This window comes from Ranitomeya variabilis, chromosome 8, assembly GCF_051348905.1.
Source record: "Ranitomeya variabilis isolate aRanVar5 chromosome 8, aRanVar5.hap1, whole genome shotgun sequence".
Classification (NCBI taxonomy): Eukaryota; Metazoa; Chordata; class Amphibia; order Anura; family Dendrobatidae; genus Ranitomeya; species Ranitomeya variabilis.
Genome location: NC_135239.1, coordinates 204,013,802 through 204,074,749, shown reverse-complemented (window position 1 = coordinate 204,074,749; position 60,948 = coordinate 204,013,802). Strand labels below are relative to the sequence as shown.

At 43.3% G+C, this 60,948-nt stretch overlaps 2 protein-coding genes across 2 annotated transcripts; one reads left to right on the top strand and one right to left on the bottom strand.

The window, feature by feature from the left end:
• Positions 1-1,488: 1,488 nt before the first annotated feature.
• Positions 1,489-31,462, top strand: LOC143788851 (uncharacterized). The gene is made up of 13 exons (XM_077278764.1): positions 1,489-1,564; positions 3,136-4,371; positions 5,572-5,768; positions 5,959-6,326; positions 6,946-7,202; positions 7,678-7,751; positions 23,677-23,767; positions 25,284-25,322; positions 26,759-27,994; positions 28,771-28,967; positions 29,239-29,606; positions 30,211-30,467; positions 31,194-31,462. The coding sequence occupies exons 1-13, from the start codon at positions 1,489-1,491 to the stop codon at positions 31,346-31,348; spliced, it is 4,551 nt and encodes a 1,516-aa protein (XP_077134879.1). The 3' UTR covers positions 31,349-31,462.
• Positions 31,463-33,067: 1,605 nt separating this feature from the next.
• Positions 33,068-43,226, bottom strand: LOC143788850 (IgGFc-binding protein-like). Its single transcript, XM_077278763.1, has 7 exons — positions 43,172-43,226; positions 42,757-42,807; positions 38,282-39,517; positions 37,533-37,744; positions 35,459-35,826; positions 33,294-33,550; positions 33,068-33,213 (listed from the first exon to the last, which is right to left on the bottom strand). The coding sequence occupies exons 1-7, from the start codon at positions 43,212-43,214 to the stop codon at positions 33,068-33,070; spliced, it is 2,313 nt and encodes a 770-aa protein (XP_077134878.1). The 5' UTR covers positions 43,215-43,226.
• Between the last annotated feature and the right edge of the window lie 17,722 nt (positions 43,227-60,948).

Here is a 60,948-nt window from a genome sequence, read left to right as displayed (position 1 = left end):
GTGAATGTAGTCAGTCAGCACAAAAAAGTGAACTCAGTCAGCTAGCACAAAAAAGTGAACGCAGTCAGTCAGCACAAAAGAGTGAACGCAGTCAGCCAGCACAAAAATGTGAAAGCAGTCAGCCAGCACAAAAAAAGTGAATGCAGTCAGCCAGCACAAAAATGTGAACACAGTCAGTCAGGACAAAAAAGTGAAAGCAGTCAGCCAGCACAAAAAAAGTGAATGCAGTCACCCAGCACAAAAAAAGTGAACACAGTCAGTCAGCACAAAAAAAGTGATCGCAGTCTGCCAGCACAAAAAAGTGATGCAGTCAGCCAGCAAAAAAAGTGAAAATAGTCAGCCAGCATAAAAAGTGAAAGTAGTCAGCCAGTATAAAAACGTGAATGCTGTCAGCCAGCACAAAAAGTAAATGCAGTCAGCCAGCACAAAAAAGTGAGCGCATTCAGCCAGCACAAAAAAGTGAACGCAGTCAGCCAGCACAAAAAAATGAACGCAGTCAGCCAGCACAAAAAAGTGAATGCAGTCAGCCAGCAAAAAACAGTGAATGCAGTCAGCCAGCACAAAAAAGTGAACACAGTCAGCCAGCAAAAGTCAGTGAATGCAGTCAGCCAGCATAAAAAAGTGAACGCAGTCAGTCAGCACAAAAAAGCGAATGCAGTCAGCCAGCACAAAAATGTGAACACAGTCAGTCAGCACAAAAAAAGTGAAAGCAGTCAGCCAGCACAAAAAAGTGAATGCAGTCAGTCAGCACAAAAAAGTGAATGCAGTCAGCCAGTACAAAAAAGTGAAAGCAGCCAGCCAGCACAAAAAAGTGAATGCAGTCACCCAGCACAAAAAAGTGAACACAGTCAGTCAGCACAAAAAAGTGATCGCAGTCTGCCAGCACAAAAAAGTGATGCGGTCAGCCAGCAAAAAAAGTGAAAATAGTCAGCCAGCATAAAAAGTGAAAGTAGTCAGCCAGTATAAAAACGTGAATGCTGTCAGCCAGCACAAAAAGTAAACGCAGTCAGCCAGCACAAAAAAAGTGAATGCAATCAGCCAGCACAAAAAAGTGAATGCAGTCAGCCAGCAAAAAACAGTGAATGCAGTCAGCCAGCACAAAAAAGTGAACACAGTCAGCCAGCAAAAGTCAGTGAATGCAGTCAGCCAGCATAAAAAAGTGAACGCAGTCAGTCAGCACAAAAAAGTGAACGCAGTGAGCCAGCACAGAAAAGTGAACGCAGTCAGTCAGCCAGTACTGTTGTGTGGTTTAATCTCTGAATCACAGCAGATGTAGTCAATACTTAGCATAGGGAGCAGGCCATCTTGGACTCCGAGGTCTGGCAGCAAGGGACAGCTGTCTTATAGCCATACTACCCAAAGATAATTCTCTTAGCCTTACTACTCATGGAGTCTTATAGCCCACCTACCCAGGAACAGCTCTAGTATAGCCCCTGGCTTGTCTGTGGATTGCAGTCTGTGCTCGTACCGTGTTACACTAACATCTGCATGAGCCCTCACAATTACAAGCAACCCTTTGAAGGCAACCATAATGTTGATGAGGTCCTCTATGAAAATGAGTTTGGTACCTCTAATATACACATTGATGACACTCAGATCTACCTTTCTGGCCCAGATGTCACCTCTCCGCTGTCCAATATCCCAGAGTGTCTGTCAGCCATATCCTCCTTCTTCTCATCATGCTTCCTAAAGCTTAATGGGAACAAAACTTTAAGTTATCAACTTTCCTCCAGTCCACTTGACTCTGATCTTTCTATCACAATAAACAACACCACGCTTTCCCCTATACCAGAAGTCCACTGCCTCGGAGTTACCCTCAACTCTGCTCTGTAGTTCAAATTGCACATCCAAGTTCTCACCACCGCCTGCATCCACTAACTCAAAAATATTTCCAGAATCCATCCTTCCCATACCTTGAATCTACTAAAATAATAGTGCATGACCTCATCATCTCCCGCCTCAACTACTGAAATATCCTCCTCCCACCTCAACTACTTAAATATCCTCCTCTGTGGCCTTCCTGCTAACACTCTCACATCTCTCCACTCTGTATTTAACTCTGTTGTCCAACTATTCCACCTCTCTCCTCGCTACAACTCTGCTTCTACTTTCTGCAAATCCCTTCATTAGCTCCCAATTCCCCAATATTTCCAGTTAAAACTACTAACACTGACCCACAAAGCCATCCATAATCTGACTTCTCTATATATCTCAGATTTTATCTCCCTACACTTCCCCATGCATAATTTCTGGTCCTTTACAAGACCTCACCTCCTCCACTGTAGTATGTTCCTCACCCAATCGCCTCTAAGATTTTTCCCGAGCATCCTCCGTCTTTTGGAATTGAATGCATCAGTATATCCAAATGTCTTGTACAATTGAAACGTTCAGATGTAACCTGAAAACTCATCTCTTCAGGAAAGTCTACAGCCTGCAATGTCCCCGCTGTCACCTCCACACTACTGAAGATGCTTCAACCCCCTCGGACAACTTCCTCCTCCCATTACAATGTAGATAGTAAGCTCAAGAGGTATGGGTCGTCTCCCCTTTGTACCTGTTTGCCACTATGTTTACTTAATTATATATATATTCTTTAAGTAAGTATGTCTGTAAACCCTTTTCACATGTACAGCATCCAAGAAAATATGTATCTTTAAAAATAAATAATAATAATTACAGTATATAAAAAACTTTCAACTAATGATTCTTTTTATTTAGCACCTATTTTTGTGCCAGTTTTTATGGTCTTTACAAATGAAGCATTGTTCACAGGGTAATAAAGCAGAGCAGCCTAAAGACACGCCCCAGAGGATCCTTTTGGGCTCGCATCCTTAGTAAATAAAAAAATAAATATAGAGTGAAATATTACGATATTGTCTGCTTGCTTCCACCATTAGACTTCTCAGGAGCTTGCTCCGAACTGTTAAACTCAATAATATCAATATATGCCACACGCTCCTAATTTCCCACATGTAGCAAAGAAGTTTTCAAATGTAATGCTACCGTATGTCTCAATAGCCCCCACATAAGAGAGCAGCGGTATTAGAAAGGGGCAATGCAGGGATCCCATTATAACCTGTACAAATTTCACCATTTATGTCTGTTCTACCAGTAATTTTTCCCTTTTTATACCAGGACAGATACAAAGAAAATTTATAACTGCTTTCATGGAAAATAACTTTGCATACTCATCAACAAGTATCCATTTGTATCTTGTGACCTGTGATAAAGCTGCTACGGTGACGGTGACGGTGTCTCAGCCGTTCTTCAATAAGACGGTTTATGTTCCTCAGGACAGCAGTAGACTGGTGTCTCTGGGCCACACGTACATGATAACGGAGAAGGACGTCACTTCCAAGGTCATAATGGTGACATCCGATATGGCCATATCTGTATTTGCATTCCACAATCACGTCACCACCAGTGATGCCATGACCTGTCTACCACAAGAAGACCTGGGTATGGAGTACTATATAATAACTCCTGGGGGTGAAAAACACTCACAGCCTACGAATACCAGTGGACAATTTGCGGTGGCCAATGGATTTGGACATGAAGTCCAGGTGCACATTACAGTCTCGGGATCCATCACATATAAAGGGATTTCTTACAAAACTGGAGATTCATTGTCATTGTCACTGGAGAACCAACAAGTCATTCAGTTTCAAAGCTCTGATGACCTCACGGGAACCAAAGTCTCATCTTCAGCCCCGGTGGCTGTGTTTGCCGGACATACCTGTTATAAAGGAAGTAACTCTGCTTGTGACACCCTCATGGATCAGCTCCATCCTGTGAAGAACTGGGGGAACGTCTTTGCCGTGTTCCCATTCTTCACCCACACTCAAGATGTCATCACTATAATTGCAGGAAGTCCAGATACCCATGTGACTATTGATAGCCCTCGAGATGCCACCAGTCATAGTCTACAAGAAGGCGCCTATGTCCGAATCACTGTAGACAAAATCCTCCTCATCAATGCCACCAAACCTGTGATGGTCTCCTATTTATTCCATGAATCTCACTTAGCTGGATTACAAATGCCATATGATCCATTTCTTACCTCCGTCCCACCATCATTACTGGGAAGAAGATATTACCAGTTTGTGACACGATCTTCAAATGACAACTTCATCCTCATCGTTTCTCAAGTGTCTTCAGACTCGGAGTTCTTCCTGGATGGAAAACCACTAAGTTCTTACCCAACGACCAGAACAGAACTCAATGGGTTTATAGGTCGGCAAGTCACATTGGATAAAACGGAGGGGCAGCATGAGATCTACCACCAGACCTCCACATTCACACTTTATGTTTTTGGCATTGGAAATTATGCCTCCTATGGATATTCAATGGGCGAGAGTGGACCCTATGCAGGTGAGATACGTTCTTCACTGCAATAGTATAATTAGCATAACATAGCAAATGATTGTGTGCTCTACATTAATATTATGAACAGATAGTGAGATAAGAGGAGTAGTAATGATCAAAATGAGCTCCCTCATTTGCAACCCAGGATGGTATATTTTCTCCGTGCCCTCCTAACCTTTACATACTTCTAAGAATATGGGAAGCTCAACCTGCGAATGTTCTAGGAGCTAAAAGACTGCGTCCGCTGCTATGGATGGATAACAGGATCCATGAAAACTGTAAAAAACATACAATATATAATGTAGACAAAGCCGACTCCCTAGGAATCTGGTTCATCATATATGGGAAAGTCTATCAAAACATGTGCACCTCCTAATATTCTCAATAAAAGTGCTCAATAAATATACAGTAAGTAATAATTTTTATTACACGTTTGTATATTTTTGCATTACAAGATACGGTTTTTACTATGTATATTTCTGGATAACATTTATTAATGTTCTCCCAAGAACATTAGAAGGTGTTTATTAATTGTTCCTGTGTCTTGATATGTTTTTCCAGAGCCATATAGGATTATATCTACATTATATACCATTCTGAAAATGCTATTTATTTAATTATTTCACTAATATTGTTTAGATTTATTATGTTATGAAAATATAAATAGTATATGAAGCAAAGATGGTATATAAATGTATAAAATGTATAAAGCCAATATCAATTTGCTCCCTTTTCTGGCAAAAGAAATCTACCGTACTTGTGTTCCTAAGTTAAAGTGATTTCCAATTAACATAATTCCATTTTTGTGAGAAAAATCCACTAACGGGTAATTTGTCCGCTGTGATCTCCAGTGATTAACTGTAATCTGTATGAGAATCTGGTAACAAGTGTTTAGTTTCCGAACAGCACACCCGCAGGAGAAATGACGTATTGCAGCAGTTAACATCAGTGGACCATTTATGGAATACAAGGATGTATTGGGACGTCTTGATCTCAAGATTAATAGATAAGAGTCTTAAATCTATTAGTTTATTATTTCCTGTAAAGATATCTGACAATGAGAAATACCCGCTGGAGGACAGAGGATACGAGTGGATTATGAGGACTGATTGAGACCTCAATGCTTTACTCCATTATGTTACCAGTGCCGTTCTTTATGCTTTGTGAGGCTTTCAGACATATTTCTGCTTTGCATTTTTTTTTCAGAATCACCAAAGGAGCCAGAAAGTTCGATCCGTTGTCTCTCGAATGCTGCGGAGTACATCTTACCGTACAACGTGGTATCGGGGGCTCACCTAGATGTACTTGATATTCACCTTAAGGATCCTCTGTGCCGAGCAGAAGAGGAGAAGGATCACTACCTCCTCAAGATACCATTCAACAGATGCGGGTCCAGTGTCCTGGTGCGTTTTCCAACAATAGAAATCTTACAAAAAAATCTAAATTTTAAGAAGTAATTAGCTTACTTTATTAAATGACCCGATATATTACTCGTATATACCATTCTAAATAGCAATCTGCATGATAGGGAGAAGCTTCATCAAGTGACTCTTATACGCAGCTCTTATATTGCAAACTTGGACATTTCCACAGAATGAAGATGAGAAAACCTATTATATCAACACGATCTATGGGACGGTCCCCGGGACCGGCGTCCATCGCATTGAGATCCCGGTGAGGTGTGAAATGCAGGCCAACGAGACTCTTGACTTCAGTTTCCAACCTAAAGTCACCGACGTCGTCTCTTTTGGACATTATAACGTATCACTGAGACTTTACCAAGCAGAGAACTTCACTGACCTGGTGACTAGGTATCCCTACGAGGTGGACATTCATGGCAGCCTCCACGTGGAGTTCAGGGTGGAGTCGGAAGATGAACATCTCCAGATACTTGTAGAGAAATGCAAATCTTCTCCGTCACTGGGGGAATCCGAGCAGATGTACAATCTCATCCAACAGGGGTAAGTAACATAACCGGGGGTCCTATAACAATACCGGCAGAGGGCTCCCAGTACAGACCAGCAACCCCCCCAGAAACAGTACCATCAAAATGCTCCAGATATACAGTAGTGCCAATTGCAAGACCCTTAAATCAACACCCACTGAGCAATACCAGTGGAGAGGTGCCAGCTTACTACAGCGCCAGCAAAGTAACCCCATTGTTCGGGTAGGAGACCCAGGCATTGCTGATGTGGGGTCTGTCGGCCACTTGCCAGGTGTCGGTAGGTATTTAATGAGCGACAACAGAGCCCGTACCTTTAACTATCCCAACAAGATGCCCGCTATAAAAAGAAGTAAGTGCTCCCAATAAGTAGTACCAGCATAGCCCCCTTTATAGACAGCGCCGGCACAGTGTTCACCAATATCAGCGATACCTCATATCTTCTAGTAATGTCATCATAAAATAAAATTAGATGATTTTTTCTACTTGAAGCCACCACAAGGGGGCGATGACCGCTCATAAATAGACTTCCCATTAAAGTCATCAAGAGCAATATTAATACATTTGCAGCAGGCTCCCCCTAGTGGCAACTTTAATGTAAAGTTTTTGAGTTTTTCCTGGTTTTTTTTCTGTTTCAGCTGCTCCCAGGACTCGACTCTACAGAACCATCCGGTCCCGGATCAGCGGCTGCAGCGCTTCAGTGTTCATGTATTTAAGTTTGACAACTTTCCAGAAGTTTATCTGTCCTGTAACGTCATCATCTGTCACAATGGGACCATCCCGAACCGCTGCACCCAAGGCTGCCTCACCCCGAGACACAGACGAGACACCCGCAGCTCGAGAGTGCAACTCAGATCAGCCAGGTTATCCCAGGGGCCCATCAGGGTCTCATCGGGTGAGATTATGTTCCCGACTCTAAAGAAATATTTTCCAGGGAGACTCAGGATGGAGATTTTATTTCGCCATAATCCCTGCTGCCCACAAGGACAGGCCATGCCCCAACACTGGCAACTACAGCATTACTAATGGCAATGACTCTATTAACGGGTAAGGTGTGCCAACGTGAGCAATGCCAGCAGGGTGCCCCCATACACACGGCCAATTAAACGGGCTGTCCACATCAGGCCAATGCAAAAGTTACTTAAATAAACTAAAAAAAATCCATCACCTTCTGGATGAGCGCTGTTCCCATTTAGCAATAATCATTACACCTATGCCCAGTTGTAGCCCCTGCGATGCAGTGACATGTGGGGCCAATGCTCTACAGCTCCATCTGCTGGTAGAGTCATTTATGACAAGCACCATTTCCTCTATTATTGAGCACAGTAGTTCTGCCTGAAATCTTACCATCTCCTGTCTCCTTCCTACAGATGAGCCCCAGGATCTTCGTACAGTCCCGGTGTCGGCACTTGTGGTGGTGATCGGGGTCTTGGGTCTCTTATCGGTACTTGGACTGGTTCTACAGAAGCATCACTACAGGAGACGGGACTACACCCTGCTACAAAGCATGGAAAACGATAATTCACTTATTAGTTAATATATAGTGGGGAAAATAAGTATTTGATACGCTGCCAATTTTGCAAGTTTTCCCACCTACAAAGAACGAGGTGGTCTGTAATTTTTATCGTAGGTACACTTCACTTGTAAGAGACAGAATCTAACATTAAAAAAAACAGAAAATCACATTGTAGGATTTTTACATAATTAAATTGCATTTTATTGCATGAAATAAGTATTTGATCATCGATCAACCAGCAGGAATTCTGGCTCTCACAGACCTGTTAGTTTTTCTGTAAGAAGCCTCCTACTATTTTTAGATTCCGTCTCTTACAGGTGAAATGTACTTACGATAAAAATTACAGACCTCTCCATTCTTTGTAGGCGGGAAAACTGCAAAATCGGCAGCGAATCAAATACTTATTTTCCGCACTGTAATTCTGCATATCGTTTAATTCCTTATAATTTTCTTGTTACTTACTCAATATCACAAGTTTCAGATCTGACCTGCAAACCTCACATGTGACTTGTTATTAGAAAAATGTATTTCCTTATATTATTCTTAAATAAAGGAGCATTCTCAAGTTATCTCATGAGCATTTCGCAGTTTCTCCTCACTTCATGGTTCCTTGAGTGACAGTCCTGGTGAACAGCTTCATTCAGCTACTACTCATTAAGGGTACTGTCTCACATTGGCACTTTGATCGCTACGACGGTACGATCCGTGACATTCCAGCGATATCGTTACGATCTCGCGGTGTCTGACACGCTACTGCGATCAGGGACCCTGCTGAGAATCGTACGTCGTAGCAGATCGTTTGGAACTTTATTTCGTCGCTGGATCTCCCGCTGTCATCGCTGGATCGTTGTGTGTGACAGCGATCCAGCGATGCGTTCGCTTGTAACCAGGGTAAACATCGAGTTACTAAGCGCAGGGCCGCACTTAGTAACCCGATGTTTGCCCTGGTTACCATCGTAAATGTAAAAAAAACAAACAGTACATACTCACATTCCGGTGTCCGTCAGGTCCCTTGCCGTCTGCTTCCCGCACTGACTGTGAGTGCCGGCCGTACAGTGAGAGCAGAGCGGTGACGTCACCGCTGTGCTGTGCTTTCACTTTACGACCGGCAGTCAGTCAGTGCGGGAAGCAGACGGCAAGGGACCTGACGGACACCGGAATGTGAGTATGTACTGTTTGTTTTTTTTTCATTTACGATGGTAACCAGGGTAAACACCGGGTTACTAAGCGCGGCCCTGCGCTTAGTAACCCGATGTTTACCCTGGTTACCCGGGGACCTCGGCATCGTTGGTCGCTGGAGAGCTGTCTGTGTGACAGCACTCCAGCGAACACACAACGACTTACCAACGATCACGGCCAGGTCGTATCGCTGGTCGTGATAATTGGTAAATTGTTCTGTGAGACGGTACCCTAACAGTCAGTCAGTGCTTTTTTTCGATTGGCTATATTTACATATAGAGATAACAAGCACATGGCTCAGGAAAATGAGAGCCATGATGAGAACTGCTGTGGAAACTGCTGTTATAATGCTGGGTGCCGTGCATGGGATTTTGATTATGAAAGACTGAGCAGGGCCCTGAGCTTAGAGGGAGGGTGAAGGAGGTGAACAGATAACTGCTGTATAGGTCAAAAAGGGCTGGATAGAGGTGGCTAGTATGTTAGGAGTTAACGGCTAGTATGTTAGGAGTTAATGTCTCTCTTAGAATGTAGCTACTGAACACTTTTGGTATGGTCAGGTGGCTGAGCTCCATGAAACCCAGCTGAACACTATGAAAGAAAAAATTACAGCGGATAGAAAAAGTAAGTCAAATATAAACTGCTAATTTTGATGGTGTCTAATTAAGTAAATAAATATAATAATTTGAGCATATTCTTTCAGTTACTAATAATTAGTAAAAACAAAGAAACAGACAAATTAACAAGACACAAATTTAAGGAAGCGATGAAAAGCAACAATCCGTATTGGTATGATTGGATGTAGCAAACATGTAACCCTAAAAGTTATGGATATTTTTAATTATTTTTTACTTGCTTCAATGGATTTATAATAGAAAAATAAAGAACTGCATAAGTATAGTCAATATGGCAGTAATGTGTTAGAGAATTCATACATTTATCGATCACATAAACCTTAATGCACTCAGTATATAGATATATTTCTTTCTTTGTAAGCCATGGTAGCCATCATGGTCAGGAATAAGCTTCACGGTTTGGTGGATACATTCTTCACTAATTGGTACAAAGTTCTATGTTCCCGTCTGAAGTGGCAGTGCCCTCCGTCTCTCTGTACGGGTTCGTGCAGACGACCATAGATTCGATCCAAGTACAGTTTGCCAAAACATCGAATCGCACTTGGACCAATGTTTTTCAATGACTCAGGACATATGTTCTATTTTTTCCTTTGACCCAGTGGTCCAAAGAAAAAGTATCGCAGCATGCATGATTTGCCTCCTGGATGGCGCTCTCTCAGTCAATGGGTCCGTGGAAAACATTGGACCACACTTGGATGACAGAATGGAGAAGATGGAGAGGAGGCGCCGAAGCAAGACAAGCGACGATTATTGGTCAGGACCGCTCCATATGGGTGGATAATAAACAGTATTTTGGAGAAAAATGGAGGGCGTGTGAGACATGTACACAGCTTGCTAAACTGCTGTAAAAGAGGTAATAAAGGTGGTGGATTCAGTTTATACTGGGAAAGCCTGGTGATAGGTCCCCTTAAAAACATTCTCCTCCCACCAGGTGGCACACCAATTGGCCATTGTTACTCGCCCCTTTACCACTAAGATGGTAAATCTTGCAGACATCTTCTGCGGGGCCCCTTTCCTTCTGTCTGCACAATACTCTCTCTTCTAGCAAACAGCATTTTCTTATTCTCAGTACACAATCAGGGAGCTTAAGAAAGCATGCTAATTCTTACTGTAAACTTCTAAAGATGAAATTTCCCACAGCAGTTCAGTTTGCTAACTCTTTAAAGATGGCATAACTCACAGCAGCTCAGTTTGTTAACTCTTTAAAGACAGCATTTCACACAGCAGCTCAGTTTGCTAACTCTTTAAAGACAGCATTTCACACAGCAGCTCAGTTTGCTAACTCTTTAATGACGGCATTTCCCACAGCAGCTCAGTTTGCTAACTCTTTAAAGATGGCATTTCACACAGCAGCTCAGTTTGCTAACTCTTTAAAGACGGCATTTCCCACAGCAGCTCAGTTTGCTAACTCTTTAATGACAGCATTTCCCACAGCAGCTCAGTTTGCTAACTCTTTAAAGACGGCATTTCACACAGCAGCTCAGTTTGCTAACTCTTTAAAGACGGCATTTCCCACAGCAGCTCAGTTTGCTAACTCTTTAATGACGGCATTTCCCACAGCAGCTCAGTTTGCTAACTCTTTAAAGACGGCATTTCACACAGCAGCTCAGTTTGCTAACTCTTTAAAGACGGCATTTCCCACAGCAGCTCAGTTTGCTAACTCTGTAAAGACGGCATTTCCCACAGCAGCTCAGTTTGCTAACTCTTTAAAGACGGCATTTCCCACAGCAGCTCAGTTTGCTAACTCTTTATGCTCTTGCTTTCATCGCTTCAGACATCGCTCCTGTTAATCTGTGCCACCGTGTCTGGACACTTTAGACTCGGGACATTTTTACATCACACATACAGAACTTCAGTGGATCTGATGCACAATTGTCATAGCATAGATATAAACATACAGCATGTTATAAAATATTACAGTACATAAAACAACACATATTTAATTAAACATAATATTAACATGCTCCTAAGACAGCTCAACATATAGCAATGATGATACATAAAACAACAGACCGTGATTTTTATAAGAGGGTGACAAGCCCATTCTCAACCCTTTTACCCGGTGGCCACCATTTGACTATTGCTGGAGGGTGCCGTCTCCACAGAGTCCACGGGAGAGGTCATTGTGTGGCCCTCTCTATTCAGGTATATGGTGGTCTGTTGTGATTTTGCTTTTTGCTCCCTCTAGTGGTCATTAGTGATTTGACTCTGGAGCGTCTGTCTTTTCCTATATCCTCACCTGGGCCGTTAGTTCAGGGGCGTTGCTATATAAGCTCCCTGGACCTTCAGTTCAATGCCTGGCATCGTTGAAATCAGAGCTAATCTGTTGTGCTCTTGTCCTCTGATCCTGGTTCCTGTTTTTCAAGCTAAGTCTGCTTCTTTGCTTTTTGCTTTTGTTTTGTTTGGTATTTTTGTCCAGCTTGTTCCTATCTGTATCCTGACCTTTGCTGGAAGCTCTAGGGGGCTGGTGTTCTCCCCCCGGACCGTTAGACGGTTCGGGGGTTCTTGAATCTCCAGCGTGGATTTTTATAGGGTTTTTGTTGACCAGATAAGTTATCTTGCTATATTCTGCTATTAGTAAGCTGGCCTCTCTTTGCTGAACCTGGTTCATTTCTGTGTTTGTCATTTCCTCTTACCTCACCGTTATTATTTGTGGGGGGCTTGTATCTTGCTTTGGGGTCCCTTTCTCTGGAGGCAAGAGAGGTCTTTGTTTTCTTCTCCTAGGGGTAGTTAGATTCTCCGGCTGGCGCGAGTCATCTAGCGATCACCGTAGGCATGATCCCCGGCTACTTCTAGTGTTGGCGTTAGGAGTAGCTATTTGGTCAACCCAGTTACCACAGCCCTATGAGCTGGATTTTTGTATCTTGCAGACTTACACGTTCCTCTGAGACCCTGTCCACTGGGGTCATAACAGTATGCCAGGCCAGTATTAAATGTTTAATGCATTGCAGAAGTGGGATTATAAGAAAGAAAATTTTGAGGGTTTTTTTTCCCTCTCTCATTTTTTTTTTTCTTTTCCCCTTTACCTCAGAGTGGCTTAAGCTTGCTGCAGACATGAATGTCCAGACCTTGATTACAAGTGTGGACCAGCTTGCCGCTCGTGTGCAGGGTATACAAGATTATGTTACCAGAAATCCTAGGTCTGAACCCAAGATTCCGATTCCTGAACTGTTTTCAGGAGACCGATTTAAGTTTAGGAATTTCAGGAATAATTGTAAATTATTTTTGTCCCTGAAACCTTGTTCGTCTGGAGACTCTGCTCAACAAGTAAAAATTGTTATTTCATTCTTGCGGGGTGACCCTCAGGATTGGGCTTTTTCGTTGGCGCCAGGAGATCCGGCATTGGCTGATATTGATGCGTTTTTTCTGGCGCTCGGTTTACTTTATGAGGAACCCAATCTTGAGATTCAGGCAGAGAAAGCCTTGCTGGCTATGTCTCAGGGCCAGGATGAGGCTGAGGTGTATTGCCAAAAATTTCGGAAATGGTCCGTGCTGACACATTGGAACGAGTGTGCACTGGCCACTAATTTTAGAAATGGCCTTTCTGAGGCCATTAAGAATGTTATGGTGGGTTTTCCCATTCCCACAGGTCTGAATGATACCATGTCCCTGGCTATTCAAATTGACCGGCGGTTGCGGGAGCGCAAAACCGCAAATTCCCTCATGTTGTTGTCTGAACAGACACCTGATGTGATGCAATGTGATAGAAAAACCGCAAATTCCCTCATGGTGTTGTCTGAACGGACACCTGATTTGATGCAATGTGATAGAATCCTGACTAGAAATGAGAGGAAAATTCATAGACGCCGGAATGGCTTGTGCTACTACTGTGGTGATTCTACACATGTTATCTCAGCATGCTCTAAACGTATATCTAAGGTTGTTAGTCCTGTCACCGTTGGTAATTTGCATCCTAAGTTTATTCTGTCTGTAACTTTGATTTGCTCACTGTCATCTTATCCTGTCATGGCGTTTGTAGATTCAGGTGCTGCCCTGAGTCTTATGGATCTCTCATTTGCTAAGCGCTGTGGTTTTATTCTTGAACCATTAGAAAATCCTATTCCTCTTAGGGGTATTGATGCTACACCATTGGCAGCAAATAAACCGCAGTATTGGACACAGGTTACCATGTGCATGACTCCTGAACACCGCGAGGTGATACGTTTTCTCGTTCTACATAAAATGCATGATTTGGTTGTTTTGGGGCTGCCATGGTTACAGACCCATAATCCAGTCCTTGACTGGAAGGCTATGTCAGTGTCTAGTTGGGGCTGTCGTGGTATTCATGAGGATTCCCTGCCTGTGTCTATTGCTTCTTCTACGCCTTCGGAAGTTCCGGAGTACTTGTCTGATTATCAGGATGTCTTTAGCGAGTCCAGGTCCAGTGCATTGCCTCCTCATAGGGAATGTGACTGTGCAATAGATTTGATTCCAGGCAGTAAATTTCCTAAGGGAAGACTGTTTAATCTGTCGATACCTGAACATACCGCTATGCGTTCATATATCAAGGAGTCTCTGGAGAAAGGACACATCCGTCCGTCTTCTTCCCCTCTTGGTGCGGGATTCTTTTTTGTGGCTAAAAAGGACGGATCTTTGAGGCCTTGTATTGACTATCGGCTTTTAAATAAGATCACTGTCAAATTTCAGTATCCTTTGCCGCTGTTGTCTGACTTGTTTGCCCGGATTAAAGGTGCCAAGTGGTTTACCAAGATAGACCTTCGTGGTGCGTACAACCTTGTGCGCATTAAGCAAGGGGATGAATGGAAAACCGCATTCAATACGCCCGAAGGTCATTTTGAGTACTTGGTGATGCCTTTTGGGCTCTCTAATGCCCCTTCAGTTTTTCAGTCCTTTATGCATGACATTTTCCGGAACTATCTGGATAAATTTCTGATCGTTTATCTGGATGATATTCTGTTTTTTTCTGATAATTGGGACTCGCATGTGGAGCAGGTCAGGATGGTCTTTAAAATTTTGCGTGAAAATTCTTTGTTTGTCAAGGGCTCAAAGTGTCTTTTTGGTGTACAGAAGGTTCCCTTTTTGGGGTTCATTTTTTCCCCTTCTGCTGTGGAGATGGACCCAGTCAAGGTCCGAGCTATTCTTGATTGGACTCAGCCCTCGTCAGTTAAGAGTCTTCAGAAGTTCTTGGGTTTCGCTAACTTCTACCGTCGTTTTATCGCTAACTTTTCTAGCATTGTTAAACCTTTGACGGATATGACCAAGAAGGGCTCCGATGTGGTTAATTGGGCTCCTGCTGCCGTGGAGGCTTTCCAGGAGTTGAAACGTCGGTTTACTTTGGCGCCTGTTTTGTGCCAGCCTGATGTCTCGCTTCCCTTTCAAGTTGAGGTGGATGCTTCAGAGATTGGAGCAGGGGCCGTTTTGTCGCAGAGAGGCCCTGGTTGCTCTGTTATGAGACCTTGCGCCTTTTTCTCTAGGAAGTTTTCGCCTGCGGAGCGAAATTATGATGTGGGCAATCGGGAGTTGTTGGCCATGAAATGGGCATTTGAGGAGTGGCGTCATTGGCTCGAGGGTGCTAAGCATCGTGTGGTGGTCTTGACTGATCACAAGAATCTGATGTATCTCGAGTCTGCTAAACGCCTGAATCCTAGACAGGCCCGCTGGTCATTGTTTTTCTCCCGTTTTGACTTTGTTGTCTCGTATTTTCCAGGTTCAAAGAATGTGAAGGCCGATGCTCTTTCCAGGAGCTTTGTGCCTGATGCTCCTGGAGTCGCTGAACCTGTTGGTATTCTTAAGGATGGTATTATCTTGTCAGCTATTTCTCCTGATCTGCGACGTGTGTTGCAGAGATTTCAGGCTGATAGGCCTGATTCTTGTCCACCTGACAGACTGTTTGTGCCTGATAGGTGGACCAGCAGAGTCATTTCCGAGGTTCATTCCTCGGTGTTGGCAGGTCACCCAGGAATTTTTGGCATCAGAGATCTGGTGGCCAGATCCTTTTGGTAGCCTTCCTTGTCTAGGGATGTGCGGTCATTTGTACAGTCCTGTGGGACTTGTGCTCGAGCTAAGCCTTGCTGTTCTCGTGCCAGCGGGTTGCTCTTGCCCTTGCCTGTCCCTAAGAGACCTTGGACACATATCTCCATGGATTTCATTTCTGATCTTCCGGTGTCTCAGGGCATGTCTGTTATCTGGGTGATATGTGATCGCTTCTCCAAGATGGTCCATTTGGTTCCTTTGCCTAAACTGCCTTCCTCTTCCGATCTGGTTCCTGTGTTTTTCCAGAACGTGGTTCGTTTGCACGGCATCCCTGAGAATATTGTGTCAGACAGAGGATCCCAGTTCGTTTCCAGATTCTGGCGATCCTTTTGTAGTAGGATGGGCATTGACTTGTCGTTTTCGTCTGCTTTCCATCCTCAGACTAATGGACAGACGGAGCGAACTAATCAGACTTTGGAGGCTTATTTGAGGTGTTTTGTCTCTGCTGATCAGGACGATTGGGTGACCTTCTTGCCGTTGGCTGAGTTTGCCCTTAATAATCGGGCTAGTTCCGCCACCTTGGTTTCGCCGTTTTTCTGCAACTCTGGTTTCCACCCTCGTTTTTCTTCGGGTCATGTGGAACCTTCTGACTGCCCTGGGGTGGATTCTGTGGTGGATAGGTTGCAGCGGATCTGGAATCTTGTGGTGGACAACTTGAAGTTGTCACAGGAGAGGGCTCAGCGCTTTGCCAACCGCCGCCGCGGTGTGGGTCCCCGACTACGTGTTGGGGATTTGGTGTGGCTTTCTTCCCGCTTTGTTCCTATGAAGGTTTCCTCTCCCAAATTTAAACCTCGTTTTATTGGTCCTTACAAGATATTGGAAATTCTTAATCCTGTATCCTTTCGCCTGGATCTACCTGTGTCGTTTGCTATCCACAACGTGTTTCATAGGTCCTTGTTGCGGCGGTACGTTGTGCCTGTGGTTCCTTCTGCTGAGCCTCCTGCTCCGGTGTTGGTTGAGGGCGAGTTGGAGTACGTGGTGGAGAAGATCTTGGATTCTCGTCTCTCCAGGCGGAGGCTTCAGTACCTGGTCAAGTGGAAGGGCTATGGTCAGGAAGATAATTCCTGGGTGGTCGCCTCTGATGTTCATGCGGCCGATTTAGTTCGTGCCTTTCATGCCGCTCATCCTGATCGCCCTGGTGGTCGTGGTGAGGGTTCGTTGACCCCTCACTAAGGGGGGGGGTACTGTTGTGATTTTGCTTTTTGCTCCCTCTAGTGGTCATTAGTGATTTGACTCTGGAGCGTCTGTCTTTTCCTATATCCTCACCTGGGCCGTTAGTTCAGGGGCGTTGCTATATAAGCTCCCTGGACCTTCAGTTCAATGCCTGGCATCGTTGAAATCAGAGCTAATCTGTTGTGCTCTTGTCCTCTGATCCTGGTTCCTGTTTTTCAAGCTAAGTCTGCTTCTTTGCTTTTTGCTTTTGTTTTGTTTGGTATTTTTGTCCAGCTTGTTCCTATCTGTATCCTGACCTTTGCTGGAAGCTCTAGGGGGCTGGTGTTCTCCCCCCGGACCGTTAGACGGTTCGGGGGTTCTTGAATCTCCAGCGTGGATTTTTATAGGGTTTTTGTTGACCAGATAAGTTATCTTGCTATATTCTGCTATTAGTAAGCTGGCCTCTCTTTGCTGAACCTGGTTCATTTCTGTGTTTGTCATTTCCTCTTACCTCACCGTTATTATTTGTGGGGGGCTTGTATCTTGCTTTGGGGTCCCTTTCTCTGGAGGCAAGAGAGGTCTTTGTTTTCTTCTCCTAGGGGTAGTTAGATTCTCCGGCTGGCGCGAGTCATCTAGCGATCACCGTAGGCATGATCCCCGGCTACTTCTAGTGTTGGCGTTAGGAGTAGCTATTTGGTCAACCCAGTTACCACAGCCCTATGAGCTGGATTTTTGTATCTTGCAGACTTACACGTTCCTCTGAGACCCTGTCCACTGGGGTCATAACAGTATGCCAGGCCAGTATTAAATGTTTAATGCATTGCAGAAGTGGGATTATAAGAAAGAAAATTTTGAGGGTTTTTTTTCCCTCTCTCATTTTTTTTTTTCTTTTCCCCTTTACCTCAGAGTGGCTTAAGCTTGCTGCAGACATGAATGTCCAGACCTTGATTACAAGTGTGGACCAGCTTGCCGCTCGTGTGCAGGGTATACAAGATTATGTTACCAGAAATCCTAGGTCTGAACCCAAGATTCCGATTCCTGAACTGTTTTCAGGAGACCGATTTAAGTTTAGGAATTTCAGGAATAATTGTAAATTATTTTTGTCCCTGAAACCTTGTTCGTCTGGAGACTCTGCTCAACAAGTAAAAATTGTTATTTCATTCTTGCGGGGTGACCCTCAGGATTGGGCTTTTTCGTTGGCGCCAGGAGATCCGGCATTGGCTGATATTGATGCGTTTTTTTCTGGCGCTCGGTTTACTTTATGAGGAACCCAATCTTGAGATTCAGGCAGAGAAAGCCTTGCTGGCTATGTCTCAGGGCCAGGATGAGGCTGAGGTGTATTGCCAAAAATTTCGGAAATGGTCCGTGCTGACACATTGGAACGAGTGTGCACTGGCCACTAATTTTAGAAATGGCCTTTCTGAGGCCATTAAGAATGTTATGGTGGGTTTTCCCATTCCCACAGGTCTGAATGATACCATGTCCCTGGCTATTCAAATTGACCGGCGGTTGCGGGAGCGCAAAACCGCAAATTCCCTCATGTTGTTGTCTGAACAGACACCTGATGTGATGCAATGTGATAGAAAAACCGCAAATTCCCTCATGGTGTTGTCTGAACGGACACCTGATTTGATGCAATGTGATAGAATCCTGACTAGAAATGAGAGGAAAATTCATAGACGCCGGAATGGCTTGTGCTACTACTGTGGTGATTCTACACATGTTATCTCAGCATGCTCTAAACGTATATCTAAGGTTGTTAGTCCTGTCACCGTTGGTAATTTGCATCCTAAGTTTATTCTGTCTGTAACTTTGATTTGCTCACTGTCATCTTATCCTGTCATGGCGTTTGTAGATTCAGGTGCTGCCCTGAGTCTTATGGATCTCTCATTTGCTAAGCGCTGTGGTTTTATTCTTGAACCATTAGAAAATCCTATCCCTCTTAGGGGTATTGATGCTACGCCATTGGCAGAAAATAAGCCGCAGTATTGGACACAGGTTACCATGTGCATGACTCCTGAACACCGCGAGGTGATACGTTTTCTCGTTCTACATAAAATGCATGATTTGGTTGTTTTGGGGCTGCCATGGTTACAGACCCATAATCCAGTCCTTGACTGGAAGGCTATGTCAGTGTCTAGTTGGGGCTGTCGTGGTATTCATGAGGATTCCCTGCCTGTGTCTATTGCTTCTTCTACGCCTTCGGAAGTTCCGGAGTACTTGTCTGATTATCAGGATGTCTTTAGCGAGTCCAGGTCCAGTGCATTGCCTCCTCATAGGGAATGTGACTGTGCAATAGATTTGATTCCAGGCAGTAAATTTCCTAAGGGAAGACTGTTTAATCTGTCGATACCTGAACATACCGCTATGCGTTCATATATCAAGGAGTCTCTGGAGAAAGGACACATCCGTCCGTCTTCTTCCCCTCTTGGTGCGGGATTCTTTTTTGTGGCTAAAAAGGACGGATCTTTGAGGCCTTGTATTGACTATCGGCTTTTAAATAAGATCACTGTCAAATTTCAGTATCCTTTGCCGCTGTTGTCTGACTTGTTTGCCCGGATTAAAGGTGCCAAGTGGTTTACCAAGATAGACCTTCGTGGTGCGTACAACCTTGTGCGCATTAAGCAAGGGGATGAATGGAAAACCGCATTCAATACGCCCGAAGGTCATTTTGAGTACTTGGTGATGCCTTTTGGGCTCTCTAATGCCCCTTCAGTTTTTCAGTCCTTTATGCATGACATTTTCCGGAACTATCTGGATAAATTTCTGATCGTTTATCTGGATGATATTCTGTTTTTTTTTCTGATAATTGGGACTCGCATGTGGAGCAGGTCAGGATGGTCTTTAAAATTTTGCGTGAAAATTCTTTGTTTGTCAAGGGCTCAAAGTGTCTTTTTGGTGTACAGAAGGTTCCCTTTTTGGGGTTCATTTTTTCCCCTTCTGCTGTGGAGATGGACCCAGTCAAGGTCCGAGCTATTCTTGATTGGACTCAGCCCTCGTCAGTTAAGAGTCTTCAGAAGTTCTTGGGTTTCGCTAACTTCTACCGTCGTTTTATCGCTAACTTTTCTAGCATTGTTAAACCTTTGACGGATATGACCAAGAAGGGCTCCGATGTGGTTAATTGGGCTCCTGCTGCCGTGGAGGCTTTCCAGGAGTTGAAACGTCGGTTTACTTTGGCGCCTGTTTTGTGCCAGCCTGATGTCTCGCTTCCCTTTCAAGTTGAGGTGGATGCTTCAGAGATTGGAGCAGGGGCCGTTTTGTCGCAGAGAGGCCCTGGTTGCTCTGTTATGAGACCTTGCGCCTTTTTCTCTAGGAAGTTTTCGCCTGCGGAGCGAAATTATGATGTGGGCAATCGGGAGTTGTTGGCCATGAAATGGGCATTTGAGGAGTGGCGTCATTGGCTCGAGGGTGCTAAGCATCGTGTGGTGGTCTTGACTGATCACAAGAATCTGATGTATCTCGAGTCTGCTAAACGCCTGAATCCTAGACAGGCCCGCTGGTCATTGTTTTTCTCCCGTTTTGACTTTGTTGTCTCGTATTTACCAGGTTCAAAGAATGTGAAGGCCGATGCTCTTTCCAGGAGCTTTGTGCCTGATGCTCCTGGAGTCGCTGAACCTGTTGGTATTCTTAAGGATGGTATTATCTTGTCAGCTATTTCTCCTGATCTGCGACGTGTGTTGCAGAGATTTCAGGCTGATAGGCCTGATTCTTGTCCACCTGACAGACTGTTTGTGCCTGATAGGTGGACCAGCAGAGTCATTTCCGAGGTTCATTCCTCGGTGTTGGCAGGTCACCCAGGAATTTTTGGCATCAGAGATCTGGTGGCCAGATCCTTTTGGTAGCCTTCCTTGTCTAGGGATGTGCGGTCATTTGTACAGTCCTGTGGGACTTGTGCTCGAGCTAAGCCTTGCTGTTCTCGTGCCAGCGGGTTGCTCTTGCCCTTGCCTGTCCCTAAGAGACCTTGGACACATATCTCCATGGATTTCATTTCTGATCTTCCGGTGTCTCAGGGCATGTCTGTTATCTGGGTGATATGTGATCGCTTCTCCAAGATGGTCCATTTGGTTCCTTTGCCTAAACTGCCTTCCTCTTCCGATCTGGTTCCTGTGTTTTTCCAGAACGTGGTTCGTTTGCACGGCATCCCTGAGAATATTGTGTCAGACAGAGGATCCCAGTTCGTTTCCAGATTCTGGCGATCCTTTTGTAGTAGGATGGGCATTGACTTGTCGTTTTCGTCTGCTTTCCATCCTCAGACTAATGGACAGACGGAGCGAACTAATCAGACTTTGGAGGCTTATTTGAGGTGTTTTGTCTCTGCTGATCAGGACGATTGGGTGACCTTCTTGCCGTTGGCTGAGTTTGCCCTTAATAATCGGGCTAGTTCCGCCACCTTGGTTTCGCCGTTTTTCTGCAACTCTGGTTTCCACCCTCGTTTTTCTTCGGGTCATGTGGAACCTTCTGACTGCCCTGGGGTGGATTCTGTGGTGGATAGGTTGCAGCGGATCTGGAATCTTGTGGTGGACAACTTGAAGTTGTCACAGGAGAGGGCTCAGCGCTTTGCCAACCGCCGCCGCGGTGTGGGTCCCCGACTACGTGTTGGGGATTTGGTGTGGCTTTCTTCCCGCTTTGTTCCTATGAAGGTTTCCTCTCCCAAATTTAAACCTCGTTTTATTGGTCCTTACAAGATATTGGAAATTCTTAATCCTGTATCCTTTCGCCTGGATCTACCTGTGTCGTTTGCTATCCACAACGTGTTTCATAGGTCCTTGTTGCGGCGGTACGTTGTGCCTGTGGTTCCTTCTGCTGAGCCTCCTGCTCCGGTGTTGGTTGAGGGCGAGTTGGAGTACGTGGTGGAGAAGATCTTGGATTCTCGTCTCTCCAGGCGGAGGCTTCAGTACCTGGTCAAGTGGAAGGGCTATGGTCAGGAAGATAATTCCTGGGTGGTCGCCTCTGATGTTCATGCGGCCGATTTAGTTCGTGCCTTTCATGCCGCTCATCCTGATCGCCCTGGTGGTCGTGGTGAGGGTTCGGTGACCCCTCACTAAGGGGGGGGGGTACTGTTGTGATTTTGCTTTTTGCTCCCTCTAGTGGTCATTAGTGATTTGACTCTGGAGCGTCTGTCTTTTCCTATATCCTCACCTGGGCCGTTAGTTCAGGGGCGTTGCTATATAAGCTCCCTGGACCTTCAGTTCAATGCCTGGCATCGTTGAAATCAGAGCTAATCTGTTGTGCTCTTGTCCTCTGATCCTGGTTCCTGTTTTTCAAGCTAAGTCTGCTTCTTTGCTTTTTGCTTTTGTTTTGTTTGGTATTTTTGTCCAGCTTGTTCCTATCTGTATCCTGACCTTTGCTGGAAGCTCTAGGGGGCTGGTGTTCTCCCCCCGGACCGTTAGACGGTTCGGGGGTTCTTGAATCTCCAGCGTGGATTTTTATAGGGTTTTTGTTGACCAGATAAGTTATCTTGCTATATTCTGCTATTAGTAAGCTGGCCTCTCTTTGCTGAACCTGGTTAATTTCTGTGTTTGTCATTTCCTCTTACCTCACCGTTATTATTTGTGGGGGGCTTGTATCTTGCTTTGGGGTCCCTTTCTCTGGAGGCAAGAGAGGTCTTTGTTTTCTTCTCCTAGGGGTAGTTAGATTCTCCGGCTGGCGCGAGTCATCTAGCGATCACCGTAGGCATGATCCCCGGCTACTTCTAGTGGCGTTAGGAGTAGCTATTTGGTCAACCCAGTTACCACAGCCCTATGAGCTGGATTTTTGTATCTTGCAGACTTACACGTTCCTCTGAGACCCTGTCCACTGGGGTCATAACAGTGGTCACAAAAACAAGGCAATTTATTCTTGTAATTTGATTATTTAGAAATAATAAAACCTTAGTGCGCCACAGATGGCATCTTCCCATACCTGTAATCAGTCAAGGACGAATCGCCTGGCATTGGCATTGACTAATCACTCTTGTTTTCAATACCTAAACCTGATTTACCAATAAAAGATGAGAGGTTTTGTTACTCCACCCTTTCAATAAAACTCGTAATAAAGGAGATAAGAGACGCTATAAAGTTCTTACCACTTCTGGGATATTAAAAATCTGGAAACAGCATGAAGATAATGGAGCGTTCCGAAGACTCGAGACTACGAAGATTTTCCATTTTGTTGATTTTTATGGGAATCTGCGTGACTGGTAAAGCCTATGCTAAGGTTTTTTTTTGTTATTGCTTAGTTTCCAAACTGTGGCTCTGGAATTGGTGCGAAACCACAACTCCCAGTACAGCCTTACAAGCTGCGTGGATATGCTGGGAGTTGGGATTTTGCAGCAGCAGTTCACCAGTACTTTTTCCCCTTAAATGTCGCTGCAGGATTAGGCTTCCTCGGGTTTCACAAAGGCAGATCCACTTTCTTCTATTTATGCTTTCATGTGACATCCATGATAGAGCCTCTTGAAACTTCTTAAATTAAAGAGTAGGTAGAATAATTATTGATCAGCTTTGCAAATTTTTTAAGTCTTTGTAATATACTGCAATACCGTATTTTCTTTCCTTCTCTCAAAAAACTCTACTGTTTTAACTGCCTGGTTCATACTCTTTTACAAGCTCCTTTGAACTGCTGCCCTGGCAAGAATCAAAAACTATGTGCAAACACTCTCCCTGTGTGAGCTTCTCTACTACCCTCCATCATCCTCAGACAGGGGATGTTTTGTAAATAGTTTCCGACTCTGGATTCTTGTTAGAGCAGCAGATCCAAGCAGATTGTAAAAGAGCATGAACTAGGAAGTTAAATGTATGATCATTGGGGGTCCCACCGCTGGGACTCACATGATAATGGGTAATGGGTGCCATGTCACATGTGTAAATGGAGCGATGGTGAGCATCCATGACTATCACTCCATTTTCTGTCCATAGGTGCAGTGGTCACACGCACTTTCCAATAGACCAATAGAAGTGAATAGAGGGTTAGACCTTTCTGTAAAGGTGAAAGGATATCCCGCACTCCGTAAGTGGACTAAAATCGTCAAGTTTATTTCAAGAACCCAAATATAGAGAGAACAGCAGATTCAGCAAAAACAACGCATTTCTACCATAAGGTCTTAATTAATTTATGCAAAGCTTCTCTTCTTCTACAACCTTCCAGCTGTATCTGGTCACCTATGATAAGGAAGCTACTGACGCCGTCACAGTGCAAGAGTCAAGAACCTTCTAGAAGTTGGGCATTGAGAAGGACAGCAGTAGCCTGGTCCCTCTGGGCCACCCAAATGATTCCATAATCAGTAATTACATCTAATTGCATATCAGTAATATCCAATGTATTACCACCAAATGGTCTTAAAAAAATAGTGTGTGGTGTTATTACTGCAGCCTTGACATCACAACTACAGCACATGACCACTGCAGCCAATCACTCAGGACAATAGTAATGTGCCATTGTCATGACCTCACCGATTCTTTTTAAATTCACATTTTCCAGCTTCGGCAAAATTGTCCCAAAAATTTGATTTACAACAAATCAATTAGTCACAAATTGCTAATATTGCCAAACTACCAACTGCCCTGAAAAGACGTATGTGACTCCTCGAGGTCTTCAAAAACCGTATCCAAACCATTTTCAAGACTTTTCTTAATGTAAACACAGCCTTAGTAATGTCAAAGTGACCTCACCGTATAAACAAACGGTAAACGGTAGACTTTCATACTTTTTTAAATTAAAAACCGCTGTCCAAACATTGTCCCACATTGAGCCAAAAGCACCATCTCTGACTGGCACTGATTTTAGACTATCTTTCCTGTAAAAAAAAATATTGCGCTGGGTAGTTGAGGCTTTCCAGTGCATTAAGAATTAATAAAAAAAAGTGTGTAATTGTAATTCAAATGCAAAAAGACAGATGCCAGCGACGCCGTGTCACTAATCAATCACATTGAGTCTGGCACTGCTTGGGGTCTTTTTCTCTCCCCTTATCAATCCAATTTTTGCACTAGGGAAGTCAGACGGCTGTATAACTCAGACAAGGATCGCAATACAATGATCGGACTGGTTGTCGGCTCTCCTTACCAAAGCGTGACAGCTGCATAGAAATATATGCTGTCACACTCAGGTTGGGAGAGCCGACTGCCAGTCCAAGCGTTGCATTGCGATCCTCGTCTGAGTTATACAGCCATTTGACTCTTCCCTTATTCACAGACTACTACTCTCATCGTCTTTACTGCTGCTGAAGTATAACACATTAGTTTCTGGAGTATTTTTCCAATGTTTTAGCACTTTTTCCCTCTATATTTCTGTAAAATGTCTTCGGCTATTTTTTTGGGGCAATCAAATTGCAAATTGTTTTTAGTCGCTCGCATCTGCAAATGTGATAAAATTGGACATGAAATTGATTAAAATAGAATCAATTAGTCCATTTCTAATTGTTTCACTGATAATTTTAATTATTGCAATAAAATTTCACTGGATAAACGCATCTTAGAATATTACAGATATGTCTGACCTGAAACTTTTATTTCTGTTCTGTCTACAGATATCACCCCAGAATCCGAGAATTGCTTTTTAAAACCAGGTAGCGTGTGTATTTTACATATATTTGTTCTCTATAAAAAATTGTCATTAAAGGGGAATTCCACCAAATTGCATCACTTGTATGTAAGAAACATTCAACTAATGATCAAACTTTATTTGTATAAAACCAGAAAATCTTTTCTAAGTCACTAACTTTTAATATAATTTTTGGTCCAAAAATTATGTTGACATAATTTGCTTTATTTGTCTTGACAGTGGCTTTTCTTTTACTAAAACAGAGATCCAATTCCCATAGAGTCTACAGTGAAATATTACAATATTGTCTTCCTGCTGCCACCACTAGAAGGCGCTCAGGAGCCTACTGCATACTATACTGCATTCTATGCATTAAACTCTATGATACCAAAGTATGTAACATGCGCCTAATCTTCCACTAGCAGCAGCTACAGATAGCAAGGAATTATATTTAATGCGTCCGTCACGAGGGTTTCATTGTCACTTCAAAGAATAGAAATATTATACAACTGTAACTACTGTATAAGGGTCAAAGGAACTAAGGTGGTCTGCTGTGACCCTAGATACTAGTGAACCGGCTCCCTGGGTGTGAGTGCAAGATAATGTCTCTTTATAAGGACTTTTCCCATGAACACATGTTGCTGGATGACAAATCAAACAAAAACCCTGAATTTTAATTAAGGAGCCACATTGGTATATAAAAATACACTTTAGTTTACTAGTGGAAGTGATGTTTACTATGTTTATTATAAATATCTTTACTATGTTTCCTGATGTTTATTGATGTTTATTATAATATGTTTACTATGTTTACTGATGTTTACTAGTGGAACTGATATATAGAACACATTGATACAATAGGTAGCAGGTATAAAACTTGTTAATCACATCTGCATTGCACTGAGGTCCATGTGTTGTGGTTGCAGATGGCGGCACATATCGTATGAGAAGCATATCATTTTTATAGCACACTTGAATGGGGACTACCATTTCTAGCTTGCTCTCCGTCCATCTACAGCTCAGTTTGGTGCAGTATCCATGCTCCGGCCTAGTATCTCCTCAGTGATGTTTCTATGTTCGGCCTACACATAGCCTCTGTCCCCATCGTCTCTTTCGCTGTCTCAGGGTCCCCACTAACCCACAGTTATACCTCGCCGACCTACGGCTCCCTCTGTATCATGGAAGATGAGCTTGCCTGTCTGCTTTTCCCCTCTTTACCCAGGGACCGCAATGTTACTTTCTGTTGTTCCCGATATTATCACATTTGCAGGGCATAATAATAAATTACACAGTTGCATCAAACATCACATAAAAAACAATGTTTTAGTATCACACATCACAGCAATAGTAATCCTCAGGGGGTATCAGCCATCTTCCCCTCTCCTTTACAAAGGGACAATTCAGGGATGCCATAGTTTACAACTGTATTACCAGATGTTTTCCTTTTTTTTCTTCCACCAGGAGAGATCAAAACAACATTTGTGACGGCTTTCATGGAAAACATCAACAGAAACTCAGGAACAAGTTTCCAGCTGTATCTTGTGACCTGTGATGAAGCCGCTACGGTCATGGTCACGGTGCCTCAGCCATTCTTCAATAAGACGGTTCACGTCCCTCAGAACAGTAGTAGCCTGGTGACCCTGGACTACACGTTTATGATCCCAGGACAGGGCATCACTTCCAAGGTCATAATGGTGACATCCGATGTGGCCATATCTGTATTTGGATTCAACACCCACTCGGTCACCTCTGATGCAATGACCTGTCTACCGCAAGAAGACCTGGGTGAGGAGTATTATATCGTTACTCCTGGTGAGGGAGAATATGAGCAGTCATCATCAGCTAGGGGACAATTTGTGGTGGCCAATGGATTTGAACAACAAGTTCAAGTGAACGTTACAGTCTCAGGATCCATCACATATAATGGGATTTCCTACAAAACTGGAGATTCGTTCACATTTTCACTGGGAAATCAAGAAGTCATTCAGTTTCAAAGCTCTGATGACCTCACTGGAACCAAAATTTTTTCTTCAGCCCCAGTGGCCGTGTTTGCCGGACATTCCTGTTATAAGGGAAGTACCTCTGCTTGTGACACCCTCATGGATCAGCTTCATCCTGTGAAGAACTGGGGGAATGTCTTTGCGGTGTTCCCATTCTTCACCCACACTCAGGATGTCATCACTATAGTTGGGGCAAGTCCTGATACCCGTGTGACTATTGATAGCCCAGGAGGTGCCACCAATCATAGTCTACAAGAAGGTGCCTATGTCCGAATCCCTGTACACAAAATCCTCCTCATCAATGCCACCAAACCTGTGATGGTCTCATATATATTCCAGGAATCTAGTTCACCTGGGATACTATATACGTATGATCCATTTCTTACCACCGTCCCACCATCATTACTGGGAAGAAGATATTACAGGTTTGCGACTCAGTCTTCCTACGACAACTTCATCCTCATCGTTTCTCAAGTGTCTTCAGACTCGGAGTTCTATCTGGATGGAAAACCACTAAGTTCTTACTCAACGACCAGGAAAGAATTCAATGGTTTCATAGGATGGCAAGTCACATTGGGGAAGACTGAGGGACATCATGAGATCTACCATGAGACCTCCACATTCACACTTTATGTGTTTGGTACTGAACGTAGTGTCTCCTATGGATATTCAATGGGTGAGAGTGGACCATATCCAGGTGAGAGACAATCCACACAGCCTGAATTGACACGACATATATCATAGGTAATGGTCACATGGTTTAGTTGCAATGAGTAGACAGTGACATACACACTATAGAAGACAAAGGACCCCATAGCAAAAATCTAAACTATGGTTTCAGAGTTTTCCAGATATTTCGACTCCTTCTAGACTCCTGTAACAATTCTCCAAACCCGTGTTTTTTTAAAATGAAATTCTTCAAATGATCACACTCATGTTCTTTAGATCTACAAACGTTTGGAATATAAGACGTAATATTAAACCAAGATGTTATATAAATGTATGAATCCATCTTTACTCTGTTCCCACTACCGACAAGTGGAAACCTCCAGTATACCCAAGAAAAAGTGGTTTATATCTACCACAATCCTTTTCGTAAAAAAAATATCTCTGACAATAAGCCGATCACAATCACCAGCGATCAGCAGTAATCTGTGAGGGAATCTGGTAAAAAGTGATCAGTTTTGGAGCAGCACCACCGCAGGAGAAATGAAGTACTGCACATTCTCCATTAAAACCAGTGGACTGTTAAAGTACATGGATATATTGGGACCAAGTTGTGAGTCTTAAATTAGGGACCCCCTTATTAACTAATAAAAGTATCTGAACATGAGTTTTACAACAACAACCCCCCTAAACTACGACAGCTGTTGAGCAGGTGACTCAGAGGATTATGGACTACTCGTATATTCACCACCAATTTTTAGGCTTTGTGAGGCTTTTATATGTGTTTATGTTTTGTACTTATTTCAGAATCACCGCAGGAACCGGAAAGTTCGATGCGTTGCCTCCCGGATGCCGCAGAGTACATCTTACCATACAGCCTGGTATCGGGAGCTCACCTGGATGTACTTGATATTCATCTGAAGGACCCTCTGTGCCGAGCCGAAGAGGAGAAGGATCACTACCTCATCAAGATACCATTCAGCAGATGCGGGTCCAGTGTTCTGGTGCGTTTTCCAAATTTAGAAATCTTATGCAAAATCTGTTTGTAAAATATCTTTATTAGTTTATCTACTACTGGACTAGATGGAGGACAGTCACTTGTAAGAGGGTGAAGGACAGACTTTTCTGACCCTCTTACAACCAACAACATGATTGATCCTATTCATGACGTCCATGGATGCCTAACACTGGACACATCCAGGGACTGTAAAGTTCAACTGTGAAGAGACCGGGGTTATTACAGTTATTACATTGTAAATTTTGATGTTTCCATAGAATGAAGATGATAAAACCTATTATATCAACACGATCTATGGGACGGTCCCCGGGACCGGCGTCCATCGCATTGAGATCCCGGTGAGGTGTGAAATGCAGGCCAACGAGACTCTCGACTTCAGTTTCCAACCTAAAGTCACCGACGTCGTCTCTTTTGGACATTATAACGTATCACTGAGACTTTACCAAGCAGATAACTTCACTGACCTGGTGACTACGTATCCCTACGAGGTGGACATTCATGGCAGCCTCCACGTGGAGTTCAGGGTGGAGTCGGAAGATGAACATCTCCAGATACTTGTAGAGAAATGCAAATCTTCTCCGTCACTGGGGGAATCCGAGCAGATGTACAATCTCATCCAACAGGGGTAAGTAACATAACTGGGGGTCCTATAACAATACCGGCAGAGGGCTCCCAGTAAAGACCAGTTAAATGCCCCTAGAAAACAGAGTGTCTCGAAAAGCAAAACCAGCAGAGTGCTCCCCATGAAGACCAGTCCCAGCAATGTGTACCCACTGAACCGATTATCCAAAGCCTCTCCCTTCTGCTTCGGAAGGTGAGAGACCTGTTTTGATTCATCTGCCACTTGCCAGGTATTGGCGGTATTCAGGGATGGACTGGGACTGAAATTCAGCCCTGGCATCGTAGCAGATAAGGCAGCCCATAACCAGACAGGCCCTTCTGGCATTTGCCAGAATTGCCAGACGGCCAGTCTGACCCTGTAGGTATGTAAAGAATGGTAACGGTGAGTGCCACCAATAAATAGTGCCAGCAGAGTGTCTCACCTGTATAGACGGTGGTAGCTCAGCACTTCCGTTTCATAACATGTTTGCTATCTGAAGTAACCACTAGGGGCGCACTTTCCATTAAAGTCAAGGATAACCATATAAATAAATATTCTTCTGTAATACTTTCATGCTCTTCTGTTATTTTTTACAATCTTAGTACAATCCTGGTTTCTTCTATTTCAGCTGCTCCCAGGACTCGACTCTACAGAACCATCTGGTCCCGGATCAGCGGCTGCAGCGCTTCAGTGTTCATGTATTCAAGTTTGACAACTTTCCAGAAGTTTATCTGTCCTGTAACGTCATCATCTGTCACAATGGAACCGTCCCGAACCGCTGCACCCAAGGCTGCCTCACCCCGAGACACAGACGAGACACCCGCAGCTCGAGAGTGCAACTCAGATCGGCCAGGTTATCCCAGGGGCCCATCAGGGTCTCATCGGGTGAGAAGATCACGGTGACATACAGTACACCTATGTTCCTTACTTTTTAGGAAATTCTACTCCTTCATGAACCTTGCACACAAGTACTAGCCACACCTCAATAATAGCAGCCAAAATGTTACCAGCCACATCAGTGGCACTAGTGTTTGCCATTATAAATGCCCCCATAATCATTGTGAACAGAATGCCCCCATAGACAGTACCTACTCATAGTCTTTCACAATGCTAGCCAAGCACTCCATATACAATGCTTGGAGGATATCCTCAGAAATATTGTTTACATATTACCCATAAACAGTGCCACATAGTACCCCTAAAAACAATGCCGAAAAAGTGCCCCTATAAACAGTGCCAAGGAAATACCACCCTAAAATAATGCCAAAGTGCCCCTATAAACAGTTCCAGAAAATTTCCAGCAGAGGGCCCCGTAAAGGGGTAGAAATCCCTATAAGTGACACCATTAAACAGTGGCAGGTATCGCCGCCAGTGCCAGATGTGTGCTACAATAGCAATGCCACTAAAAGCCCCCTTTACAAGTAGCACTAATTTAGTCCTCACTTTACATAGATACATGCATTATTATAATAAATGCATTTCCTCTATCTGTGGCGATTAAGTACTATACTGCAATACCACATACAGCCTGAAGACAGGGGTGGCGCTGTTTTTGGAATAAAGCAGCTACATTTTTCTAATTGTTTAACACCTTGTGTCTCTTTCCTGTAGATCAGCCCCAGATTCCTCGTACAGTCCCGGTGTCGGCACTTGCGGTGGTGATCGGGGTCTTGGGTCTCTTGTCGGTACTTGGACTGGTTCTACAGAAGCATCACTACAGGAGACGGGACTACACCCTGCTACAAAACATGGAAAATGATAACTAACTTTTATTTTTGCTTTCTATTCTTTCGGATAGCTGTTTTCTAATATTTTATACAATAAGTTGCTATCTGGTCACACGGATATGGTTTATGGATCTGAAATAAAGTAATTGGGCTAAAAGCATCTGCAGCTTCATTCAGGCGCATTCAAAGTAACAGATGCCATAAAACAAACATGTAGTATTGATTAAAAAAAAACTCCTACAGATTTGTGTATAGAGCTCTTAAGCAGAACTAGGTGTTTCCATAGTTACAGATGCTTGAGAAAGTCTCAGTATGAGCCGATACGTCGATAGATAGATAGATAGATAGATAGATAGATAGATAGATAGATAGATAGATAGATAATACATAGATAGATAATACATAGATAGATAGATAGATAATAGATAGATAGTTAATAGATAGTTAATAGATAGATAATACATAGATAGATAGATAGATAGATAGATAGATAGATAGATAGATAGATAGATAGATAATAGATAGTTAATAGATAGATAGATAATAGATAGATGATAGATAGATAGATAGATAGATAGATAGATAGATAGATAATAGATATATGATAGATAGATAATAGATAGATAATAGATAGATGATAGATAGATATATAGATAGATAGATAATAGATAGATAATAGATAGATATAGATAGATAGATAATACATACATAGATAGATAGATAGATAATAGATAGATGATAGATAGATAGATAGATAATAGATAGATGATAGATAGATAATAGATAGATAATAGACAATAGATGATAGACAACAGATAGATAGATAATAGATAGATAATAGATCGATAGGTAATACATAGATGATAGATAGATAGATAATAGATAGATGATAGATAGATAGATAGATAGATAGATAGATAGATAGATAGATAATAGATATATGATAGATAGATAATAGATAGATAATAGATAGATGATAGATAGATATATAGATAGATAGATAATAGATAGATAATAGATAGATATAGATAGATAGATAATACATACATAGATAGATAGATAGATAATAGATAGATAATAGATAGATAGATAGATAATAGATAGATGATAGATAGATAATAGATAGATAATAGACAATAGATGATAGACAACAGATAGATAGATAATAGATAGATAATAGATCGATAGGTAATACATAGATGATAGATAGATAGATAATAGATAGATAGATAGATAGATAGATAGATAGATAGATAGATAGATAGATAATATCTATATTTATCTTTATATTTATTTTTAAATGTGACCATTTTTCTTTGTCAGAAAAAAATACAAATTTATTGCTTAGAAATACGGAGACATGTCAGAAGTTTATAGAATAAAAGAACAATTTACATTTTACTCAAAAATATACCTATAAAGAGAAAAATCAGACAAAATGAAGATGTTGCAGTGGTCTCTTAATTTTTACCAGAGCTGTAGATAGATAATAGATAGATAGATAGATAGATAGATAGATAGATAGATAGATAGATAGATAGACAATATATAGATAGATAATAGATAGATAGATAGATAATAGATAGATAATAGAAAGATAGATAGATTGATAATAGATAGATAAATAGATAATAGATGATAGATAATAGATAGATAATAGATACAGTAAATAGATTGATAACATTTTAACAACCTTCCTTCCATAGACCCAGGTCCCAGAACAACTTTATCAAATGTCCCAGTATATAGATGACTCTTTTAGGAACAATTATTGCCGCTTTGTTGGATAGCCGCCATCTTTTTCCGGTAATATTCTTTCTGAATGACCAGGGCCAGTGCTGCCAGAAGCACCATGATACCCATGATGGCGACCAGCACTGGTGCCAGGATATCACTGTGCCTGTCTGTGATAAGATGAAGACGACCATGGGTGTAAAGACAACTCATCACCATCCTTTACATATAAAGTACGGCGACTACTTACTAGCCCTAAACACAATGGGGCCCTCCGATAATCTGGCGGTGTCCAGTTCTTCCCCCGAGGTGCGGACGTCCCGTCTCAGTCTTGGGGTGATACAGCCCTGAGTGCAGCGATTCGGGGAGGTGGAGTTGTGACAGATGATCACATTAGCGCTCAGGTAGACTTCATGGAAATGATCAAACTTAACCACATGGAAAGTTAAGCGCTGCCGGCGCCGGTCTGTCACCGGGTGATCCTGTAAGGTGGAGTCCTGGCGGCATCTGAGGACAGAACAAAGACTGTATTATTGTATTATTGGCCATATTTAGTTTCTATCTTACGTCTATTACTAGAGATGAGTGATTCAATTCAACTGGAATTGGTCTCTGCTCAAATTTTACAACAATCTGCCTTCGCCAAATTGCCGATTTTTTGTAATTAGCTTCTGTGTGGATTCAGCCACTGGCCGCCATTCTTCTGAGCCTTAATACATGATATAGGAGAAATGCCCCATATCTATCGAGCCCAGACAGGCAGGCCACTGAGTATTGGGAGGGATGTCTGTGGCGATGAATGCAGGGCCTAAATAGTTAGCACACTGAGCTGCTGTGTTAGACGACAAGTCATTGAGGGTGAAGATATAATATTAGTTTGTCTCCCCATTTTTCTTAATGTTGGGACAGTGTTTTGTTTGAGCACAGAAGGAGATTGAAGATAGAAACAAGAAGCCATAACTGTAAGCCACCAAGTGAAGGAGAGCGTAACACTTGCCAATTGGCGTGCCATCCCAAGGAACTAATTAGGGGCATGTGAGACACTTCATTATGCACTGATGTGTTCTTCCCCAGGAGCAAGATATAGGTTATACTGGTTAGAGAGACGCCATAGCAGAAGGGGGAAAGAACCTCAATGGTGTAAGTGAAGAGAGTGTCCCCCAACATGGCGGATGGGAGTGTAACACCCCAGGTAACCGGTTGTTACAGTGATGTTGCCTTCCCTTCGGGGAGGGCAATATCATGCTTGGAGGCAATGGAATTCTCTTTACCAGGTAAGCACACGCATGCAACACATTCCAAATCCAGGCCAGGAGGGGGAGCTCAGGACCCGGATTCAGGGGAGCTTCCCTCAGCTATATGTATCCTGACCTGGAGGAGGAGCAAGGCATTTGGTCAAGGGAGACCAAGGAGAGAGGACAGTCTGGGAGAGACACTGAAGGAGAAGGAAGTCTGGAACTGAGAGCAGACAGAGAGGCCGAGCAGCCACGAGGGAGCTGCAGCATCTGGAAGGAGTGAGAGAACTCAAAGGGTTGTATGTGGTGGAGCTACAGGGGGAGGAGCAAAGGAGAGGAAAAGGGGCTCAGAGGGGAACTGTGACAGGGAACCCTCAGAGCCAAAGCACGGAGGCCGGGTACCGGGAGCCCGAGGCTTTTGTGGGACTCTAAGACACAGAGCAGAACCGGAGGGCCAAGAACTGTATGTAATTGGCCCGCACCACACCTGAGACGCAGCAGCACCTGAAGAGCCCAGGGCATGATACAGTCCCTGTAAAATGGCTCAAGCTGCCCGTCATGCAGGTATCTGTCCCAGGACAGGGGGAAAGAATGAGGACCTTGTTAGGAAGCTTCAGGCAGGAGGGACCTCATAAAACAGGAGGAAAGGCTCACGGACCTCAACTGGGAAGTAGATTCTCCCATTGCCTCTGAGCCGGCTGGACCACAGGACACCTGTACCTGGTACCCTGGAATGTGGACTACTACCACCAGTAAACCAGGTATAGACTTTACAACTCTGGGTCCTCCACTTATTCGTCGGCATACACCATCCTTGCCACACACCTTGGGAGCCCTGGGGACCCCGCTTCACCTGTGGGAAGCGTTATCATCTAGCTGCAACAACCAAACCCCAGAGGACCCCTTTAAGCAGCGTCGGTCCCAATTGACCGAGAACCACAGGTGGCGTCACGAACAATAGACTTTATCCATAATTCCCCTTAAAAGACCTTTCCCCTTTAATTGGGTGTGCAGGGCCACGGACCGGGTCGCAGCCACCGTGACATCCCCTCCGAGCAGACCGGACCCAGTACCGAGTACCCCACGGCCCAGGTGGGCGACTCGGAGGAAAGAGAAGTACCACATCAGGGACAGCCAGGTACGTCTGTGTGTGAGGGACAGTGATTCTTTTGGCTCTCACCCATGGTGGATGATGTTGTATCTCTGATTTGTGTCCTCTAATGACGGGGAAGCAGTGAGGGATTCTGTGAATATCCGCAGCTCCTCATCCACTGACTCCACCACGAGCTCCACATGTAGGTTGCTGTGCAGATCCACCTCATGAGGATAAAGGGTGATGGGGTCAGTGAAGCCCTCGCTCTGGTAGAGTCTCATGGACACGTTGTAATAACCTTTACAGATCACATTCTTCACTTGAGGTTTTATCACCAGTTCCAGAGACTTATTACTCTCCATTTCACACTTCACTGGGATCTCGATACGATGGACGTCTGTGTCAGGGACAGTCCCGTAGATGGTGTTGGCGTAGAACGTTCTCCCATCCTCGGACTGAAGAAGAAAATACGTGAAGGTTACAGACAGTGGATCATGGAATCCGCTCACCACATACATCTCCTGCTTTCTCCTCGGCTCAGTCTCTCCTGCTGTTTCCTTTCTTACTGACATTTTCTCTCTTTCTCCACATTTATCTCTGTCTCTTGCTGAAGCTTTATTGTTCTATTTTTCTTTAAACTGTTTCTTTCTCTTTCTCCCTCTCACTTTTTGTCTCCTCTGTTCTTCACTTTCTTTTATTTATCTTTCTCAAGCTCAATATCTATAGTTCTCTCATTTTCTATATAATCTTTCTTTTTATTACTATCTCTTGTTCTGTCTCCAATTATTTATTTATTTTATTTTCTACTTTATCTTTTTTTTCTTTCTCTTTTTATTTATTTCCTGTCTGATGTTTTCTCTTTTCTCACTCTCAATTTTCTGCTTCACATTTTGAGCTTTCCTTTTTTCTTTCTCACATTCTTTCTTTTTTCCCTTGCACTCTCTCCATTTATTTGTTTTTCCTTCTTTTTATCTTTCTTTCATTCTTTCATTTTTTTCTTCAACTCTCTCCATTATTGTCTTTTTTCCATCCTTTCTTTCTTTCATTCTTTCTCACATTCCTTCTTTTTTCCTCTTGCACACTCTTCATTTATTTATTCTTTCCTTCTTTTTTTCCATCCTTTCTTTCTTTATCTCTTACTTCCTTTCTCCATTTTTATTTTTTCTTCTCTCATGTTTTCTTTCAACACTCTCAATTTTATTTTACTCTTTTCCATCTCTATCTCTCGCTTTCTTTATCTTTCTTTCTCTTTTGTCTCTTTATTTATTTTTCCCTTCATTCCTGCCTTCCTTCCTGCCCTTCTTTCCTCCTTTCTTCCTTCCCTCCTTCCTTCTTTCCCTCACTCCCTCCTTCTTTCTTTCCTTCCTTCCATCTCTCTCCCTCCCTCCCTTCCTTCACCTCCTTTCTTCCTTCCCTCCCTCTCTCCTTCCTTCCCTCCCTCTCTCCCTCCTTCCTTCCTTCCCTCCTTCCCTCCCTCCTCACTACCTTCCTTCCCTCCCACTCTCCCTACTTCCTTCCCTCCTTCCTTCCCTCCCTCCTTCCTCACTACCTTCCTTCCCTCCTTCCTTCCTTCCCTCCCACTCTCCCTACTTCCTTCCCTCCCTCCTTCGTTCCTTCCCTCCTTCCTTCTTTCCATCCTTCCTTCCTTCCTTCCCTCCTTCCTTCCCTTCCTCTTTCCTTCCTTCCTTCCCTCCTTCCTTCCTTCCCTCCTTCCTTCCCTTCCTCCTTCCTATAGCTTTTTCTTGTCTGCTCTCTTACCTTTCCTCATTTCTTGCTCTATACTTCTCCATGCCTCTTACTCCCTTTTCCCTCTTGCCCCCCATTCTCTGGTGAGGGGTCCTCCTCAGCACAGATTTCTCCTTTGCTTACCATTACAGCCACAGCAGCATACCCCAGCTCCCACTAGGGGGCGCTCACTGCATGTTATTATTTACAGCTGTTTTTTTTTAAATCCAAACTCTGAAATTGAGGGGAGTAAAAGCCTAAATTAAAATACACTACATTTGGCAGAGAGTTCATTGGGCACCATTCGGAGTTTTGCTCTGGAGATCTATCATTTTTGTTACCCCCTGGTGACAGTTGCTTATAAAACATTTTTTTTTTTTTGCCATTTCCAGGATCATTGCCTTCAATATGTTTCCCATTTAGCAGAGCTCTTCACCAGAACTTTAGATCCACAACCGCTGAACGGTATTTTAATAAGAATATTATTTCCTTCCCGTTCTGCCAGGCAGAGAGGATCTTCAAGGTGGATATCTGCAACATCTAAGGAGGCTTCCGACACCAAGCTGAAGGGTAACGTGTACTGGGCGCCATGCGGGAGACAATGGAGTCCACATCCCGCCTCTTGCATTGGTTGTAGAACATGTGGATCTAATAAAAGAACAAAGAGTTAATGATGGTAAATTAGGTGCTTAATATTTTTACCAAAACTTCTAAGAAGTAAAAGCAATGGGAGAGGTAGCGTGTGCCATGTGTGACGAGTATGGGGCTCATGGACTGTGGGGACCTCGTTTTATCTTGGCCTTGTCCCCATTTTGATGGACACTGAAAACCTGGAAAGCAATGTGATCAACACAATTTTTCCAAACTAAGTAAAAGGAAACTATTAGTGTAGGATCACCAAGGTTTCAAGGGTGATAGTGTCAAGCAGCTGCTGTAAAGGGGCCTGTTTTTTTTTAACTTTGCTATGGGCTTCCTTGTCCTCAATATGCACCACTGAGGTCCGGATTCATAAGCTTGGGCAAAAGTTGGGTCATTTAATAAAAAATCTTTCCTTTTTGCTAATGATGTGGTGAATGTATAATAATGGGAATAAAAGTTGACTGAACTGAAATGAAGCCACCCATTATGGGTTTGAACACCTCTACCCATCCTCCTCTGTTTCTGTAGTGTATCCTAACTCCTCACCTGCACATGGTCTTCCATGACCCACCGAATATCCATAAGAGACAGTAGATCCAGTCCCATAAACATAAAGTGTGAATGTGGAGGTCTGGTGGTAGATCTCATGCTGACCGTCAGTTTTACCCAATGTGACTTGCCGACCTATAAACCCATTGAATTGTTTCTTGGTCGTTGGGTAAGAACTTAGTCGTTTTCCATCCAGGTAGAACTCCGAGTCTGAAGACACTTGAGAAACGATGAGGAGGAAGTTGTCGTAGGAAGACCGTGTGACAAACTGGTAATATCTTCTTCCCAGTAATGATGGTGGGACGGTGGTAAGAAATGGATCATACGAATATTGTAACCCAGGTGAACTAGATTCATGGAGTAAATATGAGACCATCGCAGGTTTGGTGGCATTGATGAGGAGGATTTTGTCTACAGGGATTCGGACATGGGCACCTTCTTGTAGACTATGTTTCGTGACACCTCTTGGGCTATCAATAGTCACACAGGTATCCGGACTTCCCGCAACTATAGTGATGACATCCTGAGTGTGAGTGAAGAATGGGAACACAGCAAAGACGTTCCCCCAGTTCTTCACAGGATGGAGCTGATCCATGAGGACATCACAAGCCGAATCACTTCCCTTATAACAGGAGTGTCCGACAAACACGGCCACCGGGGCTGAAGATGAGACTTTGGTTCTCGTGAGGTCATCAGAGCTTTGAAACTGAATGACTTGTTGGTTCCCCAGTGACAATGTGAACGAATCTCCAGTTTTGTAGGAAATCCCATTATATGTGATGGATCCTGAGACTGTAATGTCCACCTGGACTTCAGGTTCAAACCCATTGGCTACTGCAAATTGTTTTCTGGTTCCAGACACTTGCCCACCTATTCCTCCCCCTGGAGTAACGATATAATACTCCACACCAAGGTCTTCTTGTGGTAGACAGGTCATGGCGTCAGAGGAGACCTTGTTTGTGTTGAAGGCAAAAACAGATATGGCCACATTGGACATCACCATTACAACCTTGGAAGAGATACCTTGTCCTGTGATCATATACGTGTGATCCAGGGTCACCAGGCTACTACTGTTCTGGGGAACATGCACCATCTTGCTGAAGAACGGCTGGGACACCGCCACCGTGACTGTAGCCGCTTTATCAAAGGTCACAAGATACAGCTGGAAACTTGTGTCTGAGTTTACGAGAATGTTCTGCATGAAGGTGGTTATAAATTTTCTTTGTATCTGTCCTGGTGGAAAAGGAACAAAAATGTAGTGTAATATATAGAATTAGTGAATGAATTTAGAAGACAAGAAAGGTCTGGTCAGTGGCTGATCACAAGTGACTGTAAGAGACACTAATGGTCCTCAAGAATGAGAATGGGTCTTTCCTTCAGAGAATACCAGGTCTGAGTATGAGCTACTGGGGGAAGCGTCTCTCTGACTATGTAAATATTCGGTATGGCACTATTATGCTCTGTATATACTGTATAGCACTATTATGCTCTCTATATACTGTATGGCACTATTATGCTCTGTATATACTGTAGAGCACTATTATGCTATGTAAAATTTCTGTATGGCACTATTATGCTCTGTGTATACTGTATAAAAATATTATGCACTGTATATACTGTATGGCACTGTTATACTCTATATACTGTATGACACTATGCAGTGTTTATACTGTATAGCACTATTATGCTCTGTATATACTGTATGGCACTATTATGCTCTGTATATACTGTTTAGCACTATTATGCTCTGTATATACTGTATGGCACTATTATGCTCTGTTTATACTGTATGGCACTATTATGCTCTGTGTATACTGTATAAAAATATTATGCACTGTATATACTGTATGGCACTGTTATACTCTATATACTGTATGACACTATGCAGTGTTTATACTGTATAGCACTATTATGCTCTGTATATACTGTATAGCACTATTATGCTCTGTATATACTGTTTAGCACTATTATGCTCTGTATATACTGTGTAGCACTATTATGCTCTGTATATACTGTGTAGCACTATTATGCTCTGTATATACTGTATGGCACTATTATACTCTGTATATACTGTATGGCACTATTATGCTCTGTATATACTGTTTAGCACTATTATGCTCTGTATATACTGTATGGCACTATTATGCTCTGTTTATACTGTATGGCACTAATATGCTCTGTATATACTGTATAGCAGTATTATGCTCTGTATATACTGTGTAGCACTATTATGCTCTGTATATACTGTATGGCACTATTATGCTCTGTATATACTGTATAGCAGTATTATGCTCTGTATATACTGTATGGCACTATTATGCTCTGTATATACTGTATGGCACTATTAGAGAAGAAAAAACCTCCAATGTAAAGGAACAGAAATAACAAGGAATATCAGAAATGACACACTAAAAAAAAAATCATGAGCTCACTAAAAAGGACCTGCCCATCCAGCTAAGCACTTAAAACAGGGCGGTATTTCCTAGTCAAAACCCTTTGGTAAATGCAGGTGCTATGATACTGGAGTCCCACTAAAGTAATCACTGCTGTAAAAGCATGTGTATAGCACAAATTCACTACCCCATAAAAATTAGCACTATTAGGCTCAATTACCAGTCAGCTGAAGTGAGCATTTGACTACTTACATAGTGCCTGATGTCCGTGTATTCACTATTATGCTCTGTATATACTGTTTAGCACTATTATGCTCTGTATATACTGAGTAGCACAATTATGCTCTGTATATACTGTATGGCACTATTATGCTCTGTATATACTGTTTAGCACTATTATGCTCTGTATATACTGTATAGCAATATTATGCTCTGTATATACTGTATGGCACTATTATGCTCTGTATATACTGTATGGCACTATAATGCTCTGTGTATACTGTGTAGCACTATTATGCTCTGTATATACTGTATGGCACTATTATGCTCTGTATATACTGTATAGCACTATTATGCTCTGTATATACTGTATGGTACTATTATGCTCTGTATATACTGTATGGCACTATTATGCTCTGTGTATACTGTGTAGCACTATTATGCTCTGTATATACTGTATGGCACTATTATGCGCTGTATATACTGTATAGCACTATCATGCTCTGTATATACTGTATGGTACTATTATGCTCTGTATATACTGTATAGCACTATTATGCTCTGTATATACTGTATAGCACTATTATGCTCTGTATATACTGTATAGCACCATTATGCTCTGTATACACTGTATAGCACTATTATACTCTGTATATACTGTATAGCACTATTATGCTCTGTATATACTGTATAGCACTATTATGCTCTGTATATACTGTATAGCACTATTATGCTCTGTATATACTGTATAGCACCATTATGCTCTGTATACACTGTATAGCACTATTATACTCTGTATATACTGTATAGCACTATTATGCTCTGTATATACTGTATGGTACTATTATTCTCTGTATATACTGTATAGTACTATTATGCTCTGTATATACTGTATGGTACTATTATGCTCTGTATATACTGTATAGCACTATTATGCTCTGTATATACTATATAGCACTATTATACTCTGTATATACTGTATAGCACTATTATGCTCTGTATATACTGTATAGCACTATTATGCTCTGTATATACTGTATAGCACTATTATGCTCTGTATATACTGTATGGCACTATTATGCTCTGTATATACTGTATGGCACTGTTATGCTCTGTATATACTGTATAGCACTATTATGATCTGTGTATACTGTGTAGCACTATTATGCTCTGCATATACTGTATAGCACTATTATGCTCTGTATATACTGTATAGCACTATTATGCTCTGTATATACTGTATGGCACTATTATGCTCTGTATATACTGTATGGCACTATTATGCTCTGTATATACTGTATGGCACTATTATGCTATGTAAATATTCTGTGTGGCACTATTATGCTCTGTGTATACTGTATAGCACTATTATGCACTGTATATACTGTATGACACTATTATGCGGTGTATATAATGTACAGCACTATTATGCAGTGTATATATTATCTGTCACTATTATTCTCTGTATACACTGTATGGCACTATTATGCTCTGTATGTACTGTATGACACTATTATACTCTGTATTATATAGCACTATTGTGCATTTTATATACTGTGTATTGCTATTATGCACTATGTGGTATTATGTTTGGATAGGATTATTACATTGCATGTTTTGAAGCTAAGTTTTTCCATTCGAATGATTTCTGTCCGCCTCGAGACTCCACTAGGGGGAGCATAAGAGCTAACGGCATACAAATGGAGAATGTAAACTCAATATCAGACCCACATGCTGTAAGCTCCCCCTAGTGGTGGACGGAGGCAACAAGAATTTCATCAATTTTCACTTTTCCATCAATTCTAAGAACGTGTTCAATGGAGGATAAACAATGCAGGTAGTAAACATTGTACACTATACCTGGTATTGAACTGCATTTCTCAGATTGAGGAACTGACGCTGGGGTGACACCTGCAGACATAAGGAAACACATGACACCTATAGCACCCAAATATTTACCAGCAGGGTAATAGCCATAGTTAATGCAGAGGGGGCAGCGACACGAGGGGGCGGCTCCTCGACTCCTTTCTGGTCTGGTAGAAGGGAGACCGACCGCAGCATTAGGTTCCACAATGATTGCTTGTAGTTCATAACCTTAGATACACATAGATCTGCATAGGTGCTGCGTGCACAAAACGGTAGTAGTTTTTTTATGATGCACTAATTGCAAATTTGCTTTGTTCTTTCTGGATACATAAAAGAAATAAAATGGCTGAAAAAGTCATCACACATGTCAGATATATGAAAATATAAAAGATCTGAACTTTATACTCACAATGAAGGAAAGTCCAGAACAGAAGAGTCGCTGAGAAATCCATCCTGACTGCAGATCCCGCTCCCTGCACGTCTGATATAAAGCAGCCGGAGGTTACAGTTCTTCTAGGGAATTTCTCTGCATCCAGAAATCGCTTTTCTGTCCTCATTCCAAATCTATTAACCGCTGCGATGTCCTCTGCCGGGATCTAGGCAATTACAGCTCCTCTGTCCGGAGGAGACAAAGTGGGGCCCTGGGCAACAGTGTAAAGCGGGGCCCCAAATGCTGACATATTGCTCCATCATATTAACATGCGCTGAGTTCAGACCGCAAAACGAGTGCGATCGGCAATAATGAAACAGTTCGGCGCTTGTTTCCCGGCCTCTATACACCGGCTGAGGAAGAAAGACGGGCACATAATGATCACTAATAGATCACTCTGGCGCCATACAGTATCATGTTATTAGCAGCATATCTGCAGCTTACATGTGCTGCTGAGAACAAGGAATTATGTTCTGGCATAAACAATCCAATGACTTGATGAATAGGCAGAACTTTGCTTGTTTAGTGTAATACACCCCATAGTCCTCCATATAGAATAATGCACCCCATAGTCCTCCATATAGTATAGTGTGCATCATAGTCCTCCATGTAGTATAATGCACCCCATAATCCTCCATATAGTATAATGCACCCCATAGTCCTCCATATAGTATAAGGTGCCCCATAGTCCTCCATATGACACAATACACTCCATAGTCCTCCATATAGTATAATGTGCCTCATAGTCCTCCATATAGTATAATGTGCCTCATAGTCCTCCATATAGTATAATGCACACCTCACAGTCCTCCATATAATATAATGCGCCACATAGACCTCCATACAGTATAATACATCACATAGTACTCCATATATTATAATACACTCCATAATCCTCTACATAGTATAATGTGCCTCATAGTCCTCCAAATAGTATAATGTGCCCCATAGTCCTCCATATAATATAATACACCCCATAGTCCTCCATATAGTATAATGTGCCCCATAGTCCTCCACATAGTATAATGTTCCTCATAGTCCTCCATATAGTATAATGTGCCCCATAGTCCTCCATATAGTTTAATGCACTCCCCATAGTCCTCTATATAGTATAATGTGCCCCATAGTCCTCCACATAGTATAATGTGCCCCATAGTAAATAACGTTATGGTTTAACCCTATGTTTACCAGTGTTTCTCCAACGACAGCGAGGATGATGATCTCTGTAGTCTTTGTAGCAGCAAGATTATATATATATATATATATGCATCAACTCTGAAATCGTGGTTACACACAAGCAAACAGAACTCAGGACAATGACCCGATCACTTAAAATAACTTTGAAAATGAGTGGTTGTGGCCAGGAAGAACACAAGAAAATATTACAGAAATTCATCATGACGTTTATGTGCCTTCTCATACTCCTTATCCACACTTAAAGGGATCGGCAGAGCAGAGTTATTACATAGAAATACAAACATAATTAAATAATTTATACCACTATCTAAGGATGGAGAAGAAAAAGCTACATCACCGGAGGGGAACATAATGGTGTGTGAACACTAATGGGTCAAATTCATAACAAAATATACATAAATGACTTGCAGAAATTATAGACAAGATAACAGTGTTACAGATGGATATAGAGGGCAGCAAGATATCAAACGTAGTATAGCCGCTATAGATTTGTAATAAGGATTAATAAAATATACAGCCATGTGTGACGCCCCTCCTAATATATCCTGTCCCAATAATATAAAGGCGCTTCTCACAAAATTAGAATATCATCAAAAAGTGAATTTATTTCAGTTCAATATAAAAAGTGAAACTCATAAATTATATAGAGTCATTACACACAGAGTGATCTATTTCACGTGTGTATTTCTGTTAATGTTGATGATTATGGCTTACAGCCAATGAAAACCCAAAAGTCATTATCTCAGTAAATTAGAATACTTTATAACACCAGCTTGAAAAATTGATTTTAAAATCTGAAATGTTGGCCTCCTGAAATGTATGTTCAGTAAATGCCCTCAATACTTGGTCGCGGCTCCTTTTGCATCAATTACTGCATCAATGCGGCGTGGCATGGAGACGATCAGCCTGTGGCACTGCTGAGGGGTTATGGAAGCCCAGGTTGCTTTGATAGCAGCCTTCAGCTCGTCTGCATTGTTGGGTCTGGTGTCTCATCTTCCTCTTGACAATACTCCATAGGATTCTCTATGGGGTTAAGGTCAGGCGAGTTTGCTGCCAATCAAGCCCAGTGATACTGTTTATTTTTACACCAGGTATTGGTACTTTTGGCAGTGTGGCCATGGGCCAAGTCCTGCTGGAGAATGACATTTCCATCTCCAAAAAGCTTGTCGGCAGAGGGAAGCATGAAGTGCTCTAAAATGTCCCGGTAGACGGCTGCGCCGACTTTGGTGTTGATAAAACACAGTGGACCTACACCAGCAGATGACATGGCTCCCCGAACCATCACTGATTGTGGAGACTTCACACCAGACCTCCAGCAGCTTGGATTGTGGCCTCTCCACTCTTCCTCCAGACTCTGGGACCTTGATTTCCAAATGAAATACAACATTTACTTTCATCTGAACACATCACCTTGGACCCCTGACAACAGTCCGGTTCTTTTTCTCTTTGGCCCAGGTAAGACGCTTCTGGCGTTGTCTATTGGCCATGAGTGGCTGACACAAGGAATGTGACACTTGTAGCCCATGTCCTGGATACCTCGGTGTGTGGTGAAGCAATGACCCCAGCAGCAGTCCTCTCCTTGTCAATGTCCCCCAGATTTCTGAATGGCCATTTATTAACAATCCTTTCCAGGCTGCGGTTATCCCGGTTGCTTGTGCACCTTTTTCTACCACACTTTTTCCTTCCACTCCACTTTCCATTAATCTGCTTGGATCCAGCACTGTGTGAACAGCCGGCTTCTTTAGCAATGACCTTTTGTGGCTTCCCCTCCTTGTGGAGTGTGTCAGTGACGCCTTCTGGACATCTGTCAGTCAGCAGTCTTCCCCATGATTGTGGAGCTACTGAAACAGACTAAGGACCTTTATAAACGCTTAGGAAGCATTTACAGGTGATTTTTGTTAAGTATTCTAATTTACTGAGATAATGACTTTTGGGCTTTCATTGGCTGTAAGCCATAATCATCAACATTAACAGAAATAAACACGTGAAATATATCACTCTGTGTGTAATGACTCTATAGAATATAGGAGATTCACTTTTTGCATAGAAGAACTGAAATAAATTCACTTTTTGATGATATTCTAATTTTGTGAGAAGCACTTGTAAGTACAAAGAAATAAAAAATAGCTTCAATCACAATATTACAAGTGGCCAGAAGAGGGCAGCAAAACACCAACAGTGCAAAATGCAAGAGCAGCAATAAATGAGTGTTGCAACAGATGATAGATAGATAGATAGATAATAGATAGATAGATAGATAGATAGATAGATGATAGATAGATAGATAGATAGATAGATGATAGATAGATAGATAGATAGATAGATAGATAGATAGATAGATGATAGATAGATGATAGATAGATAGATAGATAGATAGATAGATAGATAGATGATAGATGATAGATAGATGATAGATAGATAGATAGACAGATAGATAATAGATAGATAGATAGATAGATAGATAGATAGATAGATGATAGATAGATAGATAGATAGATAGATAGATAGATAGATAGATGATAGATAGATGATAGATAGATGATAGATAGATAGATAGATAGATGATAGATAGATGATAGATAGATAGATAGATAGATAGATAGATAGATAGATGATAGACAGATAGATAGATGATAGATAGATAGATAGATAGATAGATGATAGATAGATAGATAGATAGATAGATAGATAGATAGATAGATAGATAGATAGATAGATGATAGATAGATGATAGATAGATAATACTGAATTTTATGCAGCATAAAACAATTCAAAGGAGAATTCTCTTTCTTGGTTCCTCTCATTGTTTTGTGGCACCAACTCTTCTTCTTCTCTTTTTTCTCCGCACAGTTCTCGGCGGCCATTCTTCGCTCACTGACAGAAATGATGATGTCATTACAGATGGCTGAAACATTTTCTTCTTTCTTTCGCCTTCAGACCCCAGATGATCTTCATGGAAGAAATAGTGCTGAAGTGTTACATTACAACACCGAAGAAAGTGCCACCAACAACAAAAAGTGTCAGAATGATGTCAGATACAGCGGAGACCTGGCCAGCGGACAGGAAGGAAAAATATTTCCTAGCAGCTACCACTAGGGGGAGCTCACTGCATACAGTTATTATTGAGTTCAGTGTATTATCAGTATGCAGAGAGCTCCCTCTAGTGGTGGTTGCAAGAATAGAAAATGTATTCATTTAGTTCTACATCTATGCTGGGGATTTGGAGCTCTGCTTTTTTAGGCATGAAGTTTAAGGGTGGATATTGCCTTTAAGGGTGAATGTTTGTATTTCTTCCAGGAAGGTGCTCAGAGGAAATGTGGTCTGCTTCACTCGCACGGTGCCATATACACTTCTCATATTTAATTCCAAGCAACATAAATAATACCTAAGCGCCGTTACCCTTCAGACTTGCCGTGAGTCACTTTCCTGGATATGGGAAAATAAATTACATTTTTCCCTGGTTATTGATAATAATAATAATAGTGGTAAAATAATAATGACGGGAAATGGTAATTTATTAGTCTCCGTCCTTGGCTCATATGGAATTATTTAGAAAGAAAAATGATTCTTTGTAACTAGAGACTAATGGTAGAACACTGCTGCTGTAATGCGGGTGCTCGGGGCTGGGGTTGGCGCAGTTCTCTGCGGTTTGCAGCTGGATTAGCAGCTACTCTCAAGATCAAGAACTTGTAAAGGGGGATTTTTTTTCCTGATAAATCCCATTCATTCAATTCTAACTGAAATCCAAAGTCTCCATTTTATTCTAACCAAACAGTATTATCAATGGCAGCAATGTGGCGCTAAGTCAGATCATAGCGGCGCCACCTGGTGGGCGATATATAGGGCAGTGGTGCAGCGAGGGGCTGGAGCAAGGCAAATATTGTGTCCCCTAACCCAGAAATAATGCCCCCTGAGTGCCCTCATAAAACAAATAACACCCCCTGAATGACCCCATAAAACAAGTAACACCCCCTGAGTGCCTTCCTAGCACAAATAGTGATCCCATAAAACAAATAATGCCCCCTGAGTGCCCCCACAAAACAAATAACACCCCCTGAGTACCGCCATTAAACAAATAATGTCCCATAAATTCCCTCCTAAAACAAATAACACCCCCTGAGCGCCCTCATAAAACAAGTAATGCCCCCTGAGTACCCCATTGAACAAGTAAAGACCCCTGAGTGCCCCTTAAAACATATAATGCCCCCTGTGCACAAAGATCGAGCTGGCACAGTGATGTCCTTGCAGCGCCTGCTCCGGGAAGCTGATGACTTGGGCGCTGTACCCCACAGCTGGCGGCAGCCTACATGACGGAGATTGTCTCCCTGCTCTACCACTAGATCCTGCCGCATCGCAGTCATGATTAAAGTGGCGCTCACCCGGAGATCTGGTGCAGAATGTGCACTGACCCGGATCTTCAACACTGGTGACTTTTTATGGGCACAGAATTTTAATGTTGGCACCAGTTATTGACACGAGGTCTACCTGGCCGCAGTGAATCCCGTGGTTGTAACTGACATGGTTTGGGGTAAGTTGTGGACGACTGGGGCCCATTACTGTGTCCGGACCAGTGGGGCCCATTACTGTGTCCGGACCTGTGGGGCCCATTACTGTGTCCGGACCAGTGGGGCCCATTACTGTGTCCGGACCAGTGGGGCCCATTACTGTGTCCGGACCACGCAGGGCCGTATTTGCCACTAGGCACTTGAGGGCACGTGCCTAGGGCGGGGACAGGCGGGGGGGCGGCACCTGAGCGAGGTTTGGTTTTTTTTTTTCTTTCTCTTTTTTTTTTTTTAATACTAGTCCTGTGGGTCTCTTCCTGAAGACAGGGGGCGGCAGAGCGGCAGCCAGAACACCTGGTGCTGGTGCCGACTCTCCCTACTCCCCGTGCTGAGACACAGTGACCTCACTGACCCCCTGCTCACAGCCTCACTGGTACCGGCCGGAATGTGACTGCTGAGGTGGAGCGGCGGCGCCCTGTGTTCCGACCCTCGGTCCTGTCCTGGACTCACACATGGATGGCCTGGAGCTGGAGGGCTCGCAGACAGTAGAGCAGTACATACACAGTAGTGAGTAGTGTACTGTCTCTGTCTGTAATCATCTCCCTCCTGGCTCCTGCCCGGACCCAGAGAGTGAGTGGTGGGGGTGGGGTCCTGGGAGCAAACATTGCCACTGCTGGTGTGCAGAGCTGTATGTGTGTGTGTGCGGGCAGCGGAGCTGTATGTGTGTGTGTGTGTGTGTTCTGGCAACGGAGCTGGCTGTGTGTGTGTGCGGGGAGCTGTATGTGTGTGTCTGTGCCGTGCTGTGTGTGTGTGCGGTGCTGTATGTGTGTGGGGCTGTATGTGTGTGTGCAAGCAGCGGAGCTGTATGTGTGTGTGTGCTCAGAGCTGTGTGTGTGTGTGTGTGCGGAGCTGTATGCGTGTGGAGCTGTATGTATGTGTGTGTGTGTGTGTGTGGAGCTGTACGTGTGTGCGGAGCGGTCAGTGCCAGTGTGTCGCCCCATCCCGGACCAACTTTTTTACTATTGATGCTGCCTATGCAGCGTCAATAGTAAAAAGTTATAATGTTAAAAATAATTAAAAAATTTAAAAATTGTGCTAATCTCACCTTCCGCCGTCCACCGATGCGCGCGATGCTGCCACCAGCTTCCGTTCCCAGTGATGCATTGCGAAATTACCCAGATTACTTGGCGGTCTCCGCTAAGTCATCTGGGTAATTTCGCAATGCATCACTGGGAACGGAAGCTGGCGGCAGCATCACGCACATCGGGACAGCTTCGGTGGACGCCGGAGGGTGAGTATATAACTTTTTTATTTTAATTCTTTTTTTAACAGGGATATTGTTCCCATACTGCTATATATTACGTGGGCTGTTATATTCTACGTGGGCTGTGTTATATACTGCGTGGGCTGTGTTATATACTGCCTGGCTGCTATATACTGCGTGGGCTGTGTTATATACTGCCTGGGCTGTGTTATATACTGCCTGGGCTATGTTATATACTGCCTGGGCTATGTTATATACTGCCTGGGCTGTGTTATATACTGCATGGGCAGTGTTATACACTACGTGGGCTGTGTTATACACTACGTGGGCTGTGTTATACACTACGTGGGCTGTGTTATACACTACGTGGGCTGTGTTATACACTACGTGGGCTGTGTTATACACTATGTGGGCTGTGTTATATACTGCGTGGGCTGTGTTATATACTGCATGGGCTGTGTTATATACTGCTTGGCTGCTATATACTACGTGGGCAGTGATATATACCTCATGGGCTGTGCTATATACTACATGGGCTGTGTTATATACTGTGTGGGCTGTGCTATATACTACGTGGCTGCTATATACTACGTGGCTCTTATATACTATGTGGCTGTGTTATATACTATATAATACAGCACTGAGGGGGTATAGAGCTGGAGTAACAGATCTACTCCCTCATTTGCATATGTGTGCAAACTGATTTCAAATGAATGGACTGAACATGTAAAAATATTGCTGGAATTGTCTTTGAAAGAGCTACATGGGCATATACATAGATTTGGACCCCTTACTGATTCCCTATGGGACGTGCGAACACTTGCGGTTTTACACTGCTAGCAGCATTTTTTTCCGTTGCTGCAAGTACCGCATTTACCGGATCGTGGCAAAACTGCAAGTGCGGAACATGTCCGCAAGTCCCACAGGGAATGAATGAGACCGAACGCAGTGTTGCCGTAAGTGATGCGTTACGTGGCAGATGCAGAAAAACTGCCGGATCGGCCACGAATGGTAAAAATCGCTGATGTGAAAGTAGCCCAAGTCACTGCCGACAGTGTCTGCATTAGTCATACTCACCAGTGGGGGAGGCAGCACGAAAAGTGCCTAGGGCAGCAGAAACTCTAAATACGGCCCTGCGGACCAGTGGGGCCCATTACTGTGTCCGGACCTGTGGGGCCCATTACTGTGTCCGGACCAGTGGGGCCCATTACTGTGTCCGGACCAGTGGGGCCCATTACTGTGTCCAGACCAGGGGGCCCATTATTGTGTCAGGACCAGTAGGGCCCATTACATTGTCTGGACCAGTGGGGCCCATTACCGTGTCTGGACCAGGGGGCCCATTATTGTGTCAGGACCAGTAGGGCCCATTACATTGTCCGGACCAGTGGGGCCCATTACCGTGTCTGGACCAGGGGGCCCATTATTGTGTCAGGACCAGTGGGGCCCATTACATTGTCCGGACCAGTTGGACCCATTACCGTATCTGGACCAGGGGGCCCATTACTGTGTCTGGCCCCTGGCCGATCGGAGGATCTGCTAGCATTGTGCCAATTTGGCCTTTACTAAAAGTTTTTAGCTTTGTAGTGACCAATCAGAATTGATTGATAATTTTTTTAAGACCATTTTCGGAAACCAAATTCTGCGAATAACACGGCTCGCGGTCCGTCTGTGCATCGTGACTCATTTTATCCCACAGCGTCTCTGTCAAGATACAAGGAACAGAGGCAGTGACATCCGCTAATTAGCAGACAAGTCATTAATGACCTTAGGAAATAAGAATGAGGCTGAGGACCTTGTATGCGGACACTGTGCTTCTTATACGGCAAATAATAGACACCGGGTCCAAAGAATGCTAATCAAAAGGAATGTGATCTGCAATGGTCACTGGCTGATAGTATTGCATCAAAGTGCCTCAGTCTGCGGAGCTGATATCTACCCTGGAGCCATCATCCCCCACCCTCACTGTGCATCAGTAGAGCACCCAATCATCAGTCACACAATAAAACACCCTCACAGCTCAGGAGCAGCAACTACACGGAGCAGCACCGGGAATAACCACAATGCTAATGCTACACACATAAAACTCCTATAAGACCGCCAGACGATACAGATACAACACAATCAAAACATCACACACCTACACAGTCCACACCGCACACATACAGCATGTATACAGTACACATAAGAACCCACACTGCACACATACATCATCTATGCAGTACACATAAGAACCCACACTGCACACATACATCATCTATGCAGTACACATAAGAACCCACACTGCACACATCCATCATCTATACAGTACACATAAGAACCCGCACTGCCAGAGGCAGCCAAACAACCCCAAAACATCTTTGAACCTCCACCATATTTGACTGTAGGAACGTGTTATTTTTCTTGTAGGCCTCATTCCGTTTTCGGTAAACAGTAGAATGATGTGCTTTACCATAAAGCTCTGTCTTGGTCTCATCTGTCCACAAGATGCTTTCCCAGAAGGATTTTTGCTTATTCATGTACATTTTGGCAAACTGAAATCTAGCTATTTTATGTATCTGGGTCTCCGGCTTTTCATTTCATTCATATGACTACTGATACTTCGTGCTGACACTGATGCTCCCTGAGGCTATGAATAAGTCTTAAAGGAATGTCATTATTTCATCAGACATATGTGGCCGCATGTGTCTGGAGAATTATTATGAGATGTCATGTGTGACAAACATCGTGTGCCCATATCTTGAACTGTAATAATAATGGATTAGCAGCCGAGACCACAGAACGCCAAATGTGCAACAGAGTTTACAACATACGGAACATGAAGATACACAGATCTCTGACTTGCACTTACAGGTCTCTGGCTTCTCCGGCCTCTGTTTCCTCCTGTCGCCGGCCTCCTGCCAGTGATTGACAGGTCACTCTTCTACCGCCCAGGAGGTGTCATTCCCTGTTACGGAGCGTGGACAATAACATCCTGATGATGTTACGAGAGATGGACCATCCAACTGTGCATGTGCCGCACCCGGTATGACAGCGCTTGTATGAGACCTCAGGGTGATAGCAGGTCACAGGGACCGATATTTCTCACAGGCGCCGTCATTCCCAAGTAAAATGTGTCTGTGGTGCAAACTCTGCAGAAAAGTCGTGGCTGGAAGAAGTGTTCATGACGGTCTGGGCTGGGTGGGAGAAATGGGAAAAGTTAAAGGACGTGACTTGTGAGACTTGTAATGACTTATGCAGCTTAGAAAGCTGGTATTTATCACCGTACGGTCACTATATGGCAGTAGAGTTCGTCTTTCTCTTTGTATAATGAATTGTATTTGTTGTCCCAGGAGGTCTCCATCATTGTAAATATCTATCTACCCATCATAGAAAGATGGATGGAAGATGTAAATAATCTCCCGGATAGACTGTGTCCTTCTGCGCTGCGGTCTCGCTGGAGTCTGGTGTGATGTCACAGGACTCCGCACCTCTGTACTGTGCCTTCTCGAGGCTCGGGGAGAGGTGCTGGGGCCGTGGGAAGAAGACTCCTTATTGATGTTGGCAGCACGGATCCATTGATGTGTTCTGGAATAACAATAAACACGCTCGCGCATACAGATCGTTACCAGAAGTTGTTGGTTTGGCCCAAGCTCCCGCTATCAATGGGAACAAAGCGTCCCTGAACCTGGACCAATCGGAAAGTCTTCGGCTACTCCACCGGGAGACATCGCTGCATAGTTGGGAAGGCGACAGACTGTAAATATAGTCTGTATGGGGAGAAAGCGAGAAAGCGGAAAACCAGACGCGACCATGAGCCTTCCTCACACAGCCTCCTGGTCTCTGTCTCACACTCACTCTCTGATCATACAGTCACCTGCTCTTTCACCCTCTCTCTTTTCTTCACCTTCTCTCTCTCCCTCTCCTTTTCCTTCTTCTCTGCTCTCTCATCCCTTCCCTATCTCCTTCCCTTTCACTTCTGTTTCTCTCTTTTCTTCCTTTTTCCTTTGCCCCTTCTTCTCACTGTCTCATTTTCTTCATTTTCCCACTATCTTACGTTTCTTTTTCTTTTACTCTTTCATTTCTCCTTTCCCTGTTTTTCCCTCTTCCTCCATCCCTCGCTCTGTCTTGTTGTCACACTCCTGGATTTGGTGCTTGAGCTTGTCTTCTCTGTAAGGCGTTTCTTTCTGCGGAGTCACATCAGTCACACCTTTCCTCTGAGTGTTTGGGTTCTGATTTCTGGCTGCAGTCTGTCTAGCTTATCACAGGTATTTTCATTTGCCTATCACGTTTTGGGTGCAGCTTTATATTCTGTCCCCCAGTGGGACTTTCCTGCAGGCGATAGATTTATTTGGATGTTTACGGTTTCTTTGCGCCAATCTTCCGCTTATCTTTTGGAAGCAGTCAGTGTATTTGTTAATATTACTTACTTTATTCTTTGTTTGATATTTCATTATTTACTTTACTCACTCTGGCATCTTTCCTTTGTTCAGCACATTTCTCCTCTTGTAGGTAATTCACACTCTGCTCTGCCCTCCAATTCTATAGGAAGAATGTGAAGCAACTCGACAGCCATTAAGGCAGGTTAGATCCCAGATGCCGTCTCCTAGTCAGTGGGTAGGGCTGTTAGTGGATCCAGATGGATCTGGGTGGTCTGTGTTGTCTTGCTACCCTTCTTCTTCAATCTGTATGATCATTCATATGTAAATTTAGATAACTTTTTTGTGGATATTGATTTATTGGGCTGAGACACATGTAGAGAACAAAACAAATACGTAGGTACCTCGACCGTGGCGGGAGGTGAATCTCCAATTTTCATTAACTCCTACATAAGGAGAGATGGACATTACACATGTGACGCAGCAACAGGAATAGGCAGGGGCCCAGTCCTCACATAAGAAAATATATTTGTTGTACATAGTTATGCACTAATGGTCGAAATTACTGGTGCATTGGAAAACCAAAGGGAGGCGAACAAGATGTTATACTTCACAAATGCAGTATTGTCCAGCACGGGTTGGGCGGGTGACCCCACTCCCTTGTGAATTATCTATAGATGGGCCAGCGGGTGTGGCGGATGGTTCCTGTTTGCAGGCAGGAGCGTCTTTGTAATTCACATGGTTGGTCTCCAGCCAGGCGATGAGGGAGATGTAGGTCACTCGCTGCCTTTGGGGTGGTCACATCAGAGCTGATTGTATGTGCCAGCATGGCCCCGATGAGCTTCCAGCAGCTGCAGATGGAGACTTGTGGCACAAAACATCTCTGCCTGTTATGTCCGAATATATCTGCAAAATACATAACTATCATAGGCAGTGAAAGGAAATGTGAACTAAAGAGGTATAATGGAATTTATCTGTCTACCTATCTCCATTATCTATCTATCTGTTATCTATCTATTGTATATTATCTATCTATCTATTATCTATCTATCTATCTATCATCTATCTATCTGTTATCTATCCCTCTATCTATTATCTATCTATCTATCTCTATCTGTTATCTATTATCTATCTATCTACTATCTATCTATCTATCTATCTATCTATCTATCTATCTATCTATCTATCTATCTATCTAACAAATACAACAACCTTTATTATTATTGGTCACCAAAACTGGGATGAAATCTAGAGTATAAGACGCCCCCCTAGATCTGATCCCATTAAAAAAAATAAAAAATACAAACACAGGGTACATGAAGGAAGTGGTGAAGAGACATTCTGGAGAATTGCTGATAATGCAATTCCTTAACACAGTCTTTGAAGATTGCCTCCCAGGAGCAGCCTCCCTTCTTCTATGTCTTGAGAAATTCCTCTCCTTCTTTACCTTTACATAACGCAGAGAATTAAAAATATTTAAAACTGAAAATCCAACTTGAATGTAAATCATCTAAGAAGCAAAAGAGATTTAGGAACAAAGTGTCTGCGGGCGGCCGGCATAGAAAGCCTCAGCCAATAAAAAAGGGATTTTTTTTTCCAACAATGTAGAGCAATGTAATAATCCAGAAACCTTTGTAGGTCTCCAGTCCAGGAATACGTGAGGCTGTTTGTGGAATTAACTCCCTCAAAATAAGGAGCTGAAATGCAACGTACAGTAGAAAATCCTGCTGAAAAGAAGTTAGTAGTACTATAATAAACTTATGAGACACTGATATCACATAGTCCGGAACGTCTGATAATCTGGGACAGAAAGGCAAGAGAATCTGGAATATTAGAGCACGAGCAGCAGAATCCATAGATCATCAGTCATGAGACGTCTGGAATGAAGAATGAAGTATGTGCTACTTTTCTGTGATCATCTGATAATCCAGAATGTTTTATAATCAGAAGTGATGAGCGAGTGGACTCATTGCTCAGGTTTTCCAGAGCACGCTCAGGTGGTCTCCGAGTATTTGTGAATGCTCGGAGATTTAGTTTTCATCACCACAACTGAATGATTTACAGCTACTAGCCAGGCTGAGTACATGTGGGGATTCCCTAGCAACCAGGCAACCCCCACATGCACTCAGCCTGGCTAGTAGCTGTAAATCATTCCGCTGTGGTGATGAAAACTAAATCTCCGAGCAGTCATAAATACTCGGAGACCACCCGAGCAAGGAGTACACTCGCTCATCACTACTCCCTAGTCTTCATTTATGACTGATCAGTTGTTTCTAGTCACACTGGTGTCTACCTGTGAGTCAGTAATACAATCAGTAAAAATATTCTAATTCTAAATACAAAAACATCTAGAGCTGCACTCACTATTCTGCTGGTGCAGTCACTGTGTACATATATTACATTACTGATCCTGAGTTACATCCTGTATTATACCCCAGAGCTGCACTCACTATTCTGCTGGTGCAGTCACTGTGTACACACATTACATTACTGATCCTGAGTTACATCCTGCATTATACTCCACAGCTGCACTCACTATTCTGCTGGTGCAGTCACTGTACATACATTACATTACTGATCCTGAGTTACATCCTGGATTATACCCCAGAGCTGCACTCACTATTCTGCTGGTGCAGTCACTGTGTACATACATTACATTACTGATCCTGAGTTACCTCCTGTATTATACTCCAGAGCTGCACTCACTATACTGCTGGTGCAGTCACTGTGTACATACATTACATTACTGATCCTGTACTGATCCTGAGTTACATCCTGCATTATACCCCAGAGCTGCACTCACTATTCTGCTGGTGCAGTCACTGTGTACATATATTACATTACTGATCCTGAGTTACATCCTGTATTATACCCCAGAGCTGCACTCACTATTCTGCTGGTGCAGTCACTGTGTACACACATTATGGAGCGCCCCCACACCGCTGCAGGGCCGAGGGGCACCCGGAGTCGGGCCTCTGAGTCTCTGCTCTGGGGTTGTCACGGTGGCTAGGCCCGATCCGTGGCCCTGTCTGTCAGTGGGGGACGTCCGGTGCAATAAGTGGTGGTGAGGCTGTAGTGATGCGGTGCAGGTCGCGGTGAATAACGAGGACACCAGGTTGCAGTCTCTTTACCTCTTTACTGAAGATCTCTGGGTCCTCAGTCCAGAATACGGTTCACCAGGCTGCGCAAGTCCGGCCGGTCCAATGGCACCTCCAGAGTTCTCTTCACAGGAGGAAATCTGTGCCTTCCCCCTAGCGCTATGTGTTGTAGTCCTTCCCTGCTGTGCTTACGGAAAGTCCCCACAACTGTTGTGTCCGTTTCTTAAGTTCCCTCACAACTCGATTAGATGATGTTCTGCTAATCCTCCGTCCCTCCCTGATGTTGCGGTTAGGACGGCACCCGTATGACGGGTAGGCTCGGAGCTCTTCCGGGACCCTAGAGTCGCCCCTCTCCACAAGTTGCCCCCCAAGACTGCATAGGTGATTTGTGTGAGACAGCCCGCCTGAGACTGACTGTCCTGCCGCTGTTTGGAGTATTGCTTGAAGCTGGATATTATAATACTCCCCCGGCGTTCCGGCCACCGGTTGTGCGCCTCAGTAGGATGTTGCCTCGGTCTTACAGCACGACTCCTACTGGTATTTCTCCTATCGCTTTGATCTCGTTTCTCACTCAGCACAATCTATCTCGCTTCTAGTCCCTCCTTGGGCACCGCCGCTATGCTGAGCAGGCACGGTCCCGTTGCATTCGCTCAATTTGCCAAGCCTCTGTCAGGATCCCACCCCTGACAGAGACCCTACTGTCTCTTCCCCACACAACACCCTCTGCCACAAGGTGTTGTCGGGTCTAATCCAGTCAGCTTTCTCCACTAACTTCCTGCCTGACCCCCAGTTTACCCACAATGGTGGGGAGTGGCCTAGTGAATAGTACCCTTAGCTCCCCCTGGTGGCCCGACTGTGAAATGTATTGGTGTCTGTGATACCTGGTCAGACGAACTCCTTCAGTGCCATCAGACGTACCATAGCTCCCCTTAGCGGCGGAGCCACAGTACTGCAACGACCAGAACTCTGGGGCGCTGCAATTACATTACTGATCCTGAGATACATCCTGTATTATACCCCAGAGCTGCACTCACTATTCTGCTGGTGCAGTCACCGTGTACATATATTACATTACTGATCCTGAGTTACATCCTGTATTATACCCCAGAGCTGCACTCAGTATTCTGCTGGTGCAGTCACTGTGTACATACATTACATTACTGATCCTGAGTTACATCCTGTATTATACCCCAGAGCTGCACTCACTATTCTGCTGGTGCAGTCACTGTGCACATACATTACATTACTGATCCTGAGTTACATCCGTTATTATACTCCAGAGCTGCACTCACTATTCTGCTGGTGCAGTCACTGTGTACATACATTACATTACTGATCCTGAGTTACATCCTGTATTATACCCCAAAGCTGCACTCACTATTCTGCTGGTGCAGTCACTGTGTACATATATTACATTAATGATCCTGAGTTACATCCTGTATTATACTCCAGAGCTGCACTCACTATTCTGCTGGTGCAGTCACTGTGTACATACATTACATTACTGATCCTGAGTTACATCCTGTATTATACTCCAGAGCTGCACTCACTATTCTGCTGGTGCAGTCACTGTGTACATACATTACATTACTGATCCTGAGTTACATCCTGTATTATACCCCAAAGCTGCACTCACTATTCTGCTGGTGCAGTCACTGTGTACATATATTACATTAATGATCCTGAGTTACATCCTGTATTATACTCCAGAGCTGCACTCACTATTCTGCTGGTGCAGTCACTGTGTACATACATAGCATTACTGATCCTGAGTTACATCCTGTATTATACCCCAGAGCTGCACTCACTATTCTGCTGGTGCAGTCACTGTGTACATACATTACATTACTGATCCTGAGTTACATCCTGTATTATACTCCAGAGCTGCACTCACTATTCTGCTGGTGCAGTCACTGTGTACATACATTACATTACTGATCCTGAGTTACATCCTGTATTATACCCCAGAGCTGCACTCACTACTCTGCTGGTGCAGTCACTGTGTACATACATTACATTACAGATCCTGAGTTACATCCTGTATTATACTCCAGAGCTGCACTCACTATTCTGCTGGTGCAGTCACTGTGTACATACATTACATTACAGATCCTGAGTTACATCCTGTATCTCTTTTTTATTATAAAAGTACAAAACAAAACTTACAGGCAAAGCTTACAGACAAACTCAATAACAAAACAAATTATTCACAGTCCCCAAAAGTCCAATGTCCAGCATATTTATACAAACAAAATGTTCCTCCATTTCATTAATACCCCCAGCAAGGGAAGAGACCTCAACCTATATCCTTTTTCCTCTCCCCTTGTACCTTTTTCCCTCATACACACATACCCATGCATTCATCCCTAGAAAAATAAACAAAAGTCGGCCAACTGCCCTAAAGAAAGCAAATAGGCCACCTGGCCAAAACTTAATCATATATTATTTTTTTTTTTTTTATTTTTTTTTTTATTTTTTTTTTTTTTTACCTCCTAAACTAAACCACCACCATTCCCCCAAAGGTCCCACGAAAGTTTGTGGCCTATCACACAAGGTCCCACGAGAGTTTGTGGCCTATCACACAAGGTCCCACGAAAGTTTGTGGCCTTCACTATACAACAAGGTCCACAGAAGTTTATGGCCCTTTTTTCCTCTTCTTGGCATCCCGCCGGACGTCCATTCTCCAAAACCCATCCCCCCACCCCCCAAGAAACCCCCCACCCCACCTAAACTAAATCCCCCCTACACGCATCATAGTACACATGTAACATATATACAACCTTATAATAACATATAATCAATAATAACATAATAATAACCAATACACACCTTAACCATGACCAAAGAACAGGCCCAAGTTCAATGCTTGCAAGCCCTATACCCGGGTTACCAATTACAAAACAAAAATCTATAAGTGAGGGTTACAGCCCACCACCAGGAACTGGAGACCATAGAGGCTCTCACCCTAATCTACCGCACATCACCCTGACCCTCCCTAACAACACAAAAGAAAAAATCCTGTCCCTATAGCCCTACTAATCTCTCCCTACCTGCCCCTACCTGTCCCTCACTGACCCTCACTACCAACCTAATACTAACTACCTGTCCCTAAAGACTGTCCCTATCTGTCCCTCCCTGTCCCTACACATCTATCTGACCCTACAAAATAAAGATAAAAAGATAAAAAAGACTAACTCAACCCTATCACAGGCACACAGAACCTAACTCTCCCTAGGGCACATTAAAGGAGAAACCCCTCCAAAGAAGAGAGGCCCTCCCTGCACCCAGCCTCTCAAACTCCAGCAAGCGCACTTTTGCCAGGTCACCCAGGATGTTCCTA

Bases quoted from the DNA above. Each gene is read 5' to 3' on its own strand.
- LOC143788850 (XM_077278763.1), bottom strand. From the start codon at position 43,214: ATGGATTTCTCAGCGACTCTTCTGTTCTGGACTTTCCTTCATT. The intron at 35,827-37,532 runs GTGAAGAGCTCT...TTTCTTCTTCAG, and splicing joins GTTGTGGATCTAAAGTTCTG to TCCGAGGATGGGAGAACGTT. The intron at 33,214-33,293 runs GTAAGTAGTCGC...ATCTTATCACAG, and splicing joins CCCCATTGTGTTTAGGGCTA to ACAGGCACAGTGATATCCTG.
- LOC143788851 (XM_077278764.1), top strand. From the start codon at position 1,489: ATGAGCCCTCACAATTACAAGCAACCCTTTGAAGGCAACCATAATGTT. The intron at 4,372-5,571 runs GTGAGATACGTT...TTTTTTTTTCAG, and splicing joins CGAGAGTGGACCCTATGCAG to AATCACCAAAGGAGCCAGAA. The intron at 27,995-28,770 runs GTGAGAGACAAT...TACTTATTTCAG, and splicing joins TGAGAGTGGACCATATCCAG to AATCACCGCAGGAACCGGAA.